The 72,089-nt window shown below is 36.6% G+C and overlaps 1 protein-coding gene across 1 annotated transcript; it reads right to left on the bottom strand.

The window, feature by feature from the left end:
• Positions 1-35,462: 35,462 nt before the first annotated feature.
• RFT1 (RFT1 glycolipid translocator homolog) lies at positions 35,463-68,602 on the bottom strand. The gene is made up of 13 exons (XM_026724725.2): positions 68,432-68,602; positions 63,899-63,984; positions 62,047-62,163; positions 60,858-61,047; positions 59,403-59,504; positions 58,664-58,798; positions 57,123-57,201; positions 52,929-52,979; positions 51,292-51,422; positions 47,782-47,926; positions 45,265-45,370; positions 40,016-40,265; positions 35,463-38,844 (listed from the first exon to the last, which is right to left on the bottom strand). The coding sequence occupies exons 1-13, from the start codon at positions 68,528-68,530 to the stop codon at positions 38,677-38,679; spliced, it is 1,659 nt and encodes a 552-aa protein (XP_026580510.1). The 5' UTR covers positions 68,531-68,602; the 3' UTR covers positions 35,463-38,676.
• Positions 68,603-72,089: the final 3,487 nt, after the last annotated feature.

Below are 72,089 nucleotides of genomic sequence, written 5' to 3'. Positions count from 1 at the left end.
CAAATAAAATGTGTCTGTTTACTGACTAGCATAATAATTCACATTCTAAGTCAAATGTACCATCTCTGTTCTGATTTTGGCTTTGTGCCTTAGATATGGCTATGGTGCAAAAGTTCTACCTCTTCTTTGCATTATTTCCAAATATGACTTGGCCCAGCATCAGATATCAAAACTGTACAAAAGGAGATGGGGCCAGGAGGGAGAGGATTCAAGTGAAAATAGAAATGATGTTCCAGAAAATTTATAGGAAAAGCAGGCTTATGGAAATCTGATTTAAATATGATTTTTTAAAGTCACAGACATCTACATGTGATACTCTAGCACAGAGAAGTAATAGAGATTAAAATATATGCTTATATCTTATACCTTATCCATGCAAACAACTTGGGCATGTTTTAGAAACAGGCACAACTTTAACAATATGTAGGAAAATTATTAATAAGACCATTTCAGAAATCCTTTCAAATGTAGGCTTTGATATAAAATTGTTCCTGATTACATATCATTTTTAAAAATGTCATCATCTTTTATCCTCTCAAGGCAAAGAAATGCTCCAAGGCAGGATTATGAAAATATTCATAGGACAATGCAAATACAAAATATTACTCACCTTACTTTTTCAGAGTACTATTTGTTCCATAATTCTGTTCCATAATTCATTAAATATACATGAATGAATGTATGAAATAGATGTGTTTGCTTTCAGTGCACTGACATTTTTGAGTGTTTTCTTGAACAACAATAAAATTATTAGATATTTCTGGGAAGGTGTCCAATCTCTGATTATTCTACTCCAGGATGACCTATTGCATTTGAGAATCTCTATATTCTGTTTGATGTTGGCAGATATTTTCCTGGAATTACCCTATGATTTTCATTGCCTTTTTGTGAAACTACCTCTGCACATGGATCATCCAGCCAATACATTTGGGGGTCAACAAGATACCCTTCATATAAAGCACTGAATCAGTCTGGCAAGTCTGCACCCAAATTAAGAGGCAGCAAGAGGCATCTCGTACATTCCCAATTTACATAAATTCACAGAGGATTTAACTCAAGCAAAGTATTTGTTTTGCAAACCTACTTTCTTCTCCCCAGAGTCTTTTCTCCTTAGCCTAAAAATATTTCTATCAATAGGTGCACTTTTACATTGTTTCCTTATTTGTGTACAGATTAAGCCTGGACTCTCATTTCCGCAGTAGGCATTGAAGCAGATAACTTTAATGACAGACAACAGAAAATTCCACATACTCAAGTGAAAATTTCCACTTCTTTTACTTAAACAAGCAGGCAAAACAATTACACAGAAAAGCAAAGCGATAAGGGACAAGTGCAGTACATGTTTCTTTAAGTCCTAATATCATAATCAATAAGCATATCCTATATTGTAGGCCTAATAGGGTGTCCAGTCCAGTTAGATATCCACAGAAAAACTTACAGAAGGAGCAGAAAAGTGCTTTGGGAAGGTGGTTTGAGTCAGCCACAGCAATAAAAAAGACCCTCCCAAATTTCTCAGCTACTAATTTAAATCTTTTATTCCTTGGGATCCAGACTGCATGTTCCTTCTTACTTCTGACCAATCACCTTTACACAACAATCCAACCCCCTAGCCTTTTAAGGCTCTTCATAAGATACAATTTGTCCAACCTACACTTGTTACTGGTTTGACTTATCAGGTCCATCTGCCTTATTCTGGTTGATTTGCCTCTGGACTATTGTTCTTTTTTGTGTGGCAAATCTAGACTGCTCTTGAAACTGTGTGAATCAACAAGCTATGTACTGCATAGATGCATATAGCATAATGACATGTTGCTATATCTGCTTTCTATTTGTCCATCCATCCTTCTATCCCTCTATTTGCAGTAACCCAAGCTGCATAACAAGGCCTGAACCAAAAACCTTCCATCTTTTCTCCCACATAGTTTATATAGCAAAAATTGGCTTGCAGAAGAGAATGCAATAAAAAGAAAATAATAAAAGGAGTTGCAAAACTTCTCACACAATACAGAGTGTATAGATTTTCCTGCCTCTAGTAAATATAGAGTACAGAAATAGAGCTCCAAACTACAGAGTGGTTGGAAAACAATTCAGGGTGTAGCTTTAAATAATTGTAAAGGAATGCAATGTGCACAGGAAAAGTGATAATTGGCAGTTTATGTGCAGCTATAATCTCTTGCTCCCTTATTTGCTATATTAAACAATCCCAAAATGCCAGGTTGAAAGTGTGTTGTTGCTCACTCATGAACAATTAGAAGAAACACTATAGTTACCTCACATATGTAGTTAAGCAAAATAATTCTACAAGAAGGAATTACCAAATTAATTGGTTCTCTTATCTGAATTTTTCTTTTTGGATTTTTTCGTTTGGATTCCACAGCATATTTCCTGCTCTTAATTTTTAATAAGTTATCAGTATCTATACTACCCTACTTTCTAAATATTTTTAATTGCAGAAATATTTTTATTACCCCTTGTCACCCTGCAGAATCCCCTTTTTAATTCATCAACCATTATCTGAAAAAACAATTTCTTTTCAACATTTTACTATTTCTGTATTTCTTTATTTCATGCACCTGTTACTTACTGCTTCTCTTCCCCCTCTTTTCCCCATATCTTTTCTCATTCCAGTTTATATCCCTCTCTTTCTTAATATCTTCCTTTCCCCTTTTCTGCTGGGTCTTTCTGTCTTTCCCGACTTCACAGGTATTCCCCCTTTTTAACCTTCCTTTTTTCCCACTTCTTTGTAGTGTTCTTTGTGTTAATTGTCTCTTTAAGATGTCTTCTCCTTGAGTCAACTCCTCCTCCTCTGAAGCTCTTTCTTCTTGTTCTTCAATCGCCATTTCCATTTTTTCTCACACAGAACAAAGTGATTCACCTCTTTCCTGTAGTAATTCTCTCATATTTTTAAGTTCCATTTTTAATTCCCGAAGAGATATCATTACACACTCTTGTATTTTATGATTGTTAAAGTCCACAAAAAAAACTTTTACTTTCCTTCTTTCTTCTTTCAATTTTCTAAAGTTTTCAATTATTCCAGCCAAAAACATCAATCAATCCCACAGTCAGTCTTTCCTTGCTTTTTTCTTTATTCTGGTTCTGCTTTCACTTTCTAAGATTCTTACTTTATTTCAATATTTCTTTAATGTTATATCCACACAAGTTCATACAGAAAAAGGATGCTTTCCCTTTTGTTTGAGCTCAAGTTTTTGTCAAAAGGTGGCACTCTCCATTATACAAAGTCTTCACCTTTTCCCCCTATTTTTTTATTTAGGGTTTTTCGAACGTCAATATTCCAGCACAGTCCAGTCTCCAATTTGTAAACTTTATTATTATTATTTTTTGACCATCTTAAGTCCAGCTTTATTTTATGCCTGTTTATTGCCAAAATATTTTAGTCCAATTTAGTTAAATCTTTAGTTCCGGCTTCTTCCTTTCCTGGTTCGAAGCCCCGCTTAGCTGTCAAAAATATTTTCTTATTTTTTTTCCTGTCCCTTTGTAATTTCGCTGCTCACTTTTCTTTTCTTAAAAATTCCATGTGACCTTCATCCCAGGGTACTTTTGTTTAGTTGTATCACCCAATTGTCCCGGTTCAGATGTTATCCACCTCTTTCTTCCCTCCTGCACAAAGCTTAATCCAGCTGAGTCCTCCTCTTTGGGGTGGCCATTTTAAACCATCGCTGCAGTCGTCTTCGGGGGGGAAAAGACCAAGCCCAGGAGGGGAGATGCGGCTCCCCTCAACCTGACTTGCGGCTTCCCCTTACTCCACCGCCCCTCCAAGGCAGCTTCAGCCCCTAATCGTAATGATCAGGGCTCTCCAACAAAAGGGCATGGCCCATAGCCACAGAGAGTTGCGATCTACAGTCCATCAGCAAGGAGGCTCTGTCTTCTTTCCCTGGGTCCCTCCTTCTTCAGCTCTTGGATTCTTAAAACCTTTGGTCTTCAATTAACTTCAGCAGATAAAACATACAAAAAAATATATTCAAGGCCAAATCTACCTGAAGCACTTTTCAGTTCCACTTATATTAGTGAAAAAGTAAGCTTTGACTGTCTTATGTACCTAGTAACTTTCCCCTTTAATCCTCTTTAAATAAAACCCTCTAGTCTTTACCTTCCAGGAGGCAGCCAATTTGTAGCTCCCATGCCACAAAGCTGCGGGATACTCTTCATCCCTGTCTTCCTTCAGCAGCCCAAGTCCATAGTGTGTGATCTACTTATAGGTGATGGATATTTTTTGGTTTCCAAAAGCACCTTCCTGAAGGGAAAAATGCCTTGACCACACTCTTTCTCTTTAACCTTGGTTTTAAAGAGAGTTGAAAACAACAGCATCAGTGTTAACAAAGTTAAAAAAGGAAAGGGAAAAGAAAATAGTCTTTTAGCTGGGCTAGTCCACTGACCAAACAATTACACCCTGACTAAAACAACAGTGCCTCAAACGTTAGACTGTTTTGGGTACTGGTCACAGATCTAGATGGGTGAGATTTGAGGTGCAAAATTGAGGGTAGATCAAAACATACAATTCTTCTTTTTCTTCTTCTTCCTCCTCCTCCCCCCTTCTTCTTCTTCTTCTTCTTCTTCTTCTTCTTCTTCTTCTTCTTCTTCTTCTTCTTCTTCTTCTTCTTCTTCTTCTTCTTCTTCTTCTTCTTCTTCTTCTTCTTCTCGGAGGAAGATTAGATGAGAATAATTATAAACAAGCCAGAGGAAAATATAAATGTGATGACTGAATACCAGATAAATTAGAAAGGAAATATGATTGAATAATGATTAAAGAGAAACAATGTGGAATTTGGTAAAGGGAATTTACGTGTTTATATGGAAATGGGATAAATTATAAGTACGTGATATAAAGCAATATGTTACCTGCCTTGTAAAGATCTACAATGGAAAGAGGTTTTATGTTTTTAATGTTTAATGATGTTTTGTTTGTTTGTTTGTTTGTTTGTAAAATCAATAAAACTTGTTTTTTTTATAAAAAAAAAGTGCTGCTGAGTTTTGTCCAAATCAGTCCCGTAGATTTTGAGGCGATGATGTTCTTCTTCTGTCTGGATCTCATTTGCCTTCAATCTTTCTCTGGAGGATTAAGTGAAGTATGCTGTATTTTTCCGGGTGTTGCATCACATACAATACAATAATTAACTTTGCACGAAGACCATATACTTCTGAGGCAAATTCTTCAAATGGTTAGCAGATGTTTTTTCCAAATAAAAGAATTCATGATTTGTGGATTGTCTTAGCTCTGAGTTACATCCTACCTTACTTTTAGTCCCACAGTAGTTCAGTTTCAGACCTATCATATTCTGCTAGCTCACTATAAGACCAGGTGGCTTTTTCAAGTCTCCATCTTTGTTGTGTGTAATCTCACTTCCCCCCCCCCCCTTCTGGCTGTTATTCCTTTTGATCTCCCAGCAATTCTCCTTGTCTTTTCTTAGCACAAAGAAAGGGCTAGAGAAAACCTATGGGGCCTGTCCAAATTAATTGCTTCCCCTCTCTTCTGGGACCTTGAATTTTGAACCACCCTCCCTATTTTTATTCCTTGTTGCTTACCTGCTGCAGATATATAAAGTCACTAAATTTCTTTTTTGTCTGCGTACACACTTGTTCTTGAAGTCATTGTAGATATTATATTACATATTCATAATTACTGTAAAGCACCAAGAGCCATAATTATGGCGGGTATAAATTTGATAAAGAAATATATTATCTTTCATAATTAAGATAGCATTAATTGTATAAGCAAGTAGAATAGTGTTTTTAACACTGAGAGCTGAAATGCAATGCATTTGAAGGACAAGAGTAGGACAATACTGCTAAAAGATGCTAAAAAGCTGAGTTCACAAAACATTCTTAACCAGGGCAATTAAGGGCTTAGCAGCAGCAATTGCCAAAGACATCAAGCTTGGTTAGCTTTAATTTGAGTTGGTATGATTGGTTTGGAAAGCTAGATTTTCATTTATAGCCCAGGGTTATGGATTGGGTAAAACCAGTAAATAGGTTGATTCAGATCTATGTTGTGAAAGGTCAACCAATATGGCAAGACAATGCAATGACAAGAGGCTTTGTTAGAGCCTATTACTACTGGAGCTATTTTGCAGCTGTTAAACCAAGTCATGGCAAGGATCGATAGATCATAGGTAGGTAGCCCTGCTGGGCTACTACAGAGAAGATTCATGGAGGAATGTAAATCAAGGGGCAATTGCATGGGAATCCAGCAGCACCATTCTTTGGGTATTACCTGGATTTGAAAAAAGCAACACATTGTGCCACCTGGCTGTTACAAGATATAGTATCCATCTTTTCCTAGAATAATATGGTGGGGATGACTAGATAAATTAACTCAGTCCCATTGTTATCTGCAAGCAATGGGGGGGGGGGGGATGTTCCATTACTGTGACCTCATTAGCTGCCTCTACATGCGGATGGCAGGACAATCCCTACAGTGAGCATCATCAGAATTTCCCAGCATTCTGCGCTTTTCATATTTTGCATCTAAATATTTTCCTCCCACATGTTATATATAGCAGCTGTTCCACTGATATAGCAACAGCTTATCTCCATCTTTCTGGTAATGCAAAAATAGGATTGCCTTTACAATATGTCTTTTTAAGTATTCCCATATGATGAAAGTACAAGACTAGACGGAAGATGTCAATTAGTAATCCATTTCCATTAGTGATAGACCACACACCAGCCCCGTTCAGCGTTTAAGGAGCTTGAAACAAATTCTGCTTAAGTTTGCTCCCCAAAGGGTACTTGTTGATGGCAAATGAAGGAATGTTACCAAAGCGCTTAACCTCTCCCCCACCTTCAACTCAGCATCTTCCAAGATGTGGTGGATGGCTACTTCCATTTGCCCCCTCCCCCCCCTCCGCAGCAGGGGGCAGTTTATCATTAAAATGCTTCTTCTGAAGAACTGTTCTTTATAAATCTGGAACTCCTGCTGAATTTTAATTACTTTCTCAAATTTTATTACTAGGGTCACCAAAAAACATTAAGATTCTTTAAAATAAATCTGTAGTTGAGATGCCGCGTTAAGTTCTATGTATCTCTGAAGAATATACTCTAATTAACTGCTAGAGACACATATTGATTTATTCTGTCAAATTCAGCCTGAGTTCACCATCAGAAACTGTAATGGGGTGGGGTGGGGGGAAATCCTCCAATCATCCAAGGGTGTACTACTGTGAAAAATAATTAACTAAAACTTCAAGATGAATCAGTATTAAAAGTGACAGAGTAAATATTGTTTTCCTCTTGTGTTTCATTAAAACAGATAGCATCAGGATTCTTACTCACAGCTTGCTTTTAAAATGCATTAATAATTTTTGAATATCAAATAAAATCAGCAGTAAATTAATATATGTTACTGTATTAAAATAACTGAAAATTCACTGCCTATTTAATTTCATTTGCAATATTTATATTATATTTTATTTCTCTATCGTTAAAATTCCCAGTAAAAAAAATGGCACACTGAGAAATAAGTATCACTACATGATAAGACATTAAATTTAAGAAGGCCAAATTAAAACAGAGATTTATATATATAAGGTTTAAATATAAGAGAAACAATAAAATAGTCTTAACCATGTATGACACCCATTTTTCAGATAGTAATTGCCAAAACATTTTATGATAAATAAGTCTATTAATGTCAAAATTAGTAAATGAACATTTACTTGCCAGTATCTCATCCCTTTACTGAGGGTCCTTTAAGCAACTTTTGTTCATCCGTTATCTGTGCCATTTGATTCGTTGTGGTTTGTTAACAAAGGTCAAAATTAATACTTTACATATTTAATTAAATATTTCTTTGTTGTTAATTACTCTCACCAATATTTGCAAATGCTCGCAGAGCAACTGGTATTTTACATAAAAGATTATCTTCACATTGTTAAATAAAAAGTCAGTCTTTGAAAAGTGGTGGTAAAGTGTTTTGACCTACTGGAAGCATTCCAGTTGCCAGTACTTATTGCTTTCTTACAGAGGTTTATTAAGGTTATACCTGGGATATATAATGTTGATCTATCATGATGAATCACTATTCAGTTTCTAAGGCATTAATATCCATAAACCAATATTATTTTAACTCATGAGAGCTACAGAATGACGAAAGTAGGCATCCGCGGTGACTGGCATTTGTCAATCTGTGAAACAAAATGACTGTCCTTTTTCAAAAATCAAAGCATCTCTTAACAGAGAAAAGAAGATGGATCAAGACAGACTGCGATAGCAATACTTTATTTTCAGATTCACGATCACTGTTCTCAAACGAGAGGGAACAGCAATAATACAAACATAAGTCTAAAATAAAATTTGAACTAATCAAATGATAATAAAATATCATTACTTGATCAACCATTGATTTACTGGCACAAATATTATGAGATTCTCCTGCCCTACATGGCATTTATGGAAACAAAATAGGGCCATCAGTTCATATTGTGGCCATATCATTTAGCAATAGTCTTTTTAAAAATATAGGAGTATTTTTAAAAAAAAAATACCTTTCAAATGAGAAGGATATCTGAAGACTTCTGACAATGCCATCATGGAATGCTTTTTTTTAAAAAAACCAATCTTCCATTTTTCCAGGGGGATCCAGCAGTACTTTGCAGCAGGTGGGACAGATAACAGGCATTCTATCATGAGCCCCTTTGTATATGTATCAGTAGGGTGGAATTGTCACATCGTACAAGTTATCTTGCAGGGCTTGGTCACTTTCCAGGGCTACCAAATTGGGAAGGAGTAAAATCAGTTTAAATTCTGGATTATCTTTCAGGTAAAGACAGTACCATAATGAAGCAATAGTGGATGACTACAGATAGATCTCAAACTGCAAATTACAGGTGCTGAGATATGGATATTATTTACATGGGCCTATATATACCACATTTTCCTAAGGTTTACTTACTCCACTATGTTTTAAATTTAATCCATATTATTATTATTCCTACCGTATTCCCACAGGTGCAGGGTTTGCTTTTCGGATCATTGAATGTCACTTTGCACAGTCAGCTGTGTCCCCGGGGCGCAGGCCTGCCGCTTGCATGTCTTTCTTGATGGTATCTCGCCATCTCAATTTTGGACACCCACGAGGTCTCTGGCCATTGACTTTTAGTTGGCAGGCTGTCTTGGCAACAGTGGAAGGTGTTGCTCCACTGTGTCCATACCAGCGGAGCCGGCCTTCTCTCATATTCTCTGTAATGGGTGCCATTCCAAAATGCTGTCAAATGGTGTCATTTGTGATGTGGTCAAGAAGGGAGATGCCTGATATCCAATGGAGCATTTGCATTTCCATGGCATGGAGATAGCTTTTGATCCCTATTGTCCAGCATTCAGTGCCATACAGTGGAACAGCGTAGATGGTTGTCTTGTAAATCTTAGATTTAAGATGGATTGGCATCATAACACACCAGTGAGTTCTCGCCAACACATCCAAGTTGCATTCACCTTTGCTCTTTGCTTCATTGATGTCGCCATTGTCTTGGAGATGGGATACAAGATACTGAAAAACGTCCACCTTCTTTAGGTTTTCTCTATTGAAGAGTTCCAGGTGTGGTAATAGTCTGTAAGTATTCGGTTTTCTTGATGTTGAGGTGGAGTCAGAAATGGTTGAGCGATCATTCCATGTTTGAACATGCTGCTGTATTTCGCTTCTGGTGGTAGAAGCAAGCATAACATCACCTGCATAGAGCATAGTCCAGGGTGCATTCTGCTGCAGGTCATGCGTGATGGTGTCCATGACCAACATAAACAGAAGTACAGAGCCTTGATGCACCCCAATCGTCACTGGGAATCTGTTGGAGAGGCTGGCCGGATATCGCACTTGGCTGTTGGTGTTCTTATATAACATTTGACCCAGTCAATGAGTGGTTCAGGTACTCTGTGATCCCAGAGGGCATACCAGAACAATTGGTGTGGAACACAATCAAATGCCTTCTCCAGGTCTAGGAATGCCATGTGTAGTGGTTGTCTCTTCTCATGGTGTATGTCTATGACCTGACGGGCTTAATTCAATCCATATTAGCCCTCTCTAAACATTTATCAAAAGGCCAGCAGAGCCAATGTTCAACCGTGGCCCATCTTGGTTTCCTCATGTTGATCAAAACAAATAATAAATAACATATACAGCAACCAAGTTAAAAAACAGCAAATACAATTAACATAACCATAATACACGATCAACCAATCCCCAGGGCTCCAGGCTCTGCAACATAATCTTCAAGGACTTAAAGAAATCCAGCAGAGTCAGAATAAGTCTAATCTCTGGGAGAATCATGTTCCAGAAAGCAAGCATCATATAAAAAGATTATCTTCCTAGGTCCTGCAAGATGACACTTCTAATAGATAACTATCCTTGCTTTCATCGCATTCATACATTTTTGTTCTTTAGATTCCTCACATCTCTTTTTTAGGATCCCATCAAATCTGTGAAGCTATTATTTTCTCTCACTCTACCCATCTCCTTCCTCTTCTTTAAGTATTTGTTTTACAATGCCAGCTCTTTCTTTCTATCTAAAGATGAAACCATCACAAGCATGTTCTTCCCCCCATACTGATCACTTGCTTCTGCCCTCAGTCCACATTCATTCTGCAATCATTCACTTTTTATCTTTTCTGTACCTGTCTTACTACATACACTTCTTAAAGCCCCTCATTCACACTTAATTCAATCCATTTGTATGTTTCTCTTGACATATCCAACTCTCATCAAGAAACCAGTTCTTTTATGAAGTCATTTTGCTTCTTTTGGTGAACATTAGTTTTACTGAATAGACCACATTCTACATACTACCTTTCTATTAGCATTTGCATGTTTTAAGATTTCTCACTCTATTTTCTTATCTTTAGTAAAAACTCTTTACCTAGGTAAACAGATAAGTCTTCACCATTTATGTATGATTTAAAATGATTCGCTTCACTTTTTCAGTCAAAGAACCCTCTTATTCAGATTTATACTACTGACTGCATTATATAATCCACTAACATCACCACAAATCATTAGATTCTAAGCTGGTAATTTGCTCTCACATGCATACAAAATAACATACAATCATATCCCCAACTACCTCTAAATTCATCATAGCAAATTCTTATACATTTTGCAGAAATTCCTAAGGCAATGCCACATATTCAGCACTGCCAAAGACAGTATACAAATAATTTTAAGCACATTTTGGCCAAAATATATATTCAATCAAACCCAATTATCCCCCCGAATTCTAATGCTATACTGTATAAGGTAGGTTCTCTAATCTAGAGACTACAGTCTAAATCAACATACTAAAAATGGAGAAATTGTGTAAGAGTACACCAGATATAAACAGCAACTATCTCCATGTAATACAGACACTTAAAAGCAAGAATACTTGGAGGCATTTTATTTTACCTCAAGAAGACCCATGGAAACAATGATTCTGGGTCTCTGCACTTCTTCTTCTGGCTAGGTGATCTATCTTTTGATATATTAAATTTCATTATCACCCAGAATGTACTGAAATTATAACCCTAGAATATCTGCACATTTGACCCCCTCCCATGACCTGTTATTTGTTTTCCTAGGCACAAACAGTGTAATAGTTTCTACAGTGCAGAAACAGATTGTAGCAAATGTAGTAGAAAAATATTCTACGTGAAATATTTTGATTAGGCCTACATGCAGGAATAACTCTGATTTATTGTAAGAGAGCCTTAACAGTACAGACAATAGGAACATTGATTGGAATGACACCCCGCACCCCATGTTCAATTGGATTGACATCTGGAAAAGTTGTACTAGTTGTACTAATTATTAGATAATTATTATATAAGCCATAGCCATTATTTATTGAATAAATTTGGTGCATACAATATAGTCATCCAAAATCAGAAACAAACCACACGATTTGTTAACTAGGTTGATGTGTAGTTTTTAAACAAATCACGATTAGAAATTTCTTTCCCTTAATAAAGAGTGTCAATTCATCCCTCCTCTTCTTAATGAGCCTCAGAGATATGTTCTGAGTAGGGGTACCTGTTCACAAAGCCAAAATGAATAGGCATCATGATTGCAATTTCCACTCTAGTATTTATATCATGATGCTGCATGCATAAATATAATGAGTGTGTGATATCATGATGCATATTTTGTCACTTGCTTTTTAATTCACAAAAAGCAATTCACAATTTTTTCTTCTCCTTCTCCTCCACAATATTTTTCTTTATGGAGTCCTTGTTTCTCTCTGAGCTTGGTAGTTTATTTTCAGATGTTTTATTAAGTAATGAAACATCTTTGAGCAAACAACCAAGCTTGGAGGACACGAAGGACTCTACACCTCAATCATTATCTATATATATATTTTCTTCTACTGGAATATTTTTGTTTTTCTTTCCTCAAGACAGTAGTCATAATTCTTGCACAGAAGAGCCTTCCTACTTTATAGATACTTTATTCCTGTGTATCAGACTCTGTTCCCACAGAGTTTTGGGGAAATCATTCTGTGACTGAAAATCCAACCAGACATACATAAAGATGTATGCTATTCTTCTGCCCAGGTCAATACTAATTATGGGGGGGATTAATAATAGAGCAATTATTATAAGTTATAAATACTGCAACAACTGAAAAAAATACCCACCTAAGGAAGACAGACTTTCATGAAAAGGTCTAAATGGCAATGCAATAAGGAACTGAACCATCTGCCAAGTTTTTCAGCAGCTCCACTAACATTATGTGTGATTCTGCTAGAATTAGGACACAAACATAACGTACAATTTCCTCCCTCTTATAATAGTTCTTGAGTTAATGCCACTGTGCTTACCTACTGTAAAAGAAAAATAATGCACTAAACGTCTAACTCTCTTCCCCAGTCTGACACCCTTCTTCATGTCACTTCTTAAGGCTCTTACTCAAATTACAGAAGAAAGCAGAAAGCAGAAAGTGTGTGTTCAAGCAGGGTTTCTGTATTCATTTTGTAGGTCTTATAAAGCACTAGTCTTCAGATTAAAGTGAGCCAGTTGGCAATTAAACCTAATTCTAATGCAGAACTGGATATATATGCTATTCACAAGTCTTCAACCAGTAACCGGTTGAATGGATAAATAAAGGTAGAACATTAAATCAAAGGCCATCACCATGTATTTGTTTAAAAACATGGGTTCCCTGGAATCATATTAGAGACTACTTTTACACAAGAAAACTGTTAATGCCTAAAAAGCACATCATCTGTCATCTTTCCTTCTTTTATTCCAGCAACTCAAGATAATGTAGACAAAACTTACTCTCCAAGTTTATGCTCAAAATCAGCCTCCAAGGTATATTACATGAGAATACATGATTGTCCCAAGGTGATCCATTGACCTTCATGCCTGAACAGATTTTTTAACCTGATGCAGAATTTCTATATATCATTTGAATGTGCCCACTTGGCTGCTAGTAACGCTTAAGATATAGGCATCAGCTGATTAAAGATAGCAAAGCTTATCACATAGTTTTATAGAATTTGGAACATTGTTTTTATGTAGTGTTTGATAAAGTAGTATATGATAAAGAGGTCATCAAAAACAATGAACCACTGAGAACCTTTTTATATAAACATGACTTACATTCTGAATGTTTGAAAAAATATTTGGGTATTAGGCTGTGGTCTTTATTATGACTATTTATTATGGTTTAATGTCCAACTTATTTCTTTCAGAGAAAGGGGAGAGAGATAGAGAGAGACGAAGGGAGAGAGGGAGGGAGGGAGGGAGAGAGAGAGAGAGAGAGAGAGAGACGGGGGGGGGGTTCTTTCTTCTCCTTATATTGGAAGCTATCTCCATGGAGTTACCCTTTTATATTTCTCTACTGCAAGTTAGCAGTGAAGATGTAGAGTTGGCTTTCTTAGAAGGGAGTCATTTGAGACTTTAAATTTTAGTATAAGATTTCTCTAAAGGCAGAATATTAAATTTAGATCCACAGCACAAATGCCCTAAAATATTTATGTTTCCCCTCAGATTTCCAAGAAAGCTCAAAACTCCCTATAAGTAAGTCTCTTCCAGGGCTCTTTACACAATGTCTCCTCGTATAGCTGCCTGCTCCTGACCATAATGAGGAAAAAGTTGAATTGCTTCCATTCAAATAACTTTCAAGATTTCTTAAAGCAAGCAAATTCCATTCATTATGTTAGGGATGAACTTCCTTTCATGAGAACTTACTAAAATGCAAATGACTTATTAAGCAGAACAGGAATAATGTTTAAGAAATATAAATGTGAGGAAAAGCCAATAGATTCACTCATCTATGGTTGATGGCTCTGAATGCTTAATTCATAAAAGGTATTCACTATGTTTGAAACGCTAAAAAAGAAAGATATATCTTCTTTATGACTATTTTTAACAACTATACGACAAGGAGATATATGGGTCCTTTTCATGCTGGGAATTGCTGTAGCTGTTGTATCAAGGCAGACCTGACAGCTTTGAATCGTCTTTAGAGCATTTCCCAAATTTCAAATTTCAGCCTCAATTGTATGAAAAGAAGCTGAGCATTTTCTAGGGATGAAACCTGCATAGTTTCACAAAGAATTGCAGTATCATGCAGGAAAATATATATTTGTAGAGAAATACAAGTGCTATTTTCAGGGTAGGGTTCCTTTAGATCTACTGTCCTAGAAGAAAGTGCAGAAGCAAGAAAAAAAGAATGAAAGTTAAACTTTAAAGCAATCTCCTCTCCCTTGAACCTTTTGAAAAATGCAAAAGAATTTGGCACCTATAATCTCAATGCGGCTGAAAAGGTCCCAGGTTGAAAAGCACTGCTTTAAAACCATGGTTGGTTGTAGTAATACTAGCCACATTTTTCCTCCATAATGACAAAATGTTACACTATTCAAAATAAAAAGGATAGCCAGAACTGTTAGGAACCAGAAGGTGCCAATAAGATAATATGACAGCTTTGTGTCTGAGATGACGATATTCAGCAAAAAAGCAGGATTGTGATCAGCCCTTTAATTCTACCCAGGGATTCTGGATTTAGTTTCTTGCTCACATTTAATAGGTTTCTAAGGGACAGCTTCAGGAAGCTCATTATAAAATATGAAGATTTTGATAAGCCCACTATCAACTTTTTACATTTTGCAACATATTTGAGGGATAAGTATTTTCAACAATTACACTAATTGTAAATGTCCCATAAATATAATTAATGTCTTCATTTTCCAAAATCTAAAATGGCCTACTGCTGTGTACTGTTTCTGTTCCTTCTCCGGCCACCTGTCTTTTCTTTGTCTCTTATCTATTTTTAGATTGTAAACTGTGCAGTCTTATACTATTGAAAAGATATACCACTGAGTTCTTTGAGGTTTACTCCCTGGAAACAGAATAGACAATTGCATCCTAAAGACTTTTTCTTTTTTTTGAAATTCTATAAACTACTAAAATAGCTGCTATACCAATAATATTTGGTAAAAATGGCTCAATAGAATGGACTGGTACAGCTTAAAAGAACATTTTTAAAAATCACCACCAAGCTAACAGGTGACTTATTCACTTGTATATGTGCTGGAAGATCCTTACTAATTAGCTTTCTAAGGGCCCCCCTAAAAGGATTACCTGGATATTCAGCACAATGTTTCTCAACCGTGACATCTTGAAAGTGTATGGCTGGGGACAGGGGTGGGATTCTACAGGTTCGCACTGATATGCTAGAACTGGTTGTTAACATTCTAAGCAGTTCGGAGAACTGGTTGTTAGAAGAAATTACTGGCCTAATCCTGTAAGGAAGGCAGGAAGGAAACATTCTGGTGTTGCTTACAGAAACTGCCTCTCCATTAACCCTTATTACATTCTTGGCAGGACTAGATATCCTGTCTCAGGAACATCTCTGGAGTTTTTTTCCCCTCCTTTGCTGGTACTTTGCTTGTGTGGAGTGACCATTTAAAGTTACAATGGCACTGAAAAAAGTGGCTTATGACCATTTTTCACACTTATGACTGTTGCAGTCATGAGAGGCCAGGCGAGGAGATGCATGCCTCAATGTGAATGATATTGAGTTGGCCACGCCCAGCCAATAACATGACTACCAAGCCATGTCCACCCAGTCACATGACCACCAAGCCATGCCCCTAAGCCACGCTCACAGAACCGATGTTAAAAATTTTGAATCCCATCCCTGGCTGGGGAATTCTCGGAGTTGTAGTCCACACATCTTCACCAAGGTTCAGAAAACTGGTGTAGATTAATTTCTAAATGTAAAGTGCCTACAACAAGTCAATGGTTCTCAACCTGTGGTCTGTGTCTTCTGGGGGGCTGAAAAGTCATCACAGAGGGTCTGCAAAGGCTTGAAGAAATGTTATGATTTAAATCTTAAGTTTGTCAGTCCATGGCCAGGGTCTGTGGCCACAAAAATTATTTAAAGGGGGTGGAGAAAAGTTGAGAACCACTGCAAGAAATCATTCTTGGCCAAATAGAAGGGCTCTGAAATGCAGGACTCTCAGGTGCTGATACAACCCATGTACTCTTGTAGGACAGACGCTGCTTCCAATCAGCCATATTTCTTCCACCTCAGGGTTTCCCCATGAGGGCCCCCATCAGCATCACTGGATTACCATTTCAAAGATGCTTCTGGGCCACCTTTTGTGGGTGAATAAGAAATATCATCACAGAGGAAGGTGTCCAGATAAATGGAAGATTTTTTTTGACCTGGCAGTCAATTCATGAACAGGAAAGCATCCCAATGGTGCTCATTTCATTAAATTGCTCCTAACATGCTCTCCTAATTCAAAATGTAACCACTGCCCTCCCTCCTACTGGCCAATTAGCGGTCCTTGCCATCCATGCCCCAATTCAAAGTCTCTGCACTTCTAGTCTTATGTTCGGATTTTGCCTTATTGGGTTTTATCATTTTGAACAATTGCATCACAATTTGGCCAGCCCATTTCTTACTCCCAGTACCAAATCATTTAGATTGTTAATTAGACATAGAATTATTTGATTTAGGTAAAACCAATTTTTTCCAAATTCAAATTCTTGATGGATCCTATTTTATTTTATTTTGTCAAGTGATTATAAGATAACAGGTATAAGTATAAACTTAATTATGAATACATGAAATGGATACATATAAGAAAAAAAAACAATAGGACAGGGACGGTAGGCACGTTGGTGCACTTATGCATGCCCTCTTAGGAAAGGGGTGAGGTCAACAGTAAACAGTCTAAGGTTAAAGTTTTTGGGGTTTGGGGAAGAAACCACAGAGTCAGGTAGAGTATTCCAGACATTGACCATTCTGTTGCTGAAGTCGTATTTCCTGCAATCAAGTTTGGGGCAGTTTACCTTGAGTTTGTATCTATTGTGTGCTCTTGTAGTGTTGTGGTTGAAGCTGAAGTATTCATTGACAGGTAGGACATTGCAATGTATAATTTTATGTATTATACTTAGATCGGACCAAAGGCAGCGTAGTTCTAAGTTTTCTAGGTCTAGAATTTCGAGTCTGGTGACATAAGGTATTCTGCAACGAGTAGAGGAGTGGAGAACTCTTCTTGTGAAATATTTCTGGACTTTCTCAACTGTATTAATATCAGATATGTAATGCTACTGAGAAAAATCCTTTGTGAGAGATACAGGTATAGATTCTGTACATGAATGGCTAGTTCTCTAAGACAATGGTCACCAACCAGTGGGTCGGGGACCACTGGTGGTCCACAAGAAAATTTTGGTGTCACCCCCAAAGCATCCTCCAAAGCAATTAATCTGGACTGTGTGGGACCACAAGGCTGCGCCACCCACATGCCCCGTGAGAACACAAGGCTTGCATCACTTGCATTGCAAACAACATGAGGCCGTGAGGGGAGGGGGAGAAAGGGTGGAGGGGGGGAACTTGCCCCACTCACTGCACAGGCCTCGCCTGGCCACCAGGCTGCTTCTTTTCGCTTCTTTCTTCTTCTGCTTTTGGCTGCATGCTTGGAAAGCAGGAAAAGTCTTTCTTTCTCTCCGCCAGAAATGAGTCTTTGGGATCCTGCAGAGCATCCTGCTTCAAGAGGCTGTGCCCATGGACAAGTGTCACAAAGACTCATTTCTGGCAAAGTTTGGGGGAGAAAAAGAAAGACTTCTGATCCTTTTTCTGCTTTCCTTGCATGAAGCCAAAACTCTCTCTCTCTCCCCCTGAGAATGGAGCTGGAGACAATATCCTGCAATCCCAAATAAAGAATGATGAATCAATAGGAAAACAGGGTGGGGAATTTTCCTGCAGACTTCTTTTGGGATTTTCCCAGGGTCTCTGGTCCATGGGATTTAAAATTATGAATTTGGTGGTCTCTGAAGTCCAAGGTTAGCGACCCCTGCTCCAAGAGACTTGGTCCTTTTACCTCATGATTACTTAGCTGTCTCAGGAATTTTGGTGAAAGACTTATCAACAACTTGTTGCAATTGAAAAATTATGAAGTCTACCAGATCATTTTTTTCTTTGTGTCTGTTCATATTCTCAGAAGTAAGTAAGGCAGAGCTTCCTTTCACAGAGACTGTTATTAGCTTGCCATTCTAGATTTTTAAAAAATCTTGAATATGGTGTTTTACTATTTTACTAGGATGGGTGCTAAATGAATGAACACGTAATTTTTTTTTTAAGTCTATTGTGTTTAGAGACAAGCTAAGTAATCTGTCTCTAAACTAACTATCAGTGCCTATTTGCATCAGAGTTTTAAAAATGCATGTGTAATTTATCTGCACCCTTCCTTGATATAAACATTTTGTTTAAATCCTCAATAGTATAGGATCTTCTGGGGGTTGGACTAGAAGACCTCCAAGGTCCCCTCCAATTCTATTATTCTGCTACTATTCTGGTATATGATTTCTTTGTGGGGAATTGCATTGGAATATTTGGAGAAACAGAAACAGAATTTTAAGCCATACAACCTGAATTTAGTGAAACCAACCATTCCTAATCTTTTGATTTACCTCCATTGACATCTTCCCCATTCCACCATTTCATGCTGGTATGGTAGTGAGACCTCTAGTCCATATATTTACTCAAATGAAGTATAGCAGATGGAAGTTTTTACCTTTAGGGTAACAATTTCTCACCCAATTGTTTTCATGATGTCAGCTGAATTGATTTATTTCTGGCTCTGTTGTAGTTTATCGAAAAAACTGCAGCAAAGCCAGTTCTGAACATCGCTTTCTTTTGAAGTTTTGAAAAAGCTCCTGCTACACTTGAGCTGCTCCCTTTGGAGACAATTTTTGTTTAATCTCATCTCTCGCTTAGGGTTGCAGTCTCCAATCAGGCACTCTGCGGCAGGGGCAATGAAGCTACTTGTCCCTGACCCCCAAAAGCTTCAGCTGTGAAGTGCATCCAATGCCAAGAACATATTCCTTTTTCAATCCATTTGCCCAATTCAGCTTTTCTGGCAACCTGCAACCACGGTTACCAAATTGCAAAACTGCCATTGCGCTACTTAATTTTAAAGGTCATGGCACCATAAAAACCAGGAATGGGATTTTTTTTTCCAGTGATGGTAGTGGTAGTGGTGATGTGTGTGCATTTATTTACATGTGCTACAATGTTAATAATAATAATAATAATAATAATAATAATAATAATAATAATAATAATAATAATAATAATGCACAGCACACTGGGTGCTGTACCTAAAGACCTAGGCAAGCACTTAAAAATAATTGGCACTGACAAATCACCATTGGTCAGCTGCAGAAGGTTACTTTACTGGGAATCTACTCACATAATCCATCGATACATCACGCAGTCCTAAACCCTTGGGAAGTGTTCGACTAGTGATTTGTGATACGAAACCCAGCATAGTTATCTCGTTTGCTGTGTACACTGTCATTTTTTGTGTATAATAATAATAATAGACTCTGGGCAGATTGTAGTTTTTAAATATTCAGTCAAAACAGCTGAAAGAATTAGAAGAAGAAGAAGCGCAGACTATAAATAACCATAACAATGTTTTAAAATTGACAGGGATTGCATAGAAACAAGGAACCAGGAACACAGCTTGTTTTCAGGGCCTTCCAGAACTTCCAAACAGTGGACTGTGGACACCTTATGTATTCAAGGTTGACTCAGCCTTCCATCCTTCTGAGGTCAGTAAAATGAGGATCCAGGTTGTTGGGGGCAGTATGCTGACTCTGTAAACTGATTAGAGAGGGCTGTAAAGTACTATAAAGCAGTATGTAAGTCTAAATGCTATTGCTATCTCTGAGAGCATGCTGCTCTGGAAGGCAGGGCAAATCCAGGGAAGGTGTCCTTTTTTGCTCCCACACCATTTAAATTGAAGGGACCTAGAACTCTACCAAATATACCAGGGATAGAAATAATTGGAGATAAGTGGTCCCTTAAATAATTAGGCCCCATAATATGTCAATTTTCCTTGACCACATAGCTTTTTTAATAGCAACTACTCTGTTTCAGACAGCCATGGTTGATGGGGGATTAGGGCACTGATTGAATGATATTCTTTGTAGAATCTTATCAGTCAACTGGAGGGAGAACAGGTGATTACTACTTGGCTTCTGTTGTTTATGAGCAGGTCAGCTGTCATATTTCAAGGTCAACAGAGTGAATATGATCGGAGTCATGGCAAACTGCTTGTAAGGAGCTGGGAAGTAGCTGGCAATATGGAAGCAGACTGAGTAATTGTAAGAAGAATTCATTTCACTTAAATGTTAGAAGATACTTTCTAATTGCAAAAAAATGTTTGATACCAGGGCAAATTATTTTGTGGGTGCTGAGTTCTCCTTCCCTGAAGGAATATAAATAAAAGCCAGGAAGGTAAGATAAGTGTCCCTCTTGTTTTCATTTCATTTCAGATGCTTCACAGACCAGGGAATTAATCTAGGAATATCTGTTATCCCTCCAAATTTTGTGATTTTGAATTAATAGATTCAAACAAGCACATGTAGAACTCAAAATATTTACACCTCCATTTGAAGAAGAAACAGCTGGAGTTAGAAATTTGACACTATAAATATTATCTTTAGTATGGAAAAAAGTTTTGTGTGTGCTCTCTCTTCTCTTATATGGGAATATTTTATTTTAGAGCAGGGGTGCGAAACTGTGGCACTTTTTTGACATGCTGGCTCAGGAATTCTGGGAGTTGAAGTCCAAAAGTCATAAAGGGCCCATAGTTCCCCAGTTCTGATTTAGAAGGGGGAAATATCAGTTATAGAACTTGTGATCATTTGGATGTCTCAGAGTAAGAGAGATGGCAAATCTTTTGGAAGGTAGAGTAAATATCAGAGTCCACAATGCAGCAGGTCAGATAGTAATGAGATCATCTCTCAGTGTAAAAGGAGTGGGGCAGTTATCTGATGTCAACAGGTGATGATAGAGGAAAATATATGCTTTCTTTCAGGCCTGCTACCCAAGATCTAAATGGCCAAAACCCACTATGGAAATAAAAATAAATGACTATGTTATCTTCCTCTTGCTTGGCTTGCAGTATGCAAACCAATTTCCATAGCAGACAAAACAGGATTCTGAATCGCTTGTCTAAATACTAAGGTTTTGCAACTAGCATGATTCATGCTTTTAAATTTGTAAATTACCTAGCATTATTTCAGTTTGCATGCTTATTTATGGTGGGGCAGTTGGGTCTAAAATTGTTTGCTTTAAAATCATATGTCTTACTGAAAAAAATTAAAGCGTACAAAAACTCTTATACTGAAATGGTTTGATCCACTCAAGGCAAACTGCTGTGTGCGAGACAGAGGAAGTGCACGCTTATACGCACTAAATTCTCAGTTACAAAGAAAAAACATTTTATTCTCTTTAGCAACAAGTGTGTGTTTTCCTTGTGATGTAGTTTGACATCTATTCTTGAAAGTACTTTTCCTGCACTCCATCCAAAATAATTTAAAATGAAGCTAAAGATTACACACTCCTCCTGACCCCATTTGTCAGCAATCAATTTAGCTACTTTATTAAGAAGAGTTGATTCATTATACTAAGGATAGCATAAGGAATTTTAAAAACCACATTTCTGAAGTCACAACAAAGGGTTTCCTTTGTAGAAGAGTTTTTTATAGATTACTAGCTCCACCTGCTGACAGAAGAGAGGAAATCAATTTTGTTAACATTTTATATTGCTTTTCTTCTCTGAGTCATAATTAAAACCCATTGTCCACTTTCTGACAGTATCAGCATACACAGAATACTTTATTCGACCCAGGAACTCGTGGTTTGAATTTTATAATATTTTAAGTGAATGTTTCCATTACTGATAGGCCAGCTACTGTGAAAAAAGCCAAAATTATTCAAGTAACCCACCTTAGAATCGTATATTGTCATTATAAATTATTTATCTTATGTAAATCAGAAAGTGAGGATAAATAAATCAATTAAAATAAATTACGATAGGTAAACAACATAACACTTCCAGATGAAACTAAGATGTGCACTGCACTTCATGAATGTTGTTTAGTTTTTAGCCATTGTAGAACCAATTTGACTTGGACTCAAGATTGAAGCAATGCCACACTTTACAAAGTAGTTTATTTATCCCAATTGTTATTTTTTTTCAACATACTGTGCACACACATACAAAAGTCTAATATACAAAAACAAATTAGTTAAAAAAAAATTTAGTTCAGCCAATATTTTTACAGGCATTTGTTAATATAACATGTATTATTATAAAAGGGAAACAATGCTTATGCAAATTCAATAAAAGATAAAAAGTACACAACATAAACATTTCCCTCACCCCAAAAACACATTTTAATGCCCAAACATGCAACCCAATAGTAATCCAAATTAAATAAAGCAGGAAAAGTGTGCAGAAAATACCTTGAATTTACAAAATTTCAGGAGGGCATGTTATAATAAGTAGGTACCAGCAGCTTCCAAGATTATTCTCATTTAGTTGGTTGTGGTATAACTGGGGAACCTTGGTCTAGTATCATCACTAGCTCACAGCACCCATTCTGGAGGGCAACCTTTCAAAAAAAATTGATCTCAAATTGTTTCTTGAGGATTAGCTGCTGAAGCAGCCAATACAGTGATTTCAGAAACTCCTATATATTACAACAGTTGAAACTTGTCTGACCATACTTTATAGCTTCTGGATGAAGCCCAAGGGTTGATATCTATTTGGGACTTATACATAAGATAAGGCAAATAAAGTTATAGCTGGTATTAGAATAGATGGAAATAATGGGATTTTTTTTTTTAGATAATGGCTTTTGATTTATAATTGCAAGATGTCTTTCATGACAACGTCTGTCTTTAAATATAAATAACTTAGTATTATTTACCCAAATACTATTTAGGACTATATCTTTAAAAAGGAAGTAATTTGCCTACAAAAAAAAAACAAGCATAGATTGGGCGCAGTTGGGAGGCATAAAGAAAGCATGATCTATTCTATTGTGGTGAGTTTTTTCATTGCTCAGGACTGTGCTTCTGTAAAACAACAGAGATCAACCTCATAAAATATTAGTTATGCTGGAAGGAACAAAAGGATGACATATTGTAAATAACTTGTTACACTAGTCTTTTACATGCTTACATTTTTGTGGTGGGAATTAATTCATTAACTGTAAAAGAACAGCAGCTAAAGCCCATATTGTCAAAACCCAGATAGTGCAAATATGCCAAACTATTTTTAGTTTCTAGTGGATGCAGACACATTCTGTTCAAAGGTCTCACATGCCCATTAAAAAGGCATCTGCATTGACAGCTTGAATGATAATTCATGCAAATAATAATAAGTTCATCAAAACCAGACCAATTTTTATAGTTGTACCAAATAGTTTTTCTTTTAAGAACAAACAATAGTAATGCTCTTCCCTCTAGAAAAACATTTTCACAAAGAGGATCTCAATGCAGCAGCATATTGTAAACTGCTTTTATTTTCATATAATTTTTAATAAATACATTTAAATGTGTTAAATTATTTATTTATAGCAACATATAATATGTTTGTTTAATAAATTTTTAATCAAACTAGAGTCTCAAATGCCTAATTCTTATGAGAAATCACATCAATATTCTACTTATTCTCCAATACAAATGCACAATTTTTCTCTTACCTTAAGCCATGCTGTACATCCTGCTGGGAAAATAAACTGGAATGAAGTTGGAAGAGTTGTAGCACTTTATTCAAATTCTACATGATGCCAGTACCTACATTCTTCTAGAAATTGCTAAAGTAAGCAGCTAGGACCAATCCATTATTTTCTTTTAAGCTTTTTTTCCCCAAAATATTTGTCTTTCAAATACCGGTTTGAAAACATCACCTCTTCAAGTTTCATGATAAGAAATGTCAACCTCAGACCTCCAGAGGATAACCCAAGGCCAGTCATGCTACAAGGAAACTAGCTAGCACCTTTTTCTGAAGCACTGACATGAGAATCATATCTCTGCAGCTTACTTCTTACATTACCACTGATCAGGGCTTAACCTAAGCACTTCTTTGCTAGCGGAAGAAGTGTCAAGGCTGACCTGTAAATTATGTCTCACACAGGCAACTGATGCGCTACAGAAAAACTACAGTATATTCATTTAAAGGCAGACAGATACAGAAATGTATGAACCTGCACTCAAGACTGAGGGAAACATTTTCCTAGTGCTACTTAGAAAGGCTGGCTTCCATTAAACATTAATGCAAGTCAGACATTTTTATACGTTTTTTCACCACTGGAAAATGTATCTCCATATAAAGTTATGAAATATTAAATGCCAGGATACATTTCATATTTTATGGTAAAAGAATAAAATGAAGAACTTTACATTTAACAGCATCAAAACAGTGATACATGTGGATATTTGTTATGAGATAGATAGCCAGATGTTCCTGCAAGACAGATGTCTCTGTGTAGTTCCTGGGCAGTCTCCCCTCTGAGCAAACACTTAATTCTAACAAATGAACAGTATTGTATGTTTCAGCTTTCTCCATCAGATATGTTTTAGAAGTATTGGGACTGCAGTTCCCAACAATCTGGGAAGACTGCTTTCTCTACTTTCTCTACTATTGCTTTCATATGAAGTCCCACAAAAACAACCCGCCAGCACTCAAAGCTGAGTTGTTGTTTTTTTTAAAAAAGCTGGAATTCTACAAGTGGCTATTATGTTCTACTAGCAACCATTATAACGCAAATGAAGACAAATATCTCTCCATCCTTTTGGTAGATATTTGATGCAGGAGTGGAGGAGCAGCTGTCCAGTGCTGAACCCAGTCAGTAAGATTCAAAGGCAATGGGGATCATGCCAACTCAATGTTTATATGCTGATCCACACATTTTCATGGACAAAATGTGGTTAATGAATTGACAGCAAAAATGTCTATCCATTCACCAGTGTGATTAAGGGCAGGATGGGGAAGGGAAGGGAAGGGAAGGGGATGATAAAGAAATCTTAACCCATCCATAGACCTCTGAGTAAATGTAATATTAGAAGAATTAGTTTCCAAACCATTTTAGCTCAGTGACAACAATGGTAGAATGGATAAATTTTCCCATTGCTTCCAACTTTATCAAAAAGGCATATGTGAAGAGAAAAAATTGGCCAAAGGAACTAATGGGAATCAGGAGATGAGTATGAAATATTTGGACTCAGCAATTAAATATATGTAGTTTCAGGTATTCATTACCTGAATTATTAATATTAATATTAAATATAATAGTTAATTCAAGAGATAACTGGAAAAAAATAGCAAATATTTATAAAATACTGTACTACCGTGTTTCTCATATAGTAAGCCCTGAAAAAATGGCTAGGCTGTCTTTTCAGGGGTGACTTAATTCCCCCCCCGCTTGCCTCTTTGGGTGGGCAGGTGGCTTGGATGTTGACCTCGGCGTTGGTGGGGCACTTCGTATCGAGGTCAACGCAGGCAGCATCATATCCGGGTGTGCAACAAAAGTACTTCCTAATGGCAAGCTCCCGCACCAGTCCCCCCCATTTTGCATGTTTTAATATAGGCCTTAATTTGGGGGGAGGGGCTTAATTTCATTTCATGCCTATAAAACATGCTGGGACTTCCTATTGGGGGAGGCCGTATTGTTGGAAAAACAGGGTAGTAATCCTAATTTAGCAATCACAACCAGTATGGGCAACTCAGTTGTTAAACCAAAGCAATCAATAGTGAAACTGCAATGGTGCTTATGATCTTCAGTTTTTCTTTGCTTTACAGATCTGCAAAGGTCATAAATGAGAGGTTGTAAAGTTACTTTTTCATCACAGTTGTAAAGATGTAAAATTGCTAAATGAGGATGACCTGTAACTAATTAAATAATTTGCATATATATTAAAATTCCTTTGAGTGAAGCTCAGCTTATTGGAATTTTATAAGAATTCCTATGTAATTTCCTCGTGAATATGGAAATGATTTGCCTCTGCTATCTCCCAGGATGGTTTTGACCTCCCAGCCTAGTCTACAGTCCTAGGACTTTCTGCTGATCTCCTATAGAGACTAACAAGACTAACAAGGTCCAACAATGTGATTCTGTATCTGAATTTGAAAACAAGGTCTAGCCCAGGGGTGTCAAACTCGTGTCGTCACGTCATCAACTTCTTCGCAACTTCCCCCCCGGAGGTGGGCGTGGCTGGAACATGATGCAGCTAGCCCTTGGGCCACAAGTTTGACACCCCTGGTCTAGCCCTTTCAGCTTTTCAAATTCAGCCACAGGTCCAACTTAGAATATATGTATGTGATTGTAAATTACATAACCCTAATATTCCAGAAACTAGTTAATAAAAATATATTATCAACTGTTGGAAAAGGGCTATTTTTTTTAATGGCTTTGAATCAGTGTAGAGTCCTGGTGACTGCCTGGATTAGTCCCTGAAGTTTTCTTGGCAAGACTTTATAAGTGGTCTGCCCTTCTAAAATGTACCAAAATACATCACCCAATTGCTGGAAATGTACCAAAGAATACGGAGCATACTATCACACATGATGGACATGTAGAAAACCCAGGAGTTTTGGCACAGGATCCAGAGGTGGTTAGAAGAGATGGTTGGGCACAAAGTAGAGTATAAACTGGAACTTTTTTTATCCGGAATTATAACAGAAAGATATAACAAAGAAGTGATTTATTTAATAATACATGTGATCACAGCAGCAAGGTTGGCCTTTGCTCAAAAGTGGAAAGACAAAGAAATTCTTGATGAAAGCGAAGTAATAAAAAAGATATGGATATGTGCTGAGATGGATAAATTAACTTTGGGAATGAAAAATAAAGATGAGACAGAATACTATAAAGTATGAGATATATTTTATCAATAGTGGGGAAAAAGGAAGGATCCACAAAGCAGGGCTGGCAGAGCAGATAATTAGAAAAATAAAGTATTGTATAAATGTATATAAAATTTATATTCTATGCTATATGTATAACAAACAGGAATGTCAGGACGATCACTCCACATCCAATGTTCTTCCCTTTCAGAAAATACCTTTATGCAAATTTTATCCCAACATTTTCAAATAATGGAAAACGTATTGTTGTGCCCCTGGGGGAGACTGTCTCTGAGGGAGAGGAGCAACAGCCGACAGGGAGTGGAAGTGTGGCTCCTGGAGTTGTGGAGGAGGCTGGGGAAGGGCAGAGGCTGGCTGAGCAGTCAGAGGAGGACCAGGCCCATCCCCTCTCCATCCTAGGGCATGCAGGGAAGAGAGGATAAGGGAGAGACATGGTCTACTCAGGAGGAGAGGGCCTTGATCCTCTTCATGGGCTGCAGCTGTGACAACTGAATAAGAGAACAGACCTGCGTATGGGCGAACGCTGGAAACAAAGCATGAAAATATCTCTAGTTTATGGTTCCTTTCTGAGTTTGGCATTCTTCCCAGTGTGTGTTCTGTTATCTGTGGACATCCTTCAGGTCTTATCTTGCCTGGTTTGTGTTGCCTTTTTCCTCCTTCTTGTAATTGTTTGCGTGGGAGCTTTTTGTCTTCCGTCAAGGATATTCAGAGCTTGGAAGCAAAGTGAACGAATAAAAGGGGCTTCACTTGTTTTCTGTGACTGTGTTTGTTTTGTATCCCACCCTGAGTCATCACACTCATATACAATTAGTCCTCAACTTACGATCAGAACTGAACCCAAAATTTCCGTTGCTAAGCAAGTCAGCTGTTAAATGAATTTTGCCCCATTTTACAACCTTTCTTGCCACCGTTGGTAAGTGAATTACTGCATTTGTTAAGTTAGTAACAGGTTGTTAAGTGAAATCTGGCTTCCTCATTGACTTTGCTTGTCAGACAATCACAAAAAAGGGATCACATGACCTTGGGACACTGAAGTCATCATAAATATGAACCAGTTGCCAAGAATGTGAATTTTGATCCCGTGATCATGGGGGTGCTGCAATCGTCGTAAGTGTGGAAAATGGTCATAAACTAGTCATAATGGTTTATGGTCATAAACTCGTTTTTTCAGCGATGTTGTAATTTTGAACCATCACTGAATGAACTGTTGTAGTGTTGTTAGTTGAAGACTACCTGTATATAGAAAACCTTGTATAATTTCTCTACTATAATAAAGCGAATAATCAAATGTCTGTTTACATAATCAAATTAATAATACAATATCAAACATCAAAGGACTTACACATCAGAAGGCACTAATCATCAATCAGTTCAGTTCCTTGGAACCCGTGGGCAAATGTCAAATGGTCTTTCTAGAGAAACTACAAGTATGAAATAAGCAATGAGTTTAGTTTGGTATAAGCAATAGTTCAGTCTGACATCTTAGTGACCCCCAACTTTCAAGGTATTGATCAGCTAGCGCTGGTCCTTTCATGCTCAATCCTAGAAGAGATCTACAGCATTATTTCTTGATTGGGCTGATGTGGAACAGCTTTCACATAATTGCATTTCCAACAGCAAGTAACAATAAATGTATCAATAACAGAAATTAGATGTCCAACCACTGCAGTAATAGACCTCCGATAGCTATTATTCCACGGGTGTAATAGATTCAAGTGGGATGTTTGAAAATGAATATACAAGCCTGTAAATGAGTCTTACTGCAGCATCTTTTCATTCTGACAGCCATAACAATATAGCTAAAAGAGCTCCTTTAGCGCCACTTCTAGTCATCCTTCAGCAGGTAAGTGGAAGCAGAGGAAAACAGGGAAACTTCTAGCAAGGGCTCCAACGGCTTTATGCATAGTAGTGGTTGTGGATAAACAAATTGGAAGCATTGAAGATAATGAAAGAGCTCTCTGCAGATGGGTACACTGAGCATAAAATCAGCAAGTGCAGTACTTGCACTCAGAGGCTTCTGAGAATGAATAGATATTCTCAGTCCCCTATGAATCATCTCCAGGCACAAAAATCTTAAACAAGCAAATAATAAACATGACTTATTATATGAAATTAATATCCGTGGCTACTGCCTGATATTTACCTTCTTTTTTTCCCCCTTTCTTTCATTTTTCTACCCAGTCTGCTTAGTTAATAAACTTACATTATGAGCAACTGGCAATTGTTGCATTCCATGCTGCATTGTTAGTATGACTTTATTATGACTTATTGAAATTCAACAAATCCCAGAAGACTGTTCTGATGTTTTGGAAGCAATTAATTTTTGATTGATTTAATTCACTCTAGTATAGCATGTAAAATGTTTGTGGATGTTTGAATAATTCTATTATATATATATATAGAAAACACTGCAGCCAAATCATCCGGAAATTAATTGCAGTTATTTTCAGCAAATACAATTTATTGCAGCCCTATTGTGGTAATTTATTCAATTACATTATGGAATAAAATAATGAAATAAATGAATTTTTTGTCTTTAAAAAAAGGAATGAGTAAGAAGAAACAGAATGCTCCTTTTGTGTTTCAAATGATCAACTTTCCACTGTACAAATGCAACCCAACCGGATGGCAAACATAATGAAACAAACAAACGAAAATCAAGGTGAAATGCTATCCTTTGCCAAGGATCTGTAAGAAAAGCTCAGAACATTAATACTACTTGTCTAAGTAGAAATGAAGATGAATATACATGCCTAGGTACAGAAACATACAGTGGTAAATCAAGAAAGATATACACGCTCATGGAAATAAATACTTTTTACTGTATCATTTATCCATCCTCCTCCTCTTATATTCAACCTATTCTGTAATGTGGGTTGGATCCAAAGCCTGTGACTGTTTGAAAGGCAGTAATCAAGCTGTATGGCTGAGCAGTGGCTGAAGTGAAAACTCCTGATCTAGATCCAAACCAACCCTGATATCGACTCTCGATGTTGGAATGAGTTTTGTTTCCTGATCTTGGTGACTAGATCACCATTTCACCAAAAGCCAATTCAAGCGAGATATGAAACATTCAGGAGGAAGTGAAAAGAACATGCTGGTATAAGCCAGGATCTCTTTCCTGCAATTTCACACATTTTTAGCATTTATTACACAAGCATCATTGGAGGGAAGGAAAAATAAACCTGATAACTTGATAACAAGCTAAATTCTGTATTAGAGAGAGGTGTGTATAAACTGCTCCATCCTCATGTTCAAATATCATTTTTTTTACAAAATATGCACATTGTGCTAGAAAGCAAATCTCTCTTATATGGAAGGTAGTGAAATTAAGCTAATGGAAATTGTAACACCATCACTTCAGTAACAGTAAATTCTACTGAAATGGAAAACAACAGTTCCTCAAAAATGCTATATAATATGCTTATATGCATAGGTTCCATGCTAATATATGCACATTCAAGTAAATGCTAGAATAGTAAAAGAGAAGAATTTCTTTAAATTTTGGTATGTTGCCAACAAGAATGTCAGGCCTGAGAAGTTAGATTTCCTGACATAGTCAACACATTAAATGTCCACAATGTCCTACCTATAACTTCTATTTCACAGGAAATACATCATGTAACTATTTGCCAGATGTTCCACCCAACAAGGCCACAACTTGTCTCCAAATAGTCCACTTGCCTCTAGCTAAACTCACTGAAATGGAAGTCATTTTAATAACCTCACATTGCAATTAACCAAGTGGATGGAAAGAATAAAAAATTGACCACAGTAGCAAATCCAGTCAACATGATCTAATCCCTGCACTGCTGGCATGCTGCTGCCAGACTAGAATCCCAATAAATCAAAACCAAATCCCACCCTCGCCATCTTGGTTACTCAGAGAAACCTGGTACAGCCCTAAATCTAGCATTCATCCACATTTACTCTTGGAAGTTTCTAGATAAAGTGCTCCTTTCACTTCAGCAAACATTCCATCATTATTGGACGTGTTTGTTAGTTTCCAGCTAATGTTATTCAAAGGTTGACTTTAAAGAGAAAAAATGTGACTTTAATCAATATATACTTATACTACTGCCAAAAAGAGAACTGAAAATGGCAAAAAGCCATTACTTTTAGTAGAGAGGAAGCAATTGTAGAGAAGAGGCAGAGTATCAAATACATCAGATTCAAGGCAAAAGCATTTCCCCCTGAACAATAAAACATGTCAATCCATTCAAGATAAATCTATTATTTTGCTATTGTTTTTCTCCACACACCTTCCTCACTTGGTGGCCTCTGGATGTATGGACTATTCTTCCATATACCACAGCCAACCCTGAATTGGCTTGTGTTGGCCAGGGATTAGGATATATTTTTAGCTGCCTCTAAAAGATACAAGACAGATTCTTCTTCTTTTGTGGCTAGATCAAACTTTATTTTTTTAAAAGTTTTATTATATATCTCCAAAATGTAGATCAAATTTAAAACTGCCAGAATGAAGCCATCTGCTTGGCTTTGTCATTGGCCAAAAATAAGTCATTATCAGTACATGTTGGTACATGTTCCTGTACTCTTTCTGGTAGTAGCCAACATACCAGCAAATGGGTCAGGCTCCGTGTGTCTCCACATTCACACATCATGTTGTACGTAAAACACCATTGGTTTTACATTTAAGCACTCCTATTTTCAACCAATTCTGGGTCCTCCAAGTAGTATTGGGGGGGGGGGGTCAGATCCTCCAGCCATATCCTCCTTTAATGTTATTCCTTGCTCAATGGTCTTCTTCCTCCATCTTTTAATTTGATTTTGTCCTTGTGTACCCTCAAGAATGTTTGATCTTGCCATAAAGCTGTTCCTAGATCTGAGTCAGTTGGGCTTAGGACATACGTCCATTCAGAGGATGTCAATCATTCTCTTGCTTAGTTCTTTTTGGCATCTGCTGCTATTTCTCTCCTGATCTTAGATCAGGCAATGCCAGTGAATATTTTCTTAATTGGTGTTGGTTTAAGACAACCTGTCACTAAGCGTACTGCTTCATTGATGGTGATATCAACTTGTTTCGCATGTGCAGATGGAGCAGCATACTCTGGAACAGACACACTCAAGGCCAAATCTGATGTGCACAATATCGATGGCTGAGCTCCCCATGTGTAGTTTAACAATTTCCTGGTGATAGTGTTTCTCGAGCTGACTTTAGTCTTAGCAGCTATGCTGTTTAAAAAAGAGCTGGACCAGATAAAGACACAGAATAACCAATCTAAAGCAAAATCTTTTCTGTCCTTTCTTTTCCTGCAAATTATCACCAGATAAATACTTGATAGCTTTCATATGCTGTATTTCAAAATTTGAACTTTGACACTTGATATTTATATTTGATGGCAGCATGCAATTGACAATGCACACTGAAAATGATATGTACGATTAGTGGCAATTTACACATATTGCAAACACAGCTGTGTAAATTTATTTATAACTCACAGATTGTATTGCCTCCCTCCCTTGCTTAGCAAACCAAAATAATCTGATCAATAGATAACATTCCAAAATCAACAACTGTGATCAAGAATTAAATTGAGTAGTTTTTCCAGCCAAACATTGCCATATTACAGATGGGACATTTTATGTATTTTTTTTTCCCCTTCCCTGTTCCATCCAGAATTCACTGACAGCATCAACTGCTTTCATGACAAAGCAACATTATATTCAGTGGCTGCATTTTCTTCACACCTAATTCAAACTTAAACCAATCCACAGAAGCAATTTATGAAATTGATTAAAACAATTGGGCACATATTCTTAAAGATTGTACTTCAATCTTGGTGGCTGAACCAATTTGTTATCAGAATAGTGCATTTGCTTGGCATTCTTTGACTTCACGGCACATCATTTTCTTGGTCTCGGTTTCAGTCATTACAGAAACATTGCCTTGTCAAATTAAAAAAACAAACATAGACTAGAATTGAATAAATATTTGCAGAAATGAGGTGCCTTAGTTGGGTTTCATCCCTTTTCCAAACAAGTTGGCTCACTCATCTTGAAAAAACAGCAGTTAAGGGTAACACCAGTTCACAAACACTAATTTCCTGATTTACTTTAAACTTCCAAAGATTTACTACAAAAACAGGGCCCAATCTATAAGCATGTTTGTCATATAGAGTCTAATATACCATGAGCCATGATACCTAAAACCTGATACTAGATGATCCAGGAAACCAAGGTCAATTCCAGGCTTGCTAAGGAGGAAGACATTGTAGCTTTAAAACTGTTTTAAAAACCACAGTGGTCCAGGGCCACTGTGACTAGCATGCAAGAAGACTCTTATCTCCCAATTTCCTTACCATCTTTATGCATGCAGGTGAACGCAGGCAGGAAAAACAGATGATCTTGCTGGTTTAAAGTAAAATGGTCTTTAAGATACTACATTCTAACCATAGCTTCACCAAAGCTATGGTGTAAATTAGAATTACATAACACTCTACCTCTAAAAATCAAAACTTGCTGTTTATGGCTGTACAAATCTTCCATTAATATTTTGCTCATTTCCAATATGGGCTGCCTTATTGGTTTTGTTTGACTTCAATATTTTCTCCCAGCACTCCAAGAATCCTCAGTTTCTCAACCTCAGCAATTTTATGACTTCTGGACTTCAACTCCTTGAAATCCGCAGCCAGCATGAGAAATTCTAGTGCTTGCAACATCAGGAAGATATGTCTGCATCCAGGTAGACTCTGGTTAGAAGCTGTTTCTAGCTTTTGCACGTGGCAGAGGAAATGAGAGAAGGCAGCAAACAACTACCAAGATGACATTTATTCACGTTCTTCATCGAGGCAAACCAGCTAGGAGGTAGGGGAGTCTTTTAAAAAATGTAGTTTTAAGATATCTAAAGATGTAGATTAAGACATCTGAGAAAGGCTAAGATGAATTTTCAAAGTTCTTGTTACAGTTCACAGAAAATTGTGTATTGTTTCATATAGGACTTTGTTGTTGCATGAACATGCCTTAGCTGTGATTGACAAGAAGGGGGGGAAATGAGAAAATCCCTGGAAAGTAAAATCAGTCAGTTCACAAGGAATATTTCTTTCTAGAGCAAAGTATCAACTCTCCAGAGTAAGTGTGAGGAAGAAAAGAAAGCGGGGACCACTTTGTGTTCTGTCTTTGGTGAACTCAGGATCAGTGCAGACAGTTGTATACAGATCTGCTGACGTCTCAGTTCCTTGGTACTTTTAACTAGTTCAGTGAGAAATAAACCTATTTATTTGCAAATGCGTGTCTGAAATGCAGGTTTTCAGTATCTATTTTCTTCAGCTACAATGGAGGCCATTATTTTCCACAAATTAAGCTGACTGTTCTCACCTGGGTAAATAAGTCCACTGTTTCTTGTGCTGATGCTTTTAGCTTTTTTTTTTCTATATAACTGCTTCCTGTTCTTGTAATTAGATATTAGCTCTTGAGCACCTGTTCTGCTCCTGGCCTAACTCAGCCTTACACAGGTTGTTGAATTTAATGGGCTCCTCTCCTCAAGAAGACTTTGCTAGATGCAGGCCACCAGAGGAATAAAACCAGCACATTCAAAAGAATAATTACATTTTCAGAAGAGAAAATGTTTGGCATCAAGCTGAATGCACAAGCTGTGAGTGCAAAGTGGATTAAAATTCCAATAAGCTTTCTTCTTTTTTTCTGAAATCTGCCAGAATTTTTATGAATTTACAGAAAATGAACTAAACTACTCTCTGCAATCCATGATATTCAACTTAGTTAATAGAAGAATGGTTGGAAATAATAACTACAATTGAGATATTAACCTGGAGTCTACCCTCCAAGCTTCTTAATATACTATTAAAATAGTATTTCATTAATGGATCAATTTGGTTCAATATTGCTGCATTCTCCTGATATTCCATGGCTTTTTATTTGAAAACTAAAATGACATAGTAGAACTGATTGCCATTAAGTAAATGAGAGAAGATGCAATTTGATATCAGCAACTGCCTCCCTTCTGAATTTCACAAAACATATTTCTGCTATTATTCATCTTTAATTAGCTTTATTAAAATATATTTTGTAAAACAATTATATAAAACCTATTTGTCAGACAGACAGACAGACAGACTTGTGCATACAGATAAAAGACTGTTTCATCTAATTGACAATATATTCAAAAATGCTTGCTGGTTATGTAAGCCTTTATCTTTTACTTCTGCAATTTCAAGAATGCATATGTCCAATCTATAGCCTTTTTTACACTTGAATATTTGTTTCTAATCCATATTAGTCTGTGCTTATCTCCCACCAACACTATAATAATCGCAACTATTGAAATTAGGAATCTCATTTTAATAACATTTAATGCCTTGCTTAGATCACACTACAAAGCATAATTGTAAAAGCAATACCATAGCATTCCTACCACATCCAAAGGAGGTTATTCACTAGAATGTTGAGGATTTATGTTTTTAGTAGTTATTAACATATTACTAAAATATTGCAATTCCAAACACAGATTATCAAATTAAAAGAGAACTAATCTGAAATACTTTTTCCTAATCCTTATAAACTCAATCTCAGTCCCATGCACCCTTAAATGTATCACGTAGATAGATTCTGAAGAATGATGGACATTAAAATCAAACACGGTTGGAGAGATCCTCTCCTTTGGGAGGCTGTTTAAAGGACAGTCATAAATTTAGCAGGCAGCAGCTGCAATATATTCTATAGTAGGAAACAGAAGCCAATATTTCTACCAACCTCTGATTCAATACATCCTGTGCATGCCAATCTTTCACAGGAACATGGAAACATTTTTTCAGGAATGAAAAGACCTTCAGTTCATTAAAAGCTCATCATTTTAATGTAACAGTTATGAACTCAGAACGCTGGAATTAAATTTATAAATAACAAATACAAAACTTGGCTATGATCCAGTACTTCTGCATTGCCAGCAAAGAGGGGCAGAGAGAAAACTATGCTTACTAGATCCTTCTGAGCCTAGAAGTCCTCGCACCCCTTAAAGTTACAACTATGAACTAAGGACGCTGTGGAATAGCTGAGTAGCCTGTGCAAGAGATTGTAGAGCATTTATGGCTCTCAGGAGGGATATGACCTGGGAAGATTAGCTACTCCCATTGCTTCTGAAAATGCCACTCACTTTTTACTCAAGAAAACAAATCGAATGTCTCTTCCAAGGTTTCTTGAAGCTTGTACGTGATAAAGATTAACAATATTTAGACCAAGTGATTTAGTGATACATAATTGCCCGTGACTTTAACAAAGCATGCTGTACCTGAGCTTTGCTACTGAAATGTGATATCTGAAATCGAAGGAAACATATTACTTGCATGTTTTATAGAAACACTTAAATTTGTGCTTTACTTACTGATGCTAGATAATCATAACATTAAATGTTATGTTACTGATGCTTTCCATGCTACAGTTATATTAGTATATTAGTCTTTCCATATTTATTTTTTAACACATTAATGTGGCTTTTGTTCTAAATTTGCAAATAATTTTCCTTATTCCCCTTAAATGTTATAGCATAGTTTCATGTGAATTATTATTTTTTAAATAGAATTGCTATAACATTTGATGTTACATTTCAAATATTTATAAAATGTATTAATATTTGCATTTGCAATATTTAAGTATGGTATAAAAATTAAGTAAAATCCCTGACAGTCAATTATGATTTTTTAAGAAAAAAAAATCCCATATGCTTGCTTTATGCTTACTTTAGCAGTGCAGTTAAATTACTATTTTAACTCCTGAATAATATTTGGTTATCCCTTCCCACTAAAAAAACAGTTTTCATCAGACAGAAAAAAGTATATTTCCCCCATGTTTTTATAATCGGCTCAAATCAATTCATCAGTCCTCACAGAATGAAATCCTCTTCACTGAAGGTTATGGACCATATTTTAATTCACTGGTCTGGTGTGCGTAGATTTTTTTTTACTTCCCAGTCTAAACAGTGAAAGAAATGACTGGCTCAAAATCACTCAGCTGGCTTTTATTCCTAAGAGAGGACACTAGGACCTGAATCTCTTCATTCCTAGTCTAGCACATTACGCACTACACCACACTGGCTCACACTTAAATTCCTCCATGTATATCATTATAAGGCATTCCAAACAACCAGAACCCTCTGAAGCAGTAACCTTCAGCATAAAATACATTTAAAAAACAACTCCATTCACAAAAAATGCTGGCACCTGGCAAAATTGTCAGTTTAAAATGTTTCAGGCTCAAAACCTAATTTTGACACCAATGCAGTTAGTCCTCAACTTACTAATGTAATTGAGTCTGGAATTATGGTAGTTAAGTGATGGTAGTAGTTTAGAGAATCACCATGTGACCATGATTGTTTTTAGAACCTTTTAAGGAAACACCATATTTATTAAGTTAATGCCAGTTGTAAAATGAATGTGTTTTTCCCAACGGGCTTTTTTTTTTTTTCCTGCTGGAAACCAGGAGTAGAAATGTCAAAAATTGCAGTCAAATGACTGCAGTATTGTTGTGGTCCACCAATGGCCTGTGGAGCTGGCAGTAGAGTCGGACAGTGGGGAAGAACATGGGCCAGTTCTGGAGTCTGGGGAGGACTTGGACGAAAGATCTCCGTCTGATACAGAAATGGGGCCAGGGCCATCTGTGAGTTATGTGCTAACTCAGGAGCCTCCAGAATCTGACATCAGTGAGGCAGAGGAACAAGGGGAGCCTGTTCCCAGTGCGCGCCTGCACAGAGCTGCCAGAAGGCAAGAACAGTTAAGACAAAAGGGGCAACTCAGGAGTAAGGCTTGGAGATGATTGGCCTCTCCCGTAAGACATAAAGGAGGAGCAAAGGGAAATAAGCCTTTGCAGGAAGCAACTTTGTTCGTTCTGGTCGGTTTAAAATCTGAAGCTCTGTGTTGACTTTGTGCTCCATTTGGCCTTGTACAGCTAATTGGCAATTTAGTCGTTGGCAGCATTTCAAGGGAGGTAAAGGTGGGTGCTTATCAGTCTTATCCCGAAAGACTGTGGCAGACTTCTGTTGAACTATTCATAAACTGTTTGGGACTCATTATGGGCTGTGAATGCACATAATTCACAGTCGTTAAAATAATTTTTAAAAAAGGTTTTGGGGAACTTTCTCTCAGAAAGCCTTGGTCAGAACAAGTATGTAGTAATCAGCCATAATTGTGAGCTGGTTGTCAAGAACCCAAAATACTCTTCCATGAACCCAAAGGAGAGTACAGTCATCTGAACTTCAAAATCAGGTTGCATATAGTTCTGGGGAGGACCATTGTAATTTTGAACAGTTGCTAAGTGATAATATTGAAACAGACATACAGGAATCCTCACTTAATGACTGGTCATTAAAAGAGGATTCTGTGGTATGTCTGTTTCAATATTTCAATCGGATAATTATCAGAAACATTACATCTTTATACATCTTTGTATAATAATTTCCATGTAAATACAAATCCCTATATAAAATACATATTTAAAGGTAAAGGTTCCCCTCACACATACTGGCTCAAATACATACTTAACATTATTTTAATTGTTCTTTGGAATATCTTGATAAAATATGCATTCTAACAAAATGGATTAGGTTTGTCTCTGTGAAAAATATTGTCGTGAGAGTTGCTGTAAGGCAAAGTGCTCCAACTGTGACATGAATTAATCTGGCCATCCACCCTTTATCACAGCAAAGAAACACCTATAAAGAAAAGAAACTAAAATTACTATGACAAAGAAAGCAAACCTAATTTACCACCAGGTTAATGCTTTTGATTCAAAGGTATTGCCTACAGACTATAACCTGTTTCTTAATCATTTTCTTGCAAAATTGCCCTACCCTATAGCAATAGCAATAGTACTTAAACTTATATACTACTTTACAGTGCTTTACAGCCAGTGGTGCTATTCAACCGATGTAACAAGTGGTTCGGTGCACGCACATGCGCGCCAAACACACGCTTTGTGCACATGCACACCATTTAAAAAAGCTCATTATGAGGAAAACAGCTGAGGCACAGCAAAACCGCTCTGCCGCACGAATCAGCTGTGCTCCAAAACAAAGAAACAAACCACAGGAAAGAGCAGGGGCGGATAGGTGGGCCCAATGATCAACGGAACCACTGGTTCACCTGAACTGGCAGAAACCCCACCCCCCACCCCCGTTTACAGCCCTCTCAAAGTGATTTTTACAAAGTCAGCATATTTCCCCCAACAATTTGTGTCGTCATTTTACCCAGCTTGGAAGGATGGAAGACTGAGTCAACCTTAAGCCTGGTGAGATTTGAACAACCAAATTGTATCAGCCGGCAGTTAGCAGAAGTAACCTGCAGTACTGCACTCTAACCACCATTCACAACTCTAGCAGAATGGAAGCTGCTAGAGACACCAGCAGCATGATAATCAGATAAAGAGCTTTATTCAAACCTTTAAAATCATTTTTAAAAAGGGAATTGATCTCTTATTGGCATTATTTCTGAACCATTTATGGAATAAAAACCACGAACCACGTGCCACCTATTTCATAAGTAGATGCAGACACACTAAGTATATGGAAACAGACACCACATTCATTCAGATTTATTTGCAAGTATGATCTGTATATACGGAACAACAATGTCATTTCTTCACTGTGCTTATTACGACTAGTATTTAACAATACTTTTTTTCTCTTTAACAATACTTTTTTTTTCTTTAGGCTCAAAAAACCAGAAAATGTCTTTAAGTTGACAAATTCAGAAACTGCTATTTTGACATAGTTGGATTAAAGGGGCACTTCATAAAGTAACTCTCCAAATGGTAGAAGGAACTGCTAGTTTAGTCACCTGCTTTGTCCAAATACAACAAAGTTGGAAGAAAAAAATATCACCCACCTCTGAAACCTTAGTGCTCATCCCACTGATGAGATAAACAACAACCAGGAATCGTGAAATAAGAAGGCCCTTCAAAGGTCTGTAAGGGCTGCATCCAAAGTATCTATAGATGTAGTGGAGGCTGTGTAAAATTCGGATCCCCATATTGAAGCAGTTGGCAAGGACAAATCCTATGCTCCCTAGCCAAGAGGTCAAGAAATAGGACATGCACAAAAATGCAAAGGACAAAGCCAGCATGACAAAGTTATACCTAAAAACAAAAATGAAGTAAGTGAAAACTTTTTACACATTTCAGCATCTTAGCAATTTATTTTTAGGCTACTTTAAGTAAACCTCTAACTCGTTCCATATGCTAGGAACCTTAAAAACCAGTAGATCACTGCTGAAATATCTTATAATGTAGATATATGGAGTAGTGAGTTCCAGTTCCCTTCCTTGAAACCAACTCAGGAAGTAAATTAAACCATGAAATTTTATTCAAGTGTTGAATTTGTGTTTGGCTCATTTTCTGAATGTCTGACTTTTGTAAATTGACCATCCTTTAGTTCAGTCCTATTCCATACAATTTATTAATCTAATCTAAGAGCAGCATTATTCCAGAAAAGGTCAGAAGAAAACATTGCCTTATCATTTTTCTCCGATCTATCATCCCATCTTCCAAAAACTTAAAAGAAGAAAAATACATTTTCTATGGACTATTGTGGAAAAAATTACATTTAAAATGATTATTTCATAATGAAGGAGACACAGACTAGATCCACATTATAAGTAGGCATGAGATACAATATATGCACTTCTTTGAACATTAAGAAAATGTCTTATTATAGGTACAAACCTCACTGAGACTCAGTACTAAATGATGAGCTTTTTATGTTTTTTTCTTCTCTCTTTTCTATCTTTTGTTGCAGCCTCAGAAAGATTAAAAGCATTCAGGCCTGTATTCAATTTAAGCACAGTTTATCATTACATCCAAAGTATAGAAAACTGAGCTATATAGCCATGGCAGAGAAAACCAATTACCTCCCACAGCTGCTGATCCTGACTTAGTCCCTTAACTATTATTACAAAGATAAACATTAGTTTTGGACTTAGCTATAATGATAAAAGTATGTAAATTAAACAAGAGATTTAAAATGTCTGATCTCTTGACATACTTCCACAGAGAGAGAAAGTTTGTGTATGTCATACTAAAGAGTAATTTGGCATTATGTCCAAACCAGATGATATAAAATGAGATGGATATAAGGATGATATAAATAACAAAACACAAGCAACCATTTTCAAAAAAACAAAGGCTCTAATGAAAAGATGAAGTCTAAAAACTGAACTAAAAGGTAGATAGTCCAAACACAGCCACAAATATACACTGAATGGCAATTGTGTTTTTAAAGGACTGCCTATCAATATTAATATTTCTGTTATATGGCTATGGGCTTATAAACAGTGACATCTATTTATGTCAATTTAAAATGAAACATTTAATCTTTTCTCTCTATACCTTTATGTATAGAGAACTGTTTTGCTCTGCCACTGATCAAATAGTATAAATAGTATCTTAAATATCCTTTTCATATTTCAATGTCTCTGCTTTCTTCATACTCATATGCTATCTAAGGAGGTTCTTTAATGCAAGACTCCCATGCATGGGAAGTGGGAATTAATGATAAATTCATGAAAATGAGGATTAATTCAAGATTATTCTGATCTTGAACTAGAATGCTAAAATGAACATCTTCAAGGTTTTTGCCTTTCACACTAGAGGATAGCTTTACTGGGAATTTACAATTAATCATATCTTCCAACTCTCTGAAATGTATTTTACTTGATCAAAAGTCAATTTAAAACAAAATTATGGAAGCTGCACAGTGACAGGAATTTGCAGAGAAGCCTATGTTATCTTAAATATGTAATTCAAAATGTTAAAACATTTAATTAATCATTTATTTTCAATGGGATAAATTTTCTATGAAGTTAAATTTGACTGAAATATGTAAGACACATATCCTTAGTCAATAAAGTTAGCATATGTAGCATCTGAATTTTTCAGCAGAAGAAAAACAGAATAGGTTCACTGAACAAGCGTTACTTATAAAGTTTAGAAGCAAAGTTTGATTTGTTTATGTACAAGACCTCCACAACATATAGTGGTGTCAGAGTAAAGTTAACAGAAAGCTGGCAGCTATTATTATGCCAGTCATAGTACTGAAACACAGCCATAACAGAAAGACTTAAGGCAGACCTTTATGATGAAGTTTATTTTCCCAAGAAGGTGCTGCACTGTATTTAAAGGCTAACCCTTTTACTGAAACTTATAATTTCAGGAATAATTGTTCTGTTTCTAGCGGAGTCTGTGGAGTGAATACAAGGTTTAAAGATCAGTATCAATAAAGGTCAGGGCACCCAGGATCAAGGAGAATGAGTTTGCTCACTGAGGCCAAAGATAGCATCTAGTTTGTTTTGACACCAGTGAACTGGAGGAGAGGTAAATAGTAATGGCTATGCTTAGTTTTAAGACTTTGCACTTTATAGATTTAAAAAGACTATCAGTAAGTTCCTGATGATATTTTATGAACCATTGATGTGGACTAGCATTTTATTGTATCCCTGTAAATTTACATAATGCGCCACTCAGTGGTGGGATTCAAAAATTTTTACTACCGGTTCTGTGGGCGTGGCTTGGAGGGCACGGCAGGAAGGATACTGTAAAATCTCCAGTCAGAGGTGTTATTTGCCAGTTCTCCAAACTACTCAAAATTTCTGCTACCGGTTCTCCAGAATTGGTCAGAACCTGCTGAATACCACCTCTGGCGCCACTCAGAATAATATGACTGCTTAAAGGTTGCTTAAGATACCATACAGATTTAAAAAAAAAAACCTTCAGTGAGGGATCACTAGGAATATTTGAAAATCAGAATATTTTAGCTATGTGGATGGCAACTTATAGCCAAATGAATCAGCTAGGTGTTCACTGACTGCTAAAAAGCGAGTCAAGTGTTTATCTTCCCTGAAAAAGAATATCATAAACATAATGGACCATATCTAGTAGTAACCATATGTTTATTACTATGTACAAAATGTTCAGCTAAATGGTGACTGGAAATGGCAGAGAAGCCTATCCATATACCACTAACGCTCTTTTTTCCGGTAACCTTTAACTGGATAAAGCAGTGCAACATAGGGTAAAACTTTTTGAAACAAACAGAATAACTTATAGAATACCTTCAAAATCTGGTACCCATGTCCTTCATGGAATTTTATGAAATTTTATAAAACATTTTATGACATAAAAATAATCATAAAACAGTTTGTGACATAATAACAAAATTTTCTACACTGATGTTTCATTGTGCTATATAGTTCCACATGGGTTATTTTCAATATCTGAACTTATTCCAATTTTTAGTGAAGGCAGTAAATAAGAAGTTCTGTCACTTTAAACTCAACAGAGAGACTGCTGGAAAGAAGACAAGAATAAAGAAAGAAAGCGACTAGAAACTTAGAAGAAGCAATGTGAATTTGCTGTACTTTGCAGTTAGTAAGCCCCTTAGCAAGACCCTATATGGGTTCAAAATAGGAAGTTACAGGAAGAATGCTGCTTTAGGCTTTCTAATGTTCCATGAATACTTTATGGAGTTCCATGATAGAGAGGAAAGGGGGAAGGAAATCACTTGAATGTAGTTTGGGTCACCCATGGCAATTTTTCTAAGATTTAGTGGAAAGGGCAGGGTGGGTCAGCTAACTTTCAGAATTAGGTATCAAGAGGTTAGCAATAGCACTTATATATCTCTCCATAGTGTTTTACAGCACTCTCTGGGTGCTTAACAAATGTCAGCATTTGTCCCCACAATCTGGCTCCTCATTTTATTGACCTCAGAAGGATGGAAAGCTGAGTCAACCTTGAACTGGTCAGGATTGAACTCCTGGCGGTGGGAGTTGTAGAATGCAATACTGCATTCTAACCACTGCGTCATCAGGCGCCTTCAGGTTCAAAGATTTTAACTAAGGTTCTATGGCCTGAACAACTCTGAAAGCCTTTGTTCACTGACTATTTTCCCTGCTCCAAATACAGATCAGGCACAAACAAATTAATTAAAAGTTTACAACTACAATGTTCTCAACTCTTCTTGAAAAATCGGTCTGTATCAAATATTGTTATACATAACAAGGATCAGTTAATAAATTATGTTATAATTAGGTGAGTTGGTTTATGCTGTAGGCAAATAAATATGCATTAGGAACTGCACCAAGAAATCAGTTTTATTTATTAGGACCTCACATAGCTAAGATTCAAACCAATTCAATAAATACCTCTGCCCAAACTTGAAATTCAGTCCTTTAATATACAGGTAGCTCTCGACTTACAACCATTCATTTAGTGGCTGTTTGAAGTTACAATGGCACTAAAAAAATGACTTAATGACTGTTTTTCCATACATACAACCATTGCTGCATCCCCATGGTCACATGCTCAAAATTGGCAACCGGCATGTATTTATGATGGTTGCAGTGTCCCATGAGTCATGTGGTCACCTTTTCCAACTTTCTGACAAGCAAAGTCAATGGGGAAGCCAGATTCACTTAACAACCGTATTATTAACTTAACAACTGCAGTGATTCATTTTGCAATTGTGGCAAGAAAGATGGTTAAAATGGGGGTAGAACTCACTTAACTGTCTTGCTTAGCAATGGATGTTTTTGGCTCAATTGTGGTCATAAGTCAAGGACTACCTTTATTAGAAAACAATCTAGTATAAATAATTCAAAAATCATTATCCTTTTTGAGAATTGTACTCATGTATATCTTCTATGCCTAAGTGGTAGAACTAATGGAATGAATGTAAGAAAAGAAGATTTATACCCAGAATCATATTCACCCTCAACCCTCAAAATACCCCAGGTGTGTAATTTCATTCAGTGGGGACACCCCTAAATTGACTTTGAGAAGCTTAATTAAAATAAATCCTTCAACTCCAATTGATTCTATATGTAGGGACTTCAGGGACTAGGTGAGTTATGTACATAAACTACTTATCCAGCAATCAGTAAACTTCCCAAGTAGATCTTTCAGTTCATGAATAGTTCTTCATGAAAATGAATATTTTTTTCCTATCCATGGGAGAATAGCTATCAAATTTAATAAGCTATTGCTTATTCTGAGGTTCTACAAACTGTATTCTCTTTCTCATTCTAAATTACAGAGAAGATAGAATTAAAATTAACTTTTGGTAATTGTTGCAATTTTACATTACCTGTCCACTTCTTCTTTAGACATTGAAGCAAATGTAAAACATTCTGTTATCCCATTAACAGCAAGCAGCAAGACATACAAACTATACCAACGAAGGAGAGCTGGACCTGATTAACATTGAGACGAATAAATCAATCACACATAACCTTAATTTTTGTACATAAATGCAAATAAAAATATTAATACCGTATATACTCGAGTATAAGCCGAGTTTTTCAGCACATTTTTTGTGCTGAAAAAAAACCCCTCGGCTTATACTCGAGTCAGATTCCCTCTGAAAAAAAAATGGTGTGGAGCTCCGGAGCTGGGCAGCCGCTTTCCTGCTTCCGTGTTTCCTTTGCAACTTGTAAGCATGGGGTTAATCGGAAGCAGAAAAGTTCTTGCATGAGGATATAGTTTTTTCTTTATTTAACTGTTTTTAGGGGGGGGAATCCCACCATCATGTGAGAATGCTCAGACACGAAATCTATCCGCCTGAAAATAAGTGCGTGTGGGGGGATTTTAACAGAGGGAAGACATAGGGAGAAGGCAAAAGTGACGGAAGATCCTTCAGCCCTAGCTGCTTTCAGTCTGCTTGGGAGGAGGAGGGGGAGGAGGAGGCCACCTCCTCCTCCCCCTCCTCCTCCCGAGCGGACTGAAAGCAGCTAGGGCTGAGGAAACGAAGCCACCTCAGCTCGCGTTGTTTTCTGCGATCTCAGAAAACAACGCGAGCCGCTGCCACCACCTCCTCCTCCCCTCCTCCTTCTGAGCGGACTGAAAGCAGCTAGGGCTGAAGGATCTTCCGTCGCTTTTGCCTTCTCCCTATGTCTTCCCTCTGTTAAAATCCCCCACACACACACACACTTATTTTCAGGCGGATAGATTTCGTGTCTGAGCATTCTCACATGATGGTGGGTCTTTTCCCCCCCAAAAAACAGTTAAATAAAGAAAAAACAATATATCCTCATGCAAGAACTTTTCTGCTTCCGATTACCCCCATGCTTACAAGTTGCAAAGGAAACACGGAAGCAGGGAAGCGGCTGCCCAGATCCGGAGCTCCACACCATTTTTTTTTTCAGAGGGAATCTCACTTGAGTATAAGCCGAGGGGGTTTTTTTCACCACAAAAAATGTGCTGAAAAACTCGGCTTATACTCGAGTCAATAAGTTTTCCCAGTTTTCTGAGGCAAAATTAGGTGCCTCGGCTTATATTCAGGTCAACTTATACTCGAGTATATACGGTAAATTATTAAAACACAATCATCTTAGAGTATAATCTAGCAAATTAAATTTTCAGTTTAATTCAAGTATTCAGTTTCAAAGCAAACATAGTACTGTATAAGAAATGGTATCTATAATTAGGTTTGAATATGGGTTAAACTCTGGATGCAGTTTATTTTATTTTTATTTAGTTATTAAAATATATGCTATCCATTTCACTGATAAGACAGATCTGGGTTGCTGCTTTCTTGGTCTCTATCAATGTTAAACAAAGCTTTACCAGCTCAAAAAGCCTATTGCAAGCCAGATGGCTGCTTCTCATGTGCATTCCATTAACAGAATTATACATCTTTTTTCACCAAAGCGGCAGATGCCAAAAGACAATTGATTAATCTATTCTGCTTATTCCAAAATTAATTTTATATTAAAAATGGGATCATCCATTAAAAGCTAGATAAATGTATGTAGAGTGTATGAAGCTACCACACAGGAAGTCAAACCAAATAAATAGATAAGTTGACAAGATATTTCAATTCTAGCCACTCTGTCGAATCTCAGGGAAAAGTTGCTGCTGTATCTTAAATTATGAGAATGGAACCTGCAGCCCACCAAACGTTACTGGGGTACTGTTCCCTGTGCAACTTTAATCAGTGCGCCCAATGGTGAAGGGAGCTAGAAGCTTTACTAGAGGGAGAGAGCAGAAGTTTCCTTCGCCAATTATAAAAGATGAACTGAGTACAGAAGTAAACCACTCACAATATAACACTGGTTCTCATGGCATAATTTCCCTTCCTACTTCCTCTATATAGAGTTTGGTTACAAAATGATCACCAATCTTTCAATCAAAGGAAGATATTCCATTTCTCAATGCGGCACCTAGAAAACCATCCCAGTATTCATAGCACTGCAATCTCTTTGTCTGTATGTGTAATGTTTCATTACTACAGTAAAAATCCAGATGCACAAAGCATGTCTATTCGAAAAACCAGATCTGAAGGGAAATAATGGGCATCTTTTTCGATCTTGTTGAAAACAGGCGCTTGATTTAAAGAAGTGCAGATAAGTGTAACATGTATGTCTAAGCACACACTGACTAATTTCTCTCCTTTGAAATCAGGTCACTACACAGTCCTAACAACATGTAGTTATTCTAAGGCTGAGCAGCAAAAAATCTAGACAACTATTTAGTTATAATATGATTGCTATGCATCAGTTCTTCCAAATCTTCCGTACCTTTTCCAGAGATAAAAGTCTACCAAAGAGGCTTTCAAAATATAATTTTACATTTATGAAAGTGCTTTTCAGAAAGTAAATATTACCTGATCCTGAACTGAGCATTGATCCTCCATAAACATCCAGTGCCAACTGCGAATAGGCAAAACCAAATACTGTAATGGTTAAGCCAATCAAAAGCACTAGTTTCAACAGCGATTCTAATACAGTAGCTGCCATCGAAATTTCATCCTAAAAAGGAATTATATATTTATTTAAACAACAAAACTGTTCCAAGATTATTATGCTAAATGTATACACAGAATAATTGGATTTTATTGATTTATTTATTTGTACTGAATTCATAGGGCAATAGGAAACTCTTGGCATCTTTATAATGTGCTATGTTTAGTTTTTAATCACAGTGAAGTTATTATAATCAAGCAAAGAGCCTTTTTATATAATATGTTTGATAGTGGACACATTTAAATGTACATAATATGCTGAAACTTAATTGACATAAATTGATCTGTAGAAATTGCTTCATTAAAAATACCTTAATTCCACTGGGAAATCTGCTATGGGAAAATAAAATTATTTGACAGCTACCTTCAAATGCGGTATAGGTGAAACAAGAACATTCAACACTCCTGTAAACTGTATCAAACCTTTTTTTAACTTTTACAGCAAATCAGTCAGATCTTAAAATAAACATGATACTAACTTGGCCTGACTCTATCTAGGCTGCAAAAATCGAGATGACTGCAAGTGAAAATTCTCTTTGATGCCATTTAATGATTCCAGATTTCCACGGCCTAGATTTCCAAGCCTTAATTATCTTGCACTGTTTATTTGTTTTAGATTTAGATCAATGGTTCCCAAACTTTTTCAGTCCACCGCCCCCTTGGTGCTACAAACTCATCCTCAATGCCCCCCACCCAGAGGCGGGATTCAAATTTCTGTGGGTGTGGCCTAATTTGAGAGTGTGGTTTGCTGGTAATGTGATTGGATGTGGCTTGCTGGTCACATGACTGGGTGAGCGTGGCTTGCTGGTCACGTGACTGGTGGCATGGCTTGCTGTTCACGTGACTGGGTGAGCGTGGTTTGGTGACTGGCAAACCAAATACAAGTGGTTCTCACTTAATGGCCGGTTGCTTAGCAAGTGTTCTAATTTATGACTGGCCTTCCCAGAACTACTTGTCCTGTTTTGGGAGTTTTGACAGCCATGCACACACATATACACAAACTCCCTTCCAGCCCTGCTGGAGCAGGTCATTGGAATTGGCAAAGCATTTCTGATTAGATTCTAGTAGTGAATAAAATCTACTCAGAGATGCTTTGCTGATCTTGTTGATTTGTTTTATTTGTATTTTTTTATTTTATGTTGCTGAATTGCATTGACATGTGTGTCTCTTCTTGTGCACAACCCAGAAGCTTTTGTGATTCTTTGCAGCAAAAATTACTGACCTCTGGCTTTGCCGCGTTCTAGGCGCCGGCCCCACAGGTCCACCCCATTGAGCCCACTGCACTGGAGGGACCTGCCCAAGCAAGTTCAAGTGGAGTGGTGCACCAAATCAATGGGGTGAGCCTGGGAGAGGGAAAGAGAGAGAGAGAAAAGAGAGAAAGAGAGAAGGAAGAAAAGAAAGAGAAAAGGGAAAGAAAGAAAAAGGGACAAAGAAAGGGGGCATGGAGGGGGGAGGGGGAGAGAGGGAGGGGAAGAGAGAGAGAGAGAGAGACCGAGAGAGACCTGATGCATCAGATTGAAATGAGGCCTAGTTTACAGGCCCTTTTCCACATTGAAACATCTTTGCCAGCACATTGAAACATCTTTGGCTTCTATTAATTAAAGGTTTTGTGGACGAAACATGACCAAGACTATCAGGAAGCTCTCACATTTTGTTGACGCTTTAAACAGAATTCATTGGACCAGATCTCCACCCTAAAAAAATAATTTTCCCCAATGTATTACAGTGCCAATTCTGAAGAAGGCAAAACCAAAATGTACTGGTAAATTACAAGAACACACACACACACACTTACCTTCTAACCCTGCTGGAGCAGGTGATTGGACTAGAATAGATATCTCATTATCTTTCTCCTCCCTCCCTCCTTCTTTATTTCTTTTTCTTTCTGTCCTTTCCTTCCATCCCCCACTCTTTCTTTGTCCCTTTTTCTTTATTTCTTTTCTTTCTGTCCCTTCCTTCCATCCCCCTCTTTCTTTGTCCCTTTTTCTTTCTTTCCCTTTTCTCTTTCTCTTCTTCCTTCTCTCTTTCTCTCTCTCTTTCCTCTCTCTTTTCCTCTCTCAGGCTCACCCCATTGACTTCGTGCACCACTCCGTTCGGACTTGCTTGGGCAGGTGACTCCGGTGCAAGGGGCTCAATGGGGTGGAACATGGCAGCGGCGGGATGTTTGAAAAGGAGAGCAAAGCCACTCTGGCTTTGCTCTCCTTTCCCAATGCTGCGTTCGGGGCGGAGCTCCTTGCACCAGAGCGTGCAAGTCAATGGGATGATCCTGCGGGGCCTTGCCTCAAATGCAGTGTCAGCGGGATTTTTTCTCACCTCTGAATTGTTCCCTGCCATTCATCTCCAGCACCCCACTGCTGTTTCTTAGCAGCCCCCTGTCAGCCCCCTTGCCTCTCAGCGCCCCCCTAAGGCATCCACTGCCCCCCAGGGAGCGGTAGCGCCCACTTTGGGAACCACTGATTTTGATCTTTTCTCCAGGATTCAAAACAGCACACCTAGCACTCTCCTTCAATTTTCCCCAACAATAAAGAGGTCTGTAGGTAAATTATGTAATATTACTTCTACATAATATTTTGCATTTTACTCACAAATTCTTATATGAAATGTATATTCATACTTATTCAAGAGCTAGCAATCCAATCCTGAGTTCTTTCGCCGAAAATAATTTACTATAGTGAAATTAATTGAAAATAACATCCTGCTTTTCAATCACAAATTCTAATATAATTTTAAAATGTGTGTGTGTGTGCGCGCGCGCGTGTGTTTTCTGTACATATACCTTTATTTACACACACATCGCTTATAGGACAATGTGTTTCCTTTAACATTTTTTGAAAGCCATGATACATCAAGATTTTTTCTAAAGTACCATAGGACTAATTAACATATAAAGAGGCCTCTTGGAAGGACAGAAGACCAGCACTGTGTTTAGAAATCAGACAAATAAATTTTTCTGGGAAGAGTTCATTATCCTCCAGTTGCTGTTCCCAGAGACTAATGGTGGAGGAAGTTGCCTCTGAGGCCATATCATCCATACACTTATCCCTGAGCCTTTTAGACCTTCTATTAACTTCAGAGAGCAATTTGTAAAACACCAACAAATATATTCCTTCCTTTTACCTGTCCTCATTTTCTCACCATTCAGTTTCACCAAATAGCTTTCTCTCATAATATAGAGGTTCTATATATCATGAGGAGAAGAAAAAAATTCTACACACATTCTCCATTCTATGCTTAATTATACATCCATCAGTTTTCCTCTCTCTTTCTAGTGAAAACATGCATTAATGCTTTAGAAAACATTGATCAATAATACTTTCATCTTTTTTACTTCTATAGCATGTTAAATTAACGAATGAATAAGACTAAACTTACCTGTTTTTGCAACTTAGTATCTTTCCCACGTTCTAGAACTTTAGCAAAGTATACATAAAAACTCTCTTCTATTGGTAAAAATATAAATCTAGCTGTCAAAGAACCAAGATTGTTTATAATATCATATACACCTTTGGAAACAAGGAGAAAAATAAAGATGTTTATTATTAACTTAATGTCTGCTCACAATATAAATTACTATCTGAAAACATTTTTCTATTAAGATTAACAATATTATAAGTATTACATTAAGATTAAAAGTATTATAGTATTACATTAAGTATTACATTAAGATTAAAAGTATTATAAATTCTACAACAATTTTAAAATAATATAATAATTTATTTTTATAACAACAATCAACCTAACAGAGAAATCTACTGCATTTCACACTAATGACCAATTATTACTGTGGCAAATTTATTTCATACAAGTGGAAAATCATTTTCAATTCTAAGAAAAATAAACTATCGCTTTTCAAAACGCAGAATTTAAAAAACATTAAGACTTTGATTTTTTTTCACATCCGTGGAACTATAGTAGAAATCTTCAATCTGATGTTTTCCAGATGTGTTAAATTTAAATCCTTATAATTCAATGCTCTGCGAACTCACTGACAAATAAAGACCAGAATGTTAGAATATTGCTATGTTAGAAAGGCAGCTGTCTCAATTTATCCAATGCAACATATACGGTATTACTCCGTTCTTTCATTAACATGGAATCAGATATGTCATTATCATTAAAAGAAAGTATACACTTAGAATCAGTTCACTGCATGACTGAAGTTTACATATGGCATCACTAGGAGACAATTAGAAACTGCCACAATCTATTCATAAATTCATATTGAATATGACTCCTTACAATTCTGATTTCTCCACAGAAATACCAATAGCCTGATAGTCTAAAGCATTATAACAATGTGAGGTTTTTGACTGTCCAAATGAGCACGGCATTTCTAAATGCCTCTGCCAGAGGGATTCTAATGGGGAATTCAATTCCAAGGTCCAAAAAGGTAAAAGTGATACTGTAAATCTTAGGCACCTCTGTTAATCAATAAGTCATTTGGTATTGAAATTTGTTTTGCTTGGACAATAATGTTTTATCTGTTGTTTTATAACTGATGTTTTTAAATGTTTTTCATGCTGTAAGCTGCCCAGAGTCATTGGATACAAATGGGCAGCAATTAATTAATTAATTAAATTCCACATTTTAATATTAGAATATTGTTACGGAGAGAAAAATATAGTTACTTTGGAGCAGTGGTGGGATTCAAAAAATTTTACTACTGGTCCTGTGGGCATGGCTTGGTGGGTGTGGCAAGGGAAGGATACTATAAAATCTCTAGTCAGAGGTGATATTTGCCAGTTTCTCCAAACTACTCAAAATTTGCACTACAGGTTCTCCAGAACTGGTCAAAATCTGCTGAATACCACGTCTGCTTTGGAGAGTTTCAGAGAATTACTGCACACCTCTGATCACTTTAACTCTTTGTAATCTTAGCCTCATAATCAGATTAGCTGATGTACCTCAAACCTTTATTATATGTATCAACCAAAAGTCAAAAATTTATTTTTAGATTTTAACATATATTTCTTCCATGCATATAAATTTTGTTTAAAAGTCTTTCCTACCTTGGTCTCCAAAATTTAATACATTCAGGAAAGTCATCACATATCTTTCACCTATAGAATTAATATTTCCAATTAGTATTTCTTTCTAAAAGGGTGATCCTGCTCAGGCTTAAGAAGCCAGTGGTCCACTCTGCTTAAGAAATTTTCTTTGAATCCAAACACACAGTGTATTCACATAAAAAGAAGTGGCAATAAAGGTTACTGTTAGGAATATGAATCACCTAACAGCTACTTGGATTGGAAATATATAAACCAGGATAGACATTTTAATACTGTCTCTTTAAGGCAGGGGTGGGCAAACTAAGGCCTGGGGGCCACATCCGGCCCGTTGGTCTTTTTAATCCGGCCCGCTGAAGATTGGTACAGAATTAAGGTTTGATGTGAATGATTGAATGATTGCATTCATTTGATTCTGACTTGTAATGACAGGCATTTTGACACCAGGTGGCGGCCCGTCCGTCAAATTTTAAAAGTCAATGAGGCCCCTGAGCCAAAAAGTTTGCCCACACCTGCTTTAAGGGAATGCTAAAATTGTAATTAGGTGTGGTTTCTCAAATGGCCATAAGATGGAGCCAGAAACCTGGGTTGTTTAGTCTTAGTCTCAGAAGAGAGTGTGCCTCAGTGAGTCTCTTTTTCCTTCTGTTGGAGAGTATGGCCATTCCTCCTAATTGACTGATATTCTTGGATTTGATGTAAGTCTGATATTGAACTGTTTTTGACACTGGACTTTCTTACTGGATTATCCCTGGACTAAAAACTGATTGATTTACCTGTGAATGACTTTGGACTGCTTATTTTGAACTTTGCTTAAATGTTTCTGGAAGTAAAAACCTACATTTACTGTACAGTGTACCTGTGTGCTGTGTGTGTACTATTCAAACACTTCTCTCACTACGTCTCTCTGTATGCGCTACACCCATCTACACCTGTCTTTAGCTTATATATCCATTTACATCCTATGGCATGTTTACCTGGTGGTAACTTAACATTTTCATATACCTCCAGTCTTTTTAAAGATTCCAGTTTCTTATCCATTGCTTTCTGCCAAGCAGCCTGATCCTTAGCAGGATACAGTTTTAGTTCATTATAATTACTTAGAACTGTATTTACTTGGCATACAACACTAGTCTGAAATTTATCAGGTGGTCATGTTAGTCGGGTTGAATGTCTTGGTAACACAGGGCTAACTGGTGGACTTTCCTGTGCCACCTGGTCCTGTTCTTCTACCTCCTCTAGTGCCTTTTCTCCTACTTCCTCCTGTGCTTCCTCTTTAATGACTATTTGTGGTTTACTTATTTTATCTTTAGGGACTATTTGGGTGTCAATAATGATATCATTGCTGGATTCCTGTTCCAGTTTATCCCACCCAACATGCTCAAGAAATTTTGCACTAGCACTACAATAAACATGAGCTGTGTCTTGATCCCAGAATCTAAACAATCTATGGTTGGCCTTATAATCCACAAAAAATAACTTCTTAGCTCTATGTTGCCCTTTCAGTCTTACTTGTGAGGGAACACGCACCCATGCTGGAGCTCCAAATGTGTGTAGGTAACTTAAATTTGGTTTTCTGCCATGCCAACAGGTGAATGGCAATTCTCCAGTTGTTGTATTAACTACATTGTTTAAAACATGATTACTACACATTATGACTTCACCCCACAGTGTTTCAGGCAAACCTGAATCAGATAACATAGTGCGAGCCATGGCTTGTAATGTTTGCCCTCTTCATTCTACAAATGTGTTATGTTGTGGTCTGTAAGGTGCAGAACATTTATGCTCAACACTAGCCAATTTCAACATTGTTTGGAATCTTTTGTTAACAAACTCAGTCCCATTTTCAGTAACTAAAGTAATTACTTTTCTTTTCATTTTCTCTCAGCAAACCTTAGCCAGTTAAAGAAATGTTGGAATGTTTCTGTTTTGTTTTTCATAAGATAGCAGAAAGCGTATCGTGAGTAATGGGCCATAATACTCAAAATATAGCAGGCACCTCCTAAACTTGGTTTCTTAGGACCAGTTATGTCAGCAAAAACAACCTCTACAGGTTCTTTGGTCTTAAACCCATTAACTCTGTTTGCAGGAGTAGCCTTGCTTTTCTCCTGGCTACAAGAATTACAGTTTAAATACTTGCTATAGGATTTCAATTTTACTCCCTCTGACAATTCAACAGTTTGTTTGAGCATTTTGAAATTAGACGCCCCAGATGTCTATGTAGTAAATGTATAACATTCATCATGTGGCTTAACATTGCTGTAAACTGAGCTAGCCATCTCCAACTGGTCATCATGTATCATATATAAATCATTCTCTAAAGTAGCAGTAACACTTTTACCCTCTTTCTCTATTATACAGTTATCTCCCCTAAAGGTTACTACATAACCAAGATTTACTAAAGCCCTTATTGATAATAAATTAAATTTCAGTTTAGGTACATATAACATAGTTAAATGTTCGTTTATACAAGAACAATATGCAGTACCTTCACCTGAAGCTTTGATCTTCCATCCATTTGCCAATGATATGTGTTATTTACTCGTGGACCTCTTTACAAACCTTTTTCTATCTTTAGTAATGCATTGCGATGCTCCACTATCAACAACCCACAAATCATGGTTTACAGCTGAACTGCTAGACATAGCTAAACTAACATTCTTCTTGGCCTTCTGGTGATTACCAGTATTCTGTTGTTTTCCTTTCTTACAGAATCTAGCTATATGTCCCCTAGCCCCACAAGAAAAACATTTCCTAACAGTATAGGCAGTTAAACACAAATCCTCTTCTTGTGGTTGTTCCTTCCTCAATTGATCTCTATCCAGCCGTCTTCTTGCTTCTTCTAACAATCTTCCAGTTATGTCAGTCAATGTCAGTTTATCTCTGGGCAGGTCTTCCAGTGAAGATACATAAACATCATAACTTTCATCCAATGAGGAAAGAATGATGTAAACTTGATGCAGCTCTGAAAATATCAGTTCTTTTTCATGTAGCTCTTGAAAAGTTCTTTTCATGAAGTTCAAATGAGCCAACATATCTCCACCTTTCAGAAAACGTGCTCTAAACAGTTTACGTGTAAGATGTATGTGTGCACCTACACTGTCATGAACATAAATCCTCTTCAAATTCTCCCAACACCTAGCATCAGACTCTTCTCCACGAATATGGACTAGCTGCTGGTCACTCAATGTTAGTACAATTATATAAAGAACTTGCTCGTTGTTCTGTTTAAAGTCAGCAAGTTTCTTGGCATCGTCCTCATTTTCTGGATCCCAAGCATTTACATCCGGTGGGTCTTGAACTACATTCCATAACCCTTCTCCACGCAGAAGTAGATTGCACTTCATAGACCAGGAAACATAGTTTATTCCATCCAACCTGGTTATCGGTGATAGACTTGTTGAAGTGTCTTGTGCCATCATTACCAGCATAGTAACCCACAATTAAACAGTAAATAGCTGTCTGTATACAGTACTGTGTATTCATACCAACTCCCAGTTATCTGAGCCTTGTATGGCCTGGGTCCATAACCAGTGTTGAGGTAATTCCCCATTAGGAGAATGAGTGCATACAGGGAGATGTATTGAGAGTAGCGTTTGAATAATACACACATAGCACACAGATACACTGTACAGTAAATGTAGGTTTTTACTTCCCATAAAGGTTTAAGCAAAGTTCAAGATAAGCAGCCCAAAGTCATTCACAGGTAAATCAGTCAGTTTTCAATCCAGGGGTAATCCAATAACAAAGTCCAGTGTCAAAAAACAGTTCAGTAACAGACTTACATCAAATCCATCAATAAGAGTCAATTAGGAAAAATGGAGGAACGGCAATACTCTCCAACAGAAGGAAAACAGAGAGACACACTGAGACTCTCTTCTGAGACTAAGACTAAACAATCCAGGTTTCTGGCTCCATCTTATGGCCATTTGAGAAACCACACCCAATTACACTTTTAGCATTCCCTTAAAGAGGCAGTATTAAAATGTCTATCCTGGTTTATATATTTTCCAACCCAAATGGCTGTTAGGTGACTTACATTCCTAACAAGTGTGTTACTTCTCATTGCTCTTTAACCTAAACCCATTCCAACAATTGTAAAAATGCAGAAATGTCAATCATGAAATTCTTATTGCTCTTGTTGGCAGAAGGGGACTGAGAATAAAAAATTCAAGAAATTTAAGAAGATTTCATACTCACCCTCTGTTAAAACCTGTTTTAGGAATGACTGCTTAAAGAAGCTCCAAGTCAGCCTTGCTTCATTCCAATTAATAATATCCTGAAATATATAAATAATTAGGTATAATGAAATACCCTTTACCATTTTGTCTGGGTTTAAAAACAGCAGACTTGGCTCCAGTTAATACTTCAACTACAGGCCTCTCTGGAACACCAGGGCTAAGAAGGCTAAAAAGAAATCCTGGACGAAAGTAACGGCAAGTACCTCTATACCACTTCCAAGAAAACTCCATGGACATATCTAGGAAATAACTGAGGTTTAAGCTTGATTCAATTTACTGTACTCTGATATACCAGTCAAAATATTACCTGACACAACCTCTGAAACAAAGATTATTTCATTAAGACTATTTCATTAAATAAAAAATACATACATATATTTCCCTGTTCCTGATCCAGTTTCTGTTATATTTTCCACAAGTGTTAATGTGGAAGACTCTTCATTTTTATAGCTACATTTTAATATGCAGCTCATAGAAACGTCTTTTATTATAATATCTGAAACTGTTCACCAAATTAAAATGCAGTCATTTTAGCTTACTCATGTGATTTTGTATTAGAATTAACTATATATTTTCATAGTAAAATAAACTGTCTATAGGCTAGAGGTCTATAGGCTTTCTAACACTTTTCTGAAAAATGATCTCCATACAGGATCATTGAGCTAGCACAGGTATTAGCAAAAGCCATTTTCTGTACAATATAGCATATTTATTATTTCTAAAAGGTACAATCATCTCTGGATCTAAGGATTTGCTTACATAAATAAAAATCCATTAGATGAAGTTTAAATCTAATATCAAAATGGTTAAAATATTTTTGCTCAATAATTTACATCTCTATACTTAAAAGTATAGAAAAACTTCGATGCACAGATATATGCCACATGATACAGAGAATAAGAAAGATGCCCTTGACAGGAATTTGCAGGAAATGTTACCTAGGCAAATGGGCCAAAACATTTTTTTATGTCCAGAATATGCAAATAACATTCGGAAATGAATAAGGTAAATGCCTTCCTATATTACTGAAGGAGGAGGAAATACAGCTTGATTCTGCAAGATTCTGTTAGGTTTCCTTGATAAAATATTGTTTTTATAGCAGTATTATTATTTCGGAAATCCTTTGTTTACGTATCCTAATTAGCTCTCACAAAAAGCCTATGAGCAAAAATGTCTCAGCCCATTTCAGGTACTGATTTTTTTTTTTTACTAATATGGAATACCCAATATCCAAATGATCTTACTATGTAACAAAAATGTGCACACAGGATCTAAAGTATTATATGTTTATTTTTTTTCAAACAATAAAATATAAATTCAAAAATGTAACCAACTGAAACCTGAAAAATGACTGTGAAACTAAAATTGATTAACAGTTCACTGATACATCTATGATACTTAATCTAAGAATTTATTAGGACAATTTGGTTACTCATGAACAACAACAAACATCTTGTGCCAAGAAATTATCTGATATTTTTAAAAAGTTGTTGAACTTACCTCATTTTTTCCCAAAGCAGGTAAAAAAGAAACCATTCTAGTAATAGGAAATGATTTTTTGTTTGCTTCAGGAGAACCCAAAAATTTCATGAAATATATTATATAACATGATACTAGAATGGTAGTGTACAAAAGCTGCAAAGGAAAAATAATTCATATTGGTTTTATTGTCAACATGACAATGCAACAACATTCTTATATGAACAGCAATAAAAGAGAATGTCAGCAACTTTCAAAGGTTATGCAATTACATCCACTCGGATCCAGCATAAGGATCAACATGGTGAGGCAGCTGCCAAGGGCCACAGGATGCAAGCAGTATGACTTTTCTCTAAGGGGAATCGTTCAGCCTCAATTTTCAGTTTGTACAGATATATTTGTGAGCACTCACCTTAACTTGGGCCAAGAAATTTAAGATGATGAGGGGAATGCTACCAGTAGGAAATTTAATGCTGAATTATTTTCAAGACAAACCCACCCCTTATGTTCATCTCACCTCCTTGGCAGAGTAACACTGGCACTTCTGCATAAGACACAAGCATATGCTAGCTTTCCATCTTTACCAGTTATCCATCATGCTAAATTAAAAGTTATATGTGTCCAGAGTGCACAGGGATATAAATATATTTGCTGGTGAACACCATTACTGTGATGTGACTTAAGAAAAACATGCCGGTTTCTACAACCAATTCATATGATAGATCCAACAAATGGTAATAAAGCAGGGAGAAAATTGTACCTGAGCCAAAGAAAAGATATAGAGCCCCCAGTGTGGATACAAAACTACTAGAAGAACTGTCAAAACACATTTGCAAAGGATTGACAAACTCTCAGCAATCACCTGTAAAGAACATACAAAGATCTTATAAAAAACACAACTTCCTAATACTTATGTGTCAGATTCAAGAAGCATGCAATCCAGAATTCTTATACTGAAACTTTTCTACAAATATGCAGCTCTGAAAAGCCATGAATACTTTCTACAAGAGCAGAAACTTCTCAAAGTACAATTTTTCTTTAGAATGACATTTTCAGTTGTTTGGGTGTCCATATCCTTTGTGTCAAAAACAATGAATTGAATCCCAGTTAAATTATTCTTGCTTTGTTTCAGGAAAATCAGCTAGTTATCAGGATTAAAATCCTATTGATTTCAATGAACTCAATGTAGTTGAGTTCATCACCCAATGATTAATAGGTAAAGCAATACTATGGAAGAAATCTTATAATCCCAAATGTTTCCAGCTCTGCAATGATGGCTCTCTATTGTAAACAACACCACCATCAGCTTTGAAAGGGAAAGAAAAATAATAAAAACAATTGCCAGAGCTGAAAAGGTACTTAGTGCACTTCATGGTTATGCAGGTGTGGCTTTTGTAAGAGTACCTCTATGTAAACCTCATTTTGCCAATGCAACAGCCCTTCCACCACTTGTGCTTAGCCATTCTAGTGTAATGGTTAAGATGCTGACTAGAAACCAAGAGACTATGAATTCTAGCATGAGACTAGTGTGTAACTTTCTCAGCCCAACACATTTCAGTGTTATTGCTGTGAGGAAAATAAGAAACAGAAGAATTATGTACATTGCTTTGAACTGTACAAAAATAAAAGGTGGTATTATTATTATATACTGTGAACTCAATGTGAAATCAAAGTTGCCGGTTCTTTAGCTGATGTTGGCCTTCATGCGCATCAAGTTCTTCCCAAAAACCTAGGCTGTCATAATCTATACGTGCAGATCAAAGCAGTATGGCTTTTTGTATCTGACATTTGGAGAATTTATCAATATGCAGATTTTTTAAGTATTGTCCAAGGCTTTGGGGTATGGTACCCAATGTGCAATAATCACTAGGACCATCATTGCCAGTTTATGCCATAATCCTTCAACTTTCAGACCTTGATACTTTGTCATTATTTTGTATCTTTGTATTATGTAGGGTTCATTCACAGTCAGCCAGATATTCAGATTATTATTATTATTAGTAGTAGTAGTAGTAGTAGTAGTAGTAGTAGTAGATGATGATTTATTTATTTCATCAATGACTAATGCATTTAAGTTAATGTATTTAGCTTAATCAGTAAATCAATATTTTACCTATAAGAAAATGTCAGACTAAAGATTTTTAACTTCAGACATCTGTTCATTACTATAATTTTAAAAGAAGCAAGAAATACAATTTCATATAGTTTCACAAACCTTTAGCCGGACAAGTAAATGTATTTGAGCTAAAACCCAAAAAGGTTCACCCAGAAGTTCAATCACAGCGGAAAGACAAAAAGCAAGTACTCCAAAATTATAGTAAGGAACTGCATTTTCACTAGGAACTTCAAGTATGTCTAGCCAGATCCAGCCCAGGAATACACACCAACATACGCCCAAAGGAATTCTACAAAAGTTAAGAAGATAAACCATAAAGCCAAAATTAATAACTTGCTCTTTTTTTTCCCGTCTTCAGTGTGAATTCTTAGAAAAAAATCTGCTTCCAGTTTTAGCAAACAAGAGTAAATACAATAAACTTCAAAAGTACATGCATCTGTTTTTTCCTACATCTGCAGAAATAAATTATTTCTGTAGTTTAATTACAATATTTCTTGGAATGCATTATAACTTATAAGGTTTTTGCATACATATTTATTTGAGAAATCTATACTTTTCATCCAGTGCTTCAGGGTAGGAATGCTCTTTGAAAACTAATAGCCTAATACAAAAAGCAAAAAAGGAACAGCAAGCACAAACAGCAAATTTTGCAGGTGGTACATGCAAATATGCACGAATGTGGATACACACAGACAAACACACACACACAGAGTGCTTTTATTTGCTCCTTCACTCACTAAAAAAGCCAAGGCACTTACGTTTCTTTGACTAAAGCAGAGTATTATATAAAAGATCCAGTCTTTCCCATCAGCATTGACTTTCCAAAGTTTATTCAACTTTGGAACATTAGTATTGAAAATTGGAGATTGCTTTTTTTTTCCCCCAGGCAATAGGACAAGAATTATTCCAAAGAAAATCATTCTCATGCAAGAGCTAAATAGCAGCTTTTCTCAATTTCTCAAATGTGGTTTATGGAGATGTGGTAATTAATATATGCAATTAGAATTAAATTAGAATTAGGTAAATTAAATTACCTAATTAAATATTAGGTAATTAATATATGCAATTAGAATGAAACTATTACAGATAAACTAAGATGTAATTTAGGTAAGTATTAAGTCCCTTAACAATTTCATATCCTATCTTGAGGAACTCGACTGCCTGTTTCTCAATGCAATCATGACTTCAAAAACAAGCTCCTCTACTACTTTTCAGAAATGCAAGCAAAATTGCAGAAGAACTGCAGAAGAAAGTAACTAAAATTTTCAAATGAGTTACTTAAACTTACGTTAGCCATAATAGATTAAATGTTTGGGTCCAGTTTCTCCTTGAGCTCCCACTCAAACAAGCTTTACGGAATGCTTCTCTGGCTAAGAAAACTATTGTGGAATAAAGCAGTGTCAGTCTAATATTTTGGGAAGAAAAGGAAAGAAAAAAGAAGGGAATTTCATTTTTAAAAGGTAATTTCAACTAACAATAATTTCATTATATTGTTAATATAGCTACATATTAACTATGTAACGACCAGTATTCTAACTATCAATAATATATACCAAAGGAAATTTGATTATCTTAGGGGTTATCAATTGTGAATAGCGCTCAGCCAGGTTCACATGCAACCCGGGGAGAGTCATAAAATTTTATGGAAGTTGTGCCAGACACAAACCAGGCATTTGAAATTTAATAAGCTCATAAGACATTTACCATCTGCTACCTTTTTTAACAGAGGAAATATGAATTGCCCCAATATATATTGTCAAATTACTTAAGCTTCAAAATACTTACTTTTTAATCTTTTTTAAATCAACCTTTAAATTAACCTTTTATAAATACATAGCTTTTAAAGAATTCTTAAATTTAGCTGTTAAAAATCTGAGGTGATACCAAAAATTTCAATGAAGTTTTTCTATTTTACTTTGCTTCATATATTTTGTGAATTGAAGATCTCATTTCTGCTGAATTTAAGAGTTAGAAACTATATTCATGCCTGGTAATGACCCCCAGATGTTAGCATAAGTTTCTTTTCTCTGGACCCTAAGTTATATTTAAATGTTATGCTAAGTTTCTTAGTAACACTATTAATTTCAGAAAAATATGATCTTACAATATTTTACCATTTTGTATACAATTGTAACTCACTGAGTATATTACATAGAATCAAGAAAAGTAGAAATGATTTTATTAATTTATACAACAGATTTACCTATGTACTCCCATTGCTTATTTTTCACCTGTCTGAAAATAAGTTTCTTGAGGGTTTCATAATAAAAATTAAAATCAAGAAATATACAAAATGAAAACCATAAAACAATAGCACATTGAAAATATTATTCAGGGTTTTCTTAGGTTTCTTCTAGAGTTCTATTGCTTTTGATGAATCATGTTACAATTTTAAATGTCGTGTTTTTTCAGCAGTAATTTTGCTATAAAATAACCATAGGTAAAGAATATTACATTAAAGCCCAGGTGTCAAACTTGTATCACATTGCTGTCACATGACATATCGTGATGTTTTCTGCCTTTGCAGAGCTGGGGTGGGCGTGGCCTGCACATGATGCATCTGGCCTGTGGGTTGCCAGTTTGACACCCCTGCATTAAAGTATCACTAAGTCTGCATCAAGTTACATAACAGCTCTCTTTTAAAGGTAGAAATGTATTTTGGACATGTGACTGTTATTTTTCACACAAGGTGTTTGTGAATTAAGGGAAAATAGAAAAACTAGTACATTTGACAATACCTAGTATGCAATTAAACCCAGTATATTTCACATTTTGAAATAATGAAGAAGCAGCAAAATTTATTTATTTCATTTCAAGAATCACTCAGAATACTGAATACCTATTAAAATCAGGAGTGTCTTTGGAAACATAGCATTTTCAAAACCACTAGATATTTACATAATTTAGAGGAAAAGGCATTTATTCAAAAAGCTAAATCACAAACTCAAATTTGCATTTATACATCAGTGCCAACATTGATTCATCCATACAATTCAAAATATCTCCTTGCAGAATCATGCCAAGCAGCAAAAAGTAAAGTAATTTATCAAAATTTATTCCTGAAAGAAATTAGAGACAAAGCTATTATAACTTGGAACCATTAATATTTCATGTTTTTATAAATGATTATGATTTATTACCTTACATTCACAAGACCAATTATTTCTTTTGATACATAACGTAAAGTAAAAGCATTTAAGCCAAAGGTAATTAGCCGGAATAGCACCTGCAAAAAGAAAAGTGAAATTAATCAGACATTAACTTTCAATCTGTAAATGAATTCAGACTTCAACATTTGTTTGTTTTTTTTGGCCTTTTGTTCAGGACTTCATCTTAACACCATTATGATCTTATCGCTACTAAATAACAATAAACGGTTCAATTCAATTTGTCATCACTCAAAAGACATCTAGGATTATTTGCTTGTTCTAACAGTGGAAGTTAGATACTCCAAAAATTCTGCCTATAAACTTTTACTACAAACTCAGTAATAACTCTACAGATACTTATATTTATTGATTATACATGTGAGAGCAAGTCCTTATAAGGGATTAAGTATAAACGTTCTCTCACCTTTAGATTCAATCGCACTCATAGCGTATGAAACACTTGGAACACATATAACTTTTCTTGGTTTAATTTGTAATATTACTAATATTCATCACAAAATAAAAACATTAGCTTGCATTACCAAATAAACATTTCAGCATGGAAAAGAACAGTCCTACTGTATTGTAGGATGTAGAAAAGAATGGTAAAAATCTGAGCATAATGAGAAGCTTTTCCAAAAGGGTATCAGCATTATTGTTAGTTTTTATATAAGGTTCGATATATAGCAGTAGAAAATAATTACTGGTACACACAATATTGTAATTACAGCTTGCCTGAAATGATTCTTAATTGCCATACAGCTACTGAACTATGCTGTTTGTTTAGATTAGAGCCTAACCTAATCTGTGGGACATGTTTGTAGCCTTTTCTGAATGATCTCCATCAAAGGATTCTCATACATAACAAGATTCCTTTTTTCCTGAGTTAGCCCTACAGATTAAGGGCAACATCTGTTTTAGGGAAATGCAGGTGTCTTTGCTCAATTTAATTATACCAGACATGGAACCTCAACAATGTAGCTGTAGGACTATATTGTATCTGGAAGTCTACTAAATGCACAAAAAAGACTCTGAAATAACCTCAGTGGAAAAATGTCTGATGAAGATTATAAAACTTGCAGAGATGGCAAAACAACTTGCTTAATTAAAGTAAAATCAATAACTACATTTATCAGTGACTGAAAATTCCTTCTGGCCTTTCTGTTGTAAAAAGAGAAAAATGAACTTGTGATTTATGGGACCGAGAATGAGAAAGGATAGCTTATTAGAAAAAGGAAAGTATGATGTAATCTTAGAGAGGGTAAAATATAAAGGCATTTATACCACTGTGAAAAGATTATAAAATAATATTTATATTCTTTTCTTTTTTTCCTATTATTCTTCCTTATTTTTATTTCTTTTCTAATATTTGCATTTTTATCTTGTTAAAATATTCTTCTATAAAATATATATTCTTCTATATATATACCACACACACACACACACACGATAGTTAGATAGACAGATAGACAGACAGACAGACAGAGTACGTATGTATGTATATCTGCAAATCTACTAAATGCACAAAAATGAAAAGACTCTGAAATAACCTCAATGGAGGCCTGATGAAGATGATAAAACTTGCAGAGGTAGCAAAACTATATATATATTCTACATCCTTGGCATTAAATGAATCACTAGAAAGAATACCAGAGGAAATGTTTAGCTTTTGGATGCATGTATCACTAAGTTCACTTATGGTACCTATCTCATTGTCAATTTTGAATAAAATGGTAACATGAGATCATAACAACTTTATCCAATTGTCTGAAATTAGAACCATCTGACTCTTTGCACTGAATTGAAAATTAAATAAATTACCTATTCAATGTGAGAAATAGAGAAAACAAGAGCATAAGAAGAGATATGACAGGAACAGATCCAATAGTAAAGTAAATCCAATAGTATTTATTTAAAAATGTGATGCCGATAAGCAAATTTCTCTTAGGCATATATTCTTATTTAGGCTTAGACCTTACATATTCTGCCATTTGCCATAAATATTTTGAAATAACTTAATCCACAAATAGTTTTTATGAAGTACTGGTACTCTCTCAGATTAAATTCAAGTGATTTCTAGAAATGTCAAATATGCAATGACAAAGAGATGAGGGAAAACAAAGCATCTGAGAGCAGCGATCGTCCACAAGTGGGCCACAGCCCAGTGGTGGGCCATGAGAAAATTTTGGTGGGCCGCAGAGAAATCTCACCTGCACGGCACCACCACAAAGCAATTAATCCAGGCTGCGCAGAAACACAAGGCTACGCGCAGGAACCCTCCCCACCCACTCACTCCTTACCCAGTAAACTTGCCTGCTAAATTGCTATTTTTCCTTTTTCCGATCATCATCTGTTCTGCTGTGCCGGGAGATTTAGATTAGCTAGGAAATGGTTGGATTTCTTGCTTTCTAGCTAGTCTTTAGATCTTCGGCTCAGCACAGCCAAACCTCCCTTAGGACTGAAGGGAGTTGAAGGGAGTCTGCACTGAATTTGCTTTCAAGCAAATTCAGTGCAGACTCAAAGCAAGCAAATTTGAGAGACTGAGCTAGCCAATGGCAGATAGATAGATCTCTGAATGAATCTGTGATTCTGTGAGCAACTCAGTCTGCCTACTTTGCCAGATTTTGGGTAAAAGTTGCTTTTTTATAAAAAAAATTCAATATTTATATAAATATTTATAATATTTACATACAAGCCATGTCCAGCCAGTCACATGACCACCAAGCCATACCCACAAATTAGGCCCACCCACAGAACCGGTTAGTGGTCTCTGGGATCTAAAATTATGAGTTTGGTGGGATCTGAGGTCCAAAAGGTTGGCGACCCCTGTCTTAGTGGACAGTATCAAGATTCAGAGAATGATGACAAGCTGAACAACAAGCAAAAACCAGCAAGATGAAATTCAATAGAAAAACAATGCAGAATAACTGAACAAGAACGGGGGAAAACCCTCAAAAGTACAAATATGGTGTATTAGCTTCATACCCATGATTCGCTACAAAACTATGTAGTCGGGCTTAGTTTTGGGGGAGGAAAATAAGGGGGGAAAATTCTGCCTCTGCCTACCAGCATCCATCAGTATTCAACTGGCTAGCAGCCTGTCAGTGTGAGAGTGTTGAGGGCTGTTTGGAAACTGAAACAGTATTTTCTCTGTGAGCAAGGAGACAGTAAGGAGCCTGGGTGTGGCTTAGCTCAACTGTTCTATACTAAAGCTGCTTGGTGCTGTGAAACTGAAGCTGAAACTCCTCTCTGCTGCTTCTGTTTAATAATAATAATATATGGAATACTAATGCTCTGATGAGCATTTCAAAAAATCCTTTCTTAGAGAGCACCTAGAAGCAAAGAGGAACATACGTGCCAAATTTCAATTTTGAAGGCTTTACGGTTCTGGAGATTTTGTGATGATGTGTAAGTGACATTTCGCTTTTATATATATAGAAAGATGCAGGGGAGACCATACAGGCCAGCAGTATAGACAAAAAGGACTTGGTGTCTTGTTGAATCATTTTAGGAATGATTTTGAAAACTAGAAGTATCCAGAGGAGACCCAAAGTCACTTTTTTCAAAAGGCAACTGGACTTTCTTGGGGTAGAGGGGTTTCTTTTGCTTCTCATCGAAGAAGCTTCTTCAATCTAACTGGTGTTGAATGACTGTTGTGCAATGCCCAGAGTCAATAGACACAAAATGGGCAGCAAACAATAAATATTTCCCCACCAAGAGAGTTCAGTTGCCTTTTGGAAAAAGCACCTCTGGGATAACCGTGACCTGAATGATTGAGAAGCTCGACAGACATATATCAAGAGGAGAATAACTATGATGGGAAGGTCAGGGCATCATGTCCTGGAGCAGTGGGGGAGTGCTGAATATGTTTATCCTGAAGAAAATAATATATTCTGGGAAGGCATAATATCTATTTTTCAAGTCTCTCAAGGGCTGTCCCATAGAAGACAGGGCAGAACTGTTCAGAGTTGTTCCAGGATGCAAGAAACACTAGGTTTAGATTACAAAAGTAGGTTTCAGCTTGAGCATCAAGAAAATTTCTTGAAGAGCTGTTCAACAATGGAACAGGGCCCTGGCAGTGTTTAAACAGAGGTTGGGACAGCCACCTATCTGGGATGCTGGAGCAGGGGATTCCTGCAGTGGAGAGCAGGTTGCAGCAATCTGCTGTTGCAACAATTTGGAGTGTCGATTCCAACATTTGGACTCTTATGATTCGCGAACCACAGAACTTGAGGGAAAGACTTCGGTCACATATGCTATGATCAATTAATGTTTGAAAGTCCACTGATTTCTGCCTATTGAAGTTACTTTGCCTCCCGGCTCCGCCAGCAGCTTATTGACGTGTCTGGGCACGTTCGGCTTCTCTCCACTGAAACGGGAGCTTGAGATTCACCATCTCTCCTTGGAAAGAGCCAGTTCGAGGAAGGAGAAGCCGGCAGAAAAGGCCGCATAAGGGAGCGAAAGGCTGCTGCTTGCGCGCCCTCTGATCTCCATCCCCGCCTTCCCATCTTCTGGGACGGGTACCTGCAAGAGGGCGTTGGAAGAAGCCAGCTTGGCGGTATCCCTGAGCACGTCCTGGGAGCCCATCGTCCCCGGCACCGTCCCGCCATCTTTCGCGCCCATACAAAACGATTCTCCGTGCGCTCCTTCCGACTTTTTCCCTTCCCTCGCTGGTTGCCTGGTCAGAGGAGAAGCAGCCGGTGGCTCCTCCCCGTCGCGCTCGGATCCCGTCAGCCGCGGAGGGAGGACGAGAAGGCGGCGGCTCCGACGCTTGATTCGCCTTATTTGCTGTCGCTCTGCCCTTGCCTCTGTTGTTGTTTTTTTCCCCCTTTCTTCACACCTGCACATTCACACGTGGCAAAACCGGGAATCCAGCTGAGAAGTCTCGTGCCGCGGAAGCTGCCCCTTCTCTGAACTGGCCGGTTGTCTTGGGCAGGTGTGTTGGGGCGGAGTGTTTACCGCGGTTAGGCGGAGGAGAGGCTGCTTTCCCTCAATCCTATCTCTTACTGGGAATAAAAATCGGGACTTGGGATGGGTTGCGTCTCCACTGAGTTTGCGACCACTGCCTGCTGCTGATATTTATTTTTTTGAAATGTCTTATAGGCCTTAAACGTGGCAAAGGTTAATCTAATGCATGGTACTACTCCCCTACAGCTTAAACTGAAACAGATTTTATTACACTAGTATTCATGGACATATAAACATGCAGAACAACAGAGTTGGAAAGGGACCCTGGAGATCTTCTAGTCCAACCCACTACTCAAGCAGGAGACCCTATACCGTTTCAGACAAGTGGCTGTCCAGTGTCTTCTTAAAAGCCTCCAGTGATGAAGCACCCACTACTTCTGAAGGCAAGCTGTTCCACTGGTTAACTTCTCACTGTTAAGCAATTTCTTCTTCGTTCTAAGTTGCTTCTGTCTTTGATTGGTTTTCACCAGGAAAATTAATCAAACCTAAGGAAACATCCCCTAAAGCACTCTATATCTCCTATCTTTTGATGAAGAAATTCCCTGCTGGTGGAGAATATTTTGGCGTCCTTAATTCAGGCCACTCTCGGGTGTAGTGATGCAGGACAAAGATTTTGGCTCAAAACTTCAATAGCAAGATCCTGACACAGGATAATTCTCTGTCCTTCAGAACTTTTGGTTTACAAATAATATAGCCATGGCATTTGGGAAGTTCATTTGAGGAAAGTGGAAATCATCTTTTTTTGAATAGTTCTATGTTCTTCTGTCTAGGAATAGCTCCACAGGAAAACAATTTTTGGGTCCCTCCAGATCTACTCTGTGCTAAATGTAATCTTGTCACCTACCATATAGTTACTATGAACATGAATTAAAAAGTGAATCTTTCATCACTGAACCATTTTCTCTTTGAATTTGATAACTGATACAACTGATGCACTGTCAACTGCTTCAGAAAATAGGGAAGCATGAGTGAATCCTTATCTCATGCCAAGCCAAAATTAAATAAATCATATTATACCTTAGCTCAGTGCATGAACTGCATCTGCCTTCTGTCTCAGTGGGCCTTTTAATGGTTAGCTTCCCTGTGTAAAGGGAGAAGCCGATAATGAAAAATGGAATAGAAAACTGTTACTTAATTTCTAATCCATATGCCCATTACACTAAGCCTTGATTTCGAATTTTTCAACACGTGGTAAATGTTCCAGGTTTGTCTACCTCACAAATAAGCTTCCGGTGTTAATTATTAAGCCATTCACACAATTGAGCTGGAACTAAACTAATAGTGAACACTGATTAACCCTTAATTGTGAACTCATGTACTATGCAGTCATAACTATAAACTGTTTTTCTCTATAACTAAATCATAAAAATGGTTTGATTTGGTTTAGCTTGTGTAAACCCAGATACAGGTTTTGAACCATAAGTCATGGTTTAGTATGTTGTGAAAATATGTGTGGTCCATTCAACACATTATGGTTAAACAGCGGTTTAGAATACTGTGTGACCCTCAACTAAAAGTGGTTGACATCGGCAAAAAATGATGAAACTTGTAGTGGATTGCAGTATTACATTGTAAGCCCCAGCTCTTTGTAATTGTGTCCCAGTATCAAGTGAAGGGACATAAATAAATCTCATGATTTGAGTTGTGATTGTGAACTGTACATCAAAATCTGGCCTCTGAAATTAAAAGGCTAAAGAAAATAGGTGGGAATTCCATAGAACTCTCTGTATAGAGGTTTTGGGTGAAGGGTACTCAGCCTATATAACAGTGAGTTGTACTCACAACTGAAATCCAGTGAGAATTCCTTGCTACTTAATCATTCCAACAAACTGGAATTGGCAATGGGGGAATACCACACCCTGTTAAAGGTCACAGCTGGCTAGGTGGAGGAGCACACGTCGCAGGAATATATAATGTACATTTATTGACAAGATGACAATAATAACAAATATGGAAGAAGAGAACCGGTCAATATGAACTACAATATGCAAGATTTGAACTAAAGCAGAAATTATGAAAAAAAATCATGCAAACACTTTCTAATTTATATAGTTCTACATTTTCTTCTAGAACAATATGTCAAATCATATTGTTTGACTAATTGTCAACTCAATTATTCATATTGAAATAATTGCCATAAGATATTTCTTTATTTCAAAATCAACTTTCTCTTAACTTTTTATTTGTCAAACATACACAAGTATCTGTAAATAATTGCTTTTATAAAGCTAAATAAATAATGCAGTTATTTGAAAAAGAAGTGTTGGGATTAAAATAATCTTTACAGGAGATTATTTTACAGAATATTAAAGCATTTTTTGTATCTTGTTCTAATGTAATCTGCTAATAGTTATAACTGCACAGTTAAATACAACCTTTGAGCCCATTTTCAAACTAAAACATTCCTGCATTATATAGCAAAAGCACATCCCCAGTTGTCTTTCAATACACGTGTTTACATAAGTTGCCTACAATCAGTAAGCCCAAATGGATCAATTCCTTCAGATAAATACAATTTACCAAGCACATTTTAGTCCTACATAGTGTTATTGAAAATATCCAATGATACAACACTCTGAAAACACAGATTTTCATGACTGGGTGCAATCATATATTAGTATTTCAAATGTTTATATAATTTTCTGCTATCTTCTCTAAAATGAATAGTACTTATTTCTTCAGAGTTGTCTTATAATGCTAGCTAAAATGCATGTATCAAACTCTCATTCAGTGTTTGCCTATTTTTCATTTTGATGAGCTATGTAATTGCATTACATAAGTTACTTTTTAACACTTGAACACTATATAAAAAAGGTTATAATTCAGGAGGAAGACAAGCCTTAGTTCAACAAGAAAAGCATTTTGTTCAATAACATGTATCTACAGTATGTATTAGTTCCACTAGATGGCAGGCCTTCCTTAGAGCAACAAGTAGATAATTTATGAGAGTAAAGATTTTGTCTTAGCAACATCTTTGCTTCTGGGTAATTTTTTTCAATCCATTTTTACCATGTCATTGATGGAAACCTGTCATTCTAAACACAGTTATCTGTGAAGATGTTCCAACTCAGGGAGACCTGCTTATGAAGAAAATACATGTGAGAATATATTTTTGTGTTGAATTTATGTTTTATTGTCAAAAAATAAAGAAAGGGAGACTAGTATAGATCTATTTCAAACTATTTAGCTTTCATCATAAATAGCTTGAAATAGA

This window comes from Pseudonaja textilis, chromosome 2 (assembly GCF_049901715.1).
Source record: "Pseudonaja textilis isolate UNSWEBS1 chromosome 2, rPseTex1.2, whole genome shotgun sequence".
Classification (NCBI taxonomy): domain Eukaryota; kingdom Metazoa; phylum Chordata; class Lepidosauria; order Squamata; family Elapidae; genus Pseudonaja; species Pseudonaja textilis.
Note: the sequence above shows the minus strand (reverse complement) of the source record. Positions and strands in the feature narration are given on the sequence as shown.

Coding starts and splice junctions, on each gene's coding strand:
- RFT1 (XM_026724725.2), bottom strand. CDS start 68,530: ATGGGCGCGAAAGATGGCGGGACGGTGCCGGGGACGATGGGCTCCCAG. Junction 51,423..52,928: donor ATTAAATTTTGGAGACCAAG/GTAGGAAAGACT, acceptor TTGTTTCCAAAG/GTGTATATGATATTATAAAC. Junction 38,845..40,015: donor TGAGCACTAAGGTTTCAGAG/GTGGGTGATATT, acceptor TTTTCTTTATAG/GTGTTTCTTTGCTGTGATAA.